Source organism: Dendronephthya gigantea, unplaced genomic scaffold, assembly GCF_004324835.1.
Source record: "Dendronephthya gigantea isolate DGI-Jeju-01 unplaced genomic scaffold, DenGig_1.0 000218F, whole genome shotgun sequence".
NCBI classification, from domain to species: Eukaryota; Metazoa; Cnidaria; class Anthozoa; order Malacalcyonacea; family Nephtheidae; genus Dendronephthya; species Dendronephthya gigantea.
The window spans coordinates 155,166-219,604 of NW_021163228.1; the positions used below are offsets into that span (position 1 = coordinate 155,166).

Below are 64,439 nucleotides of genomic sequence, written 5' to 3' on the forward strand. Positions count from 1 at the left end.
ATAACAATCATATGACTATAGCTGGAGGTTGCTGTGATGGGTCTGGCATTGTTGATGATATGATTAGAATGAATATCGACCCAAACCCTGATCTCTCAACACAATGGAGTGACTGTCTTTTAAACTACCTGATGAGTTGTGGAACCACAGCAGTGTGCTTTATAATGATGATCAGTTGATAGTCTCTGGAGGTCATAATAGACTCACGGGTTCATCTGACTTGACCAGAGTAGTCCAGCTTGTTCCTCCCTATACTGTGGAGACCTTATCAAAATGCCAGAACCAAGAAAGTATCACAGCATGGAAATATTTGATGATAATTTGGTGATCGTTGGTGGAAGTACAACTGGCTATCACAAAGACAACCTCAGTAGTGTCGTACTGTACGATATAAGAAGAATGATATACAGGATGAGCTGACACAGTTGTCACACTGCCGTACGAAGTGAGTCTCATGGCAACTGTGAGATGGGGAGCTGAAAACATTGTTGTTATTGGTGGCGAAGACAAACATGGCAAGCCATTAGATACAGTTATCATTTACAATGTCAGGACGGGGCAAAGTCACATGCTGCCATCAATGAGATGTAAGAGGTGGGGATGTACTGCAGTTGTTATCAAATACAAATTGTAGTCCTGGGAGGGATGGGTGAGCAAGGAATACTTAATTCAGTTGAAGGTTTTAACTTTGAAAGGTAATCTTGGGAAGAACTTCCAGAAATGTCTGAAGCAAGAGACCATCACACTGCTGTTGTTGTGTGAACAATGTAAGAATGTTGATCTTATTCGTTTAATAAAAAAAATTGACATTAATTATACTGTGAACTCGCAAAAAGCTTATAGAATTGCTCGTAGTTTGTAAAACATTAGCTTGGAAAATAGTTACGAGACATTTAATCAATGTTTGTCCGATTGTTTAAAATTATCAATTATTAAAATTTTGATATGTGAAATACGAACCCACAATTTCCCCAGGGCTTTCAACTGGAAAATGTTCTCTGCACCGTAATCTCTCAAAACCTAAGAGACTGATTCAAACTGGTCCTTTCCAAAAACTCCACGCCCCTTACGTATTTTTGGTTAACTTCTCTCCACCATGTTTCTGGTCCATCCCCCCGTGTTTTTTTGACAAAGAACTGCAAAGTTATTTTTTTGGTCTATTTTCACCTTACTTTCCACCTTAAGTCACCCTTCAAAATCGTTCGCACCTCGCTCATGTTTTTCGCCCCGGAACCATTAAAACTAACAACAACCCCCCCTAATTCATCTTATTTACCGAGAGCTCTGAATAAGAGAGGGCAGTGCACGAATTACATTTCACCCAGGGGGGGAAGTTACAATTTTGTTATTTTTTATGTGAGTTGTAGAAACGTTTTTGTATCCAAGCATTCCAACTACAAATTCAACGTTATAATAATGGAGCTGTCATGAGATAAGGGTCTTAATTTCGAGTGGAATTATACACACTTCAAATTCAAGCCAGGAACAGTTGCTGAAAAAATGAGTCAACTATAGGTCCTCCGGCAGGAATCGAACCTACGCTTTTGCGATGCCGGTGCAATGCTCTAGCCAGGAAGCAAAGCGTACAAAGAATATGTTCGATTCCTGCCGAAGGACAGATAGTTGACTCATTTTTCCATCAACTGTTCCTGGCTTGAATTTGAAACGTGTATAATTCCACTCGAAATTAAGACCCTTTGGACCTCTAGAATTTACCTACATCGAGTGAAGTGCCAAAAATCATAATTGATTTACCTGTCATGAAATAGTTTCATCTTTAAATTTCCCTGTTTTCTTTGAAACATTTCAACAGCTTCCATACGCGTCATTTTAATTGCTCGTTCAATTCTCTGTCGCGATAAACAGGCTAAAGTTAAACTTCAATTCTCTCAAAGATGGCGCGTGTGCCATCACATGCATAGCCTGGACAGTTTGAGTCGCTTTTTCCACGAAGATCCCGTCAGCTCTAAAATGTAAACGATACACCATCAAAATAAGTAAATATAGTTCAAACTAGACCAATTTTATAGCAGGAATCGTGTGGTTGCATTGTCACTGGATATTGTAATAAAAATTGAGTAACATGCAGCAGCACGTTTGGTGAATGACTTTACATAACCCGCATGATCTGATTATCTTTTACGCGGTTCCGATGTTTGTCGGCTGGTTTGGTTTCCACGGGACCATTAATTTACAAACAAATACCAGCCGTGTAAAAGACGCTCGAAATAACAATTACGGAGGGGTGGAAAAGGGCAAAAAAGTGATAGCAAGAAATTATCTTAAGGTGCGCAGTGAGCGTTTGCTCCAGATCACGACTCCAGAACTATGATTCCGTGTTTTTCATGGGGTCATTTATAAACAAACACCAGCCCGCGTGAAAGACGCGTGAAATATACTTCAGCCAAGAGATTATTATCTGTTGCTTTAAACATATAATTTGTGAAAAGATTCGAAGGGAATTCTAATACAGACTTCATCCGAATCAATCGTAATACACTTAGTCTAAATATTTCATTATTATGATCGACTTTTCTGGTATAAAGTATCGCTTTTTTCGAACTCATTTCCATATTGGCATATAATGAAATAAGAAATTCATACCAACATAAACACTACCAATTACAAGTCAACATTTGAACAGGAGATGATGAGCTTTTGTAACAAAACAAAGACTTGAAACTAATTATATCTTGCAATTTACATTCCAGCAAATTCCTGTCTGCAAAAGACGCTTTAAACTCTTTATAACGGAGCGATATTTGTCTGCTTTTCTAAAGACTAAAGGGATCAAAATATTACAAGCAAATACAGACTTCTCCAAGAACGAACACTGCATCTATATTCAGTCTATACAGCGAGGTTTATACTACAGAGCGACAAACAACACATAACTTGCTTTATTATTACGACACAAGAACGACGTGAAATATGGCTTCATATATACAAGGCTACGATGAAGAAAGGTTTGTGGACAAAATCAATCAAAATTTTCATTGTCAGATTTGCTTCAATGTCTTGAAAGAGCCGGTTATGTGTTCGAGAAACCAGCATTCTTTTTTGCCGTTGTTGTATACGAAACATTGGAAAATCTTCAAACAGCCCAACGTGTGCTGATCAACTGACCGTACAGACTTTGGCCGAAGCACCGCGAATGGTTAAAGATTTTTTGAATGAATCAAAAATTCGTTGCGTTTACATCGACAGAGGTTGTCAAGAAGTTGTAGAATTACAGCATCTTGACCGCCATGAAGATACATGTGGATATACACCAGCCGTTTGTACAAACCAAGGCTGTGGTTTAATTGTCAACAAGCGTGATCTTATTCACCATGAAAGTGAAGTCTGCGAATTCCGAAAGTTGAAGTGTCACTCGTGTGGAGAAATCACGAAAACTTTTGCAGAAATGGAGGAAAGAGTGGCGCATGTGGAGAGACGAATAAATCGAAAAAGAACACAGAGAGGAATAAAACAATTGAAGCTAAAATAACTAATTTAGAGAGAAATATGGAGGGAAGACTCGAAGCGGTTAACAACAATGTCGACGGATTGAAAACAGCTTTGGTTAGGGCATTTGATGAAATGAAGGACGTTCTTATCACGATAGAGGGCAAGAAAGAAGAAAACTCAAGAAAAGTAAGAAATAGACCAAGTGGTGATAAGGAAAATATAATTGTTGCTGGAGGTTATGGAACTAACTCTGTAGAGATGTTTAACTGGCGTCAAAGAACATGGTTACCATTACAATCAATGCCAGAGAATCGGTGGGCAGCGACTTCGTTTATTTATAACAATCATATGACTATAGCTGGGGGTACCTCTGGTTGGCCTGTCATTGCTGATGATATGATTAGAATGAATATTGACCCAAACCCTGATCTCTCAACACACTGGAGTGACTGTCTTGTTAAACTACCTGATAAGTTGCAATACCACAGCAGTGTGCTGTATAATGACCAGTTGATAGTCTCTGCAGGTTACAAAAGAAATGGTTCGTCTGACTCGATCAGATCAGTCCAGCTTGTTCCTCCCTATACTGTGAAGACCTTATCAAGAATGCCAGAACCAAGACAACGTCACAGCATGGAAATATTGGATGATAATTTGTTGATAGTTGGTGGAAGTACAACTGGCAATCCCCAAGACAACCTCAGCAGTGTCGTAGTGTACGATATAAAGAAGAATGAGCTGAAACAGTTGTCACCACTGCCGTATGAAGTGAGTAATATGGCAACTGTGAGATGGGGAGCTGAAAACATCGTTGTTATTGGTGGCGCTCACAAACAACGCCAGCCATTGGATGAAGTTTTAATGTACAATGTAAAGACAGGACAACCTCACAAGCTGCCGTCAATGAAATATAAAAGGTATGGATGTACTGCAGTTGTTATCAAACACAACATTGTAATCCTGGGAGGGTTTGGTGAACAACATCAGATCGTAAGGTCAGTTGAAGGTTTCAACTTTGAAAGGTACTCTTGGGAAGAACTTCCAGAAATGTCTGTAGCAAGAGGCAATCACACTGCTGTTGTTGTGTGAACGATGTAAGAATGTTGAACTATTTGTTTAGTTTAGTAATTGACATTAATTCGTATATAGCTTATAGAATTGCTCGTAGTTCGTAAAACATTAGCTTGGAAAATAGTTATGAGATATTTAATCAATGATTGTTCGATTGTTTAAAATTATATCAATTATTAAAATTTTGATATGTGAAATGCGAACCCACAATTTCCCCAGGGCTTTCAACTGGAAAATGTTCTCTGCACCGTAATCTCTCAAAACCTAAGAGACTGATTCAAACTGGTTCTTTCCAAAACTCCACGCCCCTCACGTTTTTTGGTCAACTTCTCTCCACCATGTTTTTGGTCCATCCCCGGCCCCATGTTTTTTGACAAAGAACTGCAAAGTTATTTTTTTGGTCTATTTCCATCTTACTTTCCACCTTCAGTCACCCTTCAAAATCGTTCGCACCTCGCTCATGTTTTTCGCCCCCGGAACCATTAAAACTAACAACAACCCCCCCCTAATTCATCTTATTTACGAGAGCTCTGAATAAGAAGAGGGCAGTGCACGAATTACATTTCACCCAGGGGGGGAAGTTGCATTTTTGTTAACTTTTTAAGTGGAGTTTAGAAACATTTTGTATCCAAACATTCCAACTACCAATTCAACGTTAAAATGATGGAGCTGTCATGAGATAAGGGTCTTAATTTCGAGTGGAATTATACCCACTTCAAATTCAGGCCAGGAACAGTTGATGGAAAAATGAGTCAACTATAGGTCCTCCGGCAGGAATCGAACCTACGCTTTTGCGATGCCGGTGCAATGCTCTAGCCACGAAGCGAAGCGTACGAAGAATAGGTTCGATTCCTGCTGGAGGACCGATATTTGACTCATTTTCCATGAATTGTTCCTAGCTTGAATTTAAAGTTTGTATAATTCCACTCGAAATTAAGACCCTTTGAACCTCTAGCATTTACCTACATCAAGTGAAGTGCCAAAAATCATAATTGATTTACCTGTCATGAAATAGTTTCATCTTTATAATTTCCCTGTGTGTCTTTGAAACATACTTCAACAGCTTCCATACACGTCATTTCAATTGCTCGTTCAGTTCTCTGTCGCGATAAACAGGCTGAAGCTAAACTTCAATTCTCTGAAAGCTAGCGCGGGTGCCATCACATAGCCTGGACAATTTGAGTCGTTTTTCCACGACGATTCCCGTCAGCTCTAAAATGTAAACGATACACCATCAAAATAAGAAAATATAGTTCAAAGTAGACCAATTTTATAGTATGAATCGTGTGGTTGCATTGTCACTGGATATTGTAATAAAAATTGAGTAAAATGCAACAGCACGTTTGGTGAATGACTTTACATAACCCGCATGACCCGATTATATCCAACCAAGGGGGTCAATCCATCTTAAAATTTAGAGGGGGGGGGCGCACGTTCTAAATTAATAATGTTAAATGAGCTACATTGATACGATATTTATTATATTCAGTCATGAAAGGAGAAAATATGAATAGGTTTGTGGCGAACAATGGTGATCGAGCTACTAGTATGTCCAGCAATGCAAGGCAAAAATTGATCATGTAAGCTTTAATATTTTACGATTAAACATGTAAATATGGGGGGGGGGATAATTAGATAAACGTCCTGCTACTCAAAAACTGGGGTGACGAGTCCCCCCATTCATTCCCTAGGACTGACGCCGTTGTTAATCCTGCTGAACTCAGTATATAAATCAACCAATCTGAAGCCAGATCCTCAACAAAACTGAACTCATTTCATGTCGGACTTCGGTACGGGAAAATTTTAATTCATTCTAATATTTTTATGCGAAAAAGCGTTTGTTTCTCCCCGAAGGTAAATTAGAATTCAAATTTTTATCATTCGCGCGCCTTTATACTACTAGTAGTAATTGAAATATACACATTTTGTATTGAGATTTTCTAATTGTCGCCGGTCGCGGGTTTTTTCACGGGTCGCGGGTTTTCATCGAGGATCGCGGGTTTTCATCGAGGGTCGCGGGTTTTCATCGAGGGTCGCAGGTTTTTATCGAGGGTTGCGGGTTTTCATCGAGGGTCGCGGGTTTTCATCGAGGGTTGCGGGTTTTCATCGAGGGTCGCAGGTTTTTATCGAGGGTTGCGGGTTTTCATCGAGGGTCGCGGGTTTTCATCGAGGGTCGCGGGATGGCCTGATCCAAACACGGGCTTCAACCAATCAGAACACGCGTTATATACATGTTATTTTATAATGATTTTTCTTGGTATAAAATATCGTTTTATTAGAACTCATTTCCATATTATGAAATAAGATATCCCTACCAACATAAACACAACCAATTGCAAGTCAGCATTTTTATCGAAGGTGATGACCTTTTATCACAAGACACGGAAATAATATTGCCATATAAACAAATTCCTATCAGCAAAGACGTTTAAGGCATTTCTTACGGGGAGCAATATTTGTCTGCTTTTTCTAAACAGAACAAAATATTTCAAACAAATGCGCAAAGTTCTCCAAGAACGAACACTGTATCTATATTCAGTCTATACAGCGAGGTTTATACAGAGCGACAAACAACACAGAACTTGCTTTATTATTACGACACAAGAACGACGTGAAATATGGCTTCATATGGCTACGATGAAGAAAGGTTTCTGAACAAAATCGATCGAAATTTCCTTTGTCAGATTTGCTTCAATGTCTTAAAAGAGCCGGTCCTGTGTCCGACAAACGAACATTGTTTTTGCCGTGGTTGTATTACAAAGCATCTGGAAAATTCTCAAACATGTCCAACGTGTGCTGATGAACTGACCGAAGACTCTTTGACCAAGCCTGGTAGAATGGTTAAAGCTTTTTTAAATGAATCAAAAATTCGATGTGTTTACATCGACAGAGGTTGTCAAGAAGTTGTAGAATTACAGCATCTTGACAGTCATGAAGATACATGTGGATATACACCAGCCGTTTGTACAAACCAAGGCTGTGGTTTAACTGTAAACAAGCGCGATCTTATTCACCATGAAAGTGAAGTCTGTGAATTCCGAAAGTTGAAGTGTCACTCGTGCGGAGAAATGACGAAAACTTTGGCAGATATGGAGGAAAGAATGGCGAATATGGAGAAGAAAATGGCTAAAAATATAACAATTACAAATCTAGAAAAGAAAGTTGCAAATATCGAGACAAATATCGAGAGAAAGACCGCAGATATAAAAGCAGATATGGAAGGAAAACACGAAGCGGTTAACAACGAAGTTAAAGGATTGAAAACAGCTTTGGTCAGAGCTTTTGATGAAATGAAGGACGTTCTTCTCACGGTGGAAGGCAAGATAGAAGAAAACACAAGAAAATTAATAAATAGACCAAGTGGTGATAAGGAAAATATAATTGTTGCTGGAGGTGTAGGAACTAACTCTGTAGAGATGTTTAACTGGCGTCAAAGAACATGGTCGCCATTACAATCAATGCCAAAGAATCGTTATGGAGCGACTTCATTTATTTACAACAATCATATGACTATAGCTGGGGGTCGCTGTAGTTGGCCTGGCATTGTTGATGATATCATTAGAATGAATATTGACCTAAAGCCTGATCTCTCAACACACTGGAGTGAGTGTGACGTTAAACTACCTGATAATTTGGCATTTAACAGCAGCGTGTTGTACAATGACCAGTTGATAGTTTCCGGAGGTAAAAATGAAAGTGATTCATCGGACTCGATTAAATCAGTCCAGCTTGTTCCTCCCTATACTGTGGAGACCTTATCGGAAACACCAGAACGAAGGCAAGGTCACAGCATGGAAATATTTGATGATAATTCGGTGATAGTTGGTGGAAGAACAACTGGTAATTACAAAGACAACCTCAGCAGTGTCGTACTGTACGATATAAAGAAGAATGAGCTGAAACAGTTGTCACCACTGCCGTATGAAGTGAGTGATATGGCAACTGTGAGATGGGGAGACAACATTGTTGTTATTGGTGGCGTTGACAAACATGGCAAGCCATTAGATACAGTTATTATTTACAATGTCAAGACAGAACAAAGTCACATGCTGCCATCAATGAGATGTAAGAGGAGGGGATGTACTGCAGTTGTTATTGAAAACAACATTGTAGTCCTGGGTGGATTGGGTGAGCAAGGAGACCAAAAGTCTGTTGAAGGTTTCAACTTTGAAAGGTATTCTTGGGAAGAACTTCCAGAAATGTCCGAAGGAAGATCCTATCACACTGCTGTTGTTGTTTGAACAGTCAAAAAATGCTGAACTCATTTTCTAGTTTGATCATTATTAACAACAATCAAGTCGTGAATCGATAAAGTATAAAATGTAATAGTTTATAATTACAATTTCTACGATTGGAAACATGATATTTTTCCAAAAAGCATGAATAAAGTTGACGAATTGAATTAAGACTTTCACTTTCTGTGTTGTTTTTCAATTTCGTGAAAAAATTGTCCTTTTGGCCATTTTTTTGTCGTCTCAAGGCTCGTTTGCATTTGTGATTTTATGTGTGATTTTCTTCTTTTGATGAATGTGAACGAGTAATTAGTTACAAATGCTCTGATGTACAAGAGCTCTTATTTAAACATCAGTAACTAATTCACTCGTTCACATCAGTCAAAAGAGGAAAATTGCCCATAAAATCGCAGCAAAAATTGCAAGTGTTAACGGACCTTTGAGCCGCGTTTTTTGTTGGCGATTTTCTCTTCCTAGCGCATGTGATTGTGTCAATTATATGCACTGTTGTAAAAGCTTGGCAAAGTAAGGTAACATACCTTGTTAAATTTACCAAATAGCATACACCAGGAGTAGAAATTAGTCGTGAAAACACGTTTGTTTACATACGGACTTGATTTCAACTTTAAAAAATTGGAGGCAATCACCCCCCTGTTGACAGCCCCATTTTCAATATAGGCAGGGGGGTGATTACTTCCGTTAAGGTATTTGCTGAGTAATGAATCATGGGTAGAAACCACCCCCCTGCCAACAACCCCATTTTTAATACTTGCAGGGGGGTGATGCTTCCATTTACGGTACTTGCTGAGTCACTTACGCAACAAAACAATTTATCATAAGTTACCCTTGTGGGGCAGGTTGTATCAATCCCGTTTAGCTTAAACGGTGGATAAGTCAAAATTAAATTTTCTATTTTGAACATTATCCACCGTTTAAAGCTAAACGGGCTTGATACAACCGGCCACTGGGGTCGGTTGTTCGAAAGGCGTTTAGCTTAAACGGTGGATAAGCCAAATTTCAAAAACACTCTGATAGATGTTGTGAATGATTGAGCCTGCATCTTGTGCCATAAATACATACTTCTATTGAAAATTAAACTAGTTACATGGAAATATTTCAGCTCAGTTGTTCAATAAATAGATCATTTTGTTTTCCATTTCGAACTTATCTACCGTTTAAGCTAAACGCCTTTCGAACAACCGGCCACTGATAGGTATTCTGTGGCCCAGCTCTGAGCGAAGTTCACAGCGGAAGTCTAAGCAAAGTTAGTTTTGTCGACTTCCTGGTTACGGGGAATGAAGCTTTAGCTCTGTTGCACGCCAGCCTTCATTGTTGAAATCATTGTTGACGTCATTGAATCGATGATAATTAACACTTATTTACTGCTAACGAAGGAAACATTACGTTTTGTGGACCCGAGACCTGTCGATATTTCGCGAAGCAAAGCCGAGTTAAATATCGATGGTCGAGGGTCCACAAAACATAATGTTTTCTGAGTTTTCGGTAAATAAGTTTTTTTTATTATATACCACTTGTCAAAGAAAAACCAAACTAGAAGGTAAACAACAAAATATCTATTCATAAAAGACATATGTTCAAATGGATAAAAGTTGTTAGTTCCCATGAGATAACACGTTATCTCACTCTGCACGGGGGTCGCGCTGGCGACATCAAACTTTGACAAGTGGTATACAATAATAAAGTTTAATTAATAGTCATGATCTTTTCAAATATCTGAATATATCAGTTCAAATATTTTGGTTAAGATTAAGCGAAGGTTTTCCAGCGAACAAATGTTTAAAAATCACTTTTACAATGCATCAAATTGCAACTAATGTCGCTAGAAACACTGCTCTAGTTGTGATATTCGAGCAAAATACAAATAAATTCAATTCTTCTACATGTAGACACCAGCAGTGCAGAACAACTCATCCATTTAAAATATTTCGAGACACTGTGATATTTCGAGTCATTCAGTCTTTTCATATCTGTACTAAATTTGATTTATTGAACTACTATTCAAAGTTCTTTGAAAAGTACGGCAGAGCAAAGTCAAACAATGAAGAATAAAGTCGAATAAACCAGAAGGTCAGGACTTCAGGGGCCGGTTGTATCAAGCCCGTTTAGCTTAAACAGTGTCGGTGGATAAGTCAAAATTAAATAACACTCTTACAACTCCGTTGAATGAATCAACTTGAATATTATGCACTGAATATGTAGTTGTAAACAGTATCTTTGTATTAAGGTCAAAAACATTTTGTTCGCTTTTTGAATAAAACGATAGACTCGCTTTCTATTTTGAACTTATCCACCGTTTAAGCTAAACGGGCTTGATGCAACCGGCCCCAGAAGTCAGAACCACTGCTAATGTTTAACAGAAAAAAACAGGAAGTGGAACGAATCATTGAAGGCCAATAAGACATTCACAAATAATCACGTGAGACTATAGTTAATTTTGATTGGCCAAGATAAGAGGCTAGGCAGGAAAACAAATTTGGCGCGAAAAAATCACAACAAGTGAATGGCGACCTCCACTTTGAATTTTGGACAAAAATATCGACTGAAGGGATTGATATAGTTATGTATTTATAGTCTGTCGGCTAAAATCACTTGAAATCACTCGTGGGTGAAATTTAGGATTTGTCACACGCGTTTCATTAAGGTCTTTGTTATATTGTGAAAATATATGCACAAGTGATGCTACTAGACTTGTTGAAGCAACGTTCGCCTCTGTTTAATATTTGACATGTTTTGAACCGGAGATTATCCAACGAAAACTTTTATACAATTTGTAGACCGAAGCAGGATTAATTGAAAAATATCAAAGTCAAATAAACTCATGACTCATTTCCTTGTGGTGAAATAAGAAATTCCTATAGACGTAAACACAATAAATTACTCGCAATTTGAATAGGAACTGCTGGGCTTTTGTCGCAAGACAAAGACTGACATTAAAACTGATAGTATTTAGCAATTTACATACCAGCAAAATTCTTATGTGCAAAATACACTTTAATCCGCTGTAAATACTTCATACGGAAGCCATATCTGTCTGCTTTTCAACAAACAGATCGAAATATTTCAAACAAATAAACACAGACTTGTCCAAGAACGAACACTGTGTCTATATTCAGTCTATACAGCGAGGTTTGTACTACAGAGCGACAAACAACACAGAACTTGCTTTATTATTACGACACAAGAACGACGTGAAATATGGCGGCATCTATAGAAGGCTACGACGAGGACAGGTTTGTGAACAAAATCGATAGAAATTTCCTCTGTCAGATTTGTTCCTGTGTCTTGAAAGAGCCAGTCCTGTGTTCGAGAAACCAGCATTCTTTTTGCCGTTGTTGTATTACGAAACATCTGAAAAATTCCCAAACATGCCCAACGTGTGCTGATGAACTGACCGTAGAGACCTTGGCCGAACCACAACGAATGGTAAAAGATTATTTAAATGAATCAAAAATTCATTGTGTTTACATCGACAGAGGTTGTCAAGAAGTTGTAGAATTACAGTATCTTGACAGCCATGAAGTTACATGTGAATATGCACCAGCCGTTTGTACAAACGAGGGCTGTGGTTGCGTTGTCAACAAGCGTGATCTTATTCACCATGAAAGTGAAGTCTGTGAAAACCGGAAGTTGAAGTGTCACTCCTGCGGAGAAATGACGAAAACCTTGGCAGATCTGGAAGAGAAAGTGGAAAGAAAAACTACAGATTTGGATGGAAAACTCGAAGTGATTAACAACAAAGTCGACGAATTGAAAATAGCTTTGGTCGAGGCCTTTGATGAAATGAAGGACGTTCTAACGGAGGGCAAAAAAGGCAAAAAAATAGTAAAAAGTAAACCAAGTGGTGATAAGGAAAATATAATTGTTGCTGGAGGTGTAGGAACTAACTCTGTAGAGATGTTTAACTGGCGTCAAAGAACATGGTCGCCATTACTATCAATGCCGAAGAATCGTGAAGGAGCGACTTCGTTTATTTATAACAATCATATGACTATAGCTGGGGGTACCTGTGGGTGGTCTCGTGTGAGTGATACGATTATCATGAACATTGATCCACGCCCTGATCTCTCAACAATCTGGAGTGACTGTCCTGTTAGACTACCTCATAAGTTGGCGTTCCACAACAGTGTGCTGTATCATGATGAATTGGTAGTCTCTGGAGGATTTCATGGTTCATCCGACGTGATCACAGCCGTCCAGCTTGTTCCTCCCTATACTGTGAAGACCTTATCAAGAATGCCAGAACGAAGACGGCACAGCATGGAAATATTTGATGATAATTTGCTGATAGTTGGTGGAAGAACAACTGAGAAGTTTAAAGACAGCCTCGACAGCGTCGTACTGTACGATATTGAGAAGAATGTGCTGAAACTGTTGTCACCACTGCCGTATGAAGTGAGTGAGATGGCAACTGTGAGATGGCGAGACAACGTTGTTGTTATTGGTGGCGTTGACAAACATGGCAGGCCATTAGATACAGTTATCATTTACAATGTCAAGACGGGGAAAAGTCACATGCTGCCATCAATGAGATTTAAGAGGAGGGGATGTACTGCAGTTGTTATTGAAAACAACATTGTAGTCCTGGGAGGATTGGGTGAACAAGTAGACTGGAAGTCAGTGGAAGGTTTCAACTTTGAAAGGTATTCTTGGGAAGAGCTTCCAGCAATGTCTAAAGCAAGATACCTGCCTACTGCAGTTGCTGTGTGAACGATGTAAGAATGTTGAACTCATTTGTTTGAGGACATATTTTGACAATAATCATATTATGAAATGGTATAGAATAGATATTATATACAACTAAATAAAATATAGTAACTTTAGTTCATTATATACTTGGGAATATATGAACGATGGTACCTGATATCGAATATATAAAATAACAAATTTAGTTAAGATAAATGACATTTAAAATGTTATAATAATATGTGTAGTTTTCTTAATGCTTTATCAGTAAACGTGATGATGAAAAATTGTCCATTCAGTAAATTTGTAATCTCGACTGGTGATGATTTTGACATTTTACGTGTAAGATAAAACTAAAACAGAAGTCTTCTCAATTTTTTTTTAGTCTTCTAGGGATAAGTAGGGATTGAAAAATTTTCAGACTTCAGTCCACCCAAGTGTTGAGCTAGCTCAAAAATTTTACGTGGGCCATGAGTATAAACTTGAACTAGCAGTAATTACAGATTAGTGATGTGCGTTCGGAATGTCTTCATTTCGATTAACGATGATTAACAAAAATGTTAACATTATAACGTCACAGCGTATGTGATTGAAAGGTTATCCGCAAAATGAGTAATTTAACAACAGTGATGACTCATATGCTTTAAGAAGAGATATTTTTCTATGTCGCGTATAATATATGCTCAAAACCTCAGTTATATCTTCATGCAACAGCACTAAAATTTTCAGCATTAAAAATTTTTTGCAAACCTGAAAAGCATCCACAAAATAAGTTTACTGTATAATCTCAAAATATTGTGAAAATGAAAAGATTACAATAGAATTACAGTATCTTGACAGCCACGAGGTTACATGTGGATATGCACCAGCCGTTTGTACAAACCAAGGCTGTGGTTTAATTGTCAACAAGCGTGATCTTATTCACCATGAAAGTGAAGTGATATGACAGCATCGTTCATAATATACTATAGCGCAAATACTTCATTATTATGTGATTTTTCTTTGTATAAAATATTGTTTTATTAGAACTCATTTCTATATTTTGAAATAAGATATACCTACCAACATAAACACCACGAATTGCAAGTCAGCATTATTATCGAAGGTGATGACCTTTTGTCGCAAGACAAGGAAATAATATTGCCATATGAACAACTTCCTATCAGCAAGGACGTTTAAGTTATTTCATACCGGAGCGATATTTGTCTGCCTTTTCTAAACAGAACAAAATATTTCAAACAAATACAGACTTCTCCAAGAACGAACACTGTATGACTATCTATATTCAGTCTGTACAGCGAGGTTTATACTACAAAGCGACAAACAACACGGAACTTGCTTTATTATTAAGACACAAGAACGACGTGAAATATGGCTTCATATATACAAGGCTACGATGAAGAAAGGTTTGTGAACAAAATCGATCAAAATTTCCTATGTCAGATTTGTTTCAACGTCTTGAAAGAGCCTGTCCTCTGTCCAGCAAACCAACATTCTTTTTGCCGTGGTTGTATTACGAAACATCTGAAAAATTCTCAAACATGTCCAACGTGTGCTGATGAACTTACCGTGGAGACTTTGATCGAACCACCGCGAATGGTAAAAGATTTCTTGAATGAATCAAAAATCCGTTGCGTTTACATCAACAGAGGTTGTCAAGAAGTTGTAGAATTACAGTGTCTTGACAGCCATGAAGATACATGTGAATATGCCCCAGCCGTTTGTACAAACGAGGGCTGTGGTTGCGTTGTCAACAAGCGTGATCTTATTCACCATGAAAGTGAAGTCTGTGAAAACCGGAAGTTGAAGTGTCACTCGTGCGGAGAAATGAGAAAAACTTTGGCAGATCTGGAGGAGAAAGTGGAAAGAAAAACTACAGATTTGGAAGGAAAACTCGAAGTGATTAACAACAAAGTCGACGAATTGAAAATAGCTTTGGTCGAAGCTTTTAATGAAATGAAGGACGTTCTAACGGAGGGCAAGAAAGAAGAAAGCAACAAAATGGTAAAAAGTAAACCAAGTGGTGATAAAGAAAGTATAATTGTTGCTGGAGGTGTAGGAACTAACTCTGTAGAGATGTTTAACTGGCGTCAAAGAGCATGGTCGCCATTACGCTCAATGCCAAAGAATCGTGAAGGAGCGACTTCGTTTATTTATAACAATCATATGACTATAGCTGGGGGTACCTGTGGGTGGTCTCGTGTCCGTGATACGATTATCATGAACATTGATCCACGCCCTGATCTCTCAACAATCTGGAGTGACTGTCCTGTTAGGCTACCACATAAGTTGGCGTTCCACAACAGTGTGCTCTATCATGATGAATTGCTAGTTTCTGGAGGATTTCATGGTTCATCCGACGTGATTACAGCCGTCCAGCTTGTTCCTCCCTATACCGTGAAGACCTTATCAGGGATGCCAGAACGGAGACGCCATGGCATGGAAATATTTAGTGATAATTTGCTAATAGTTGGTGGAAAAACAAGTGACAGAATTGAAGACAGCCTGGATAGTGTCGTGCTGTACGATATAAAGAAGAATGTGCTGAAACTGTTGTCACCACTGCCGTATGAAGTGAGTGAGATGGCAACTGTAAGATGGCGAGACAACATTGTTGTTATTGGTGGCGTTGACAAACATGGCAAGCCATTAGATACAGTTATCATTTACAATGTCAAGACGGGGAAAAGTCACATGCTGCCATCAATGAGATGTAAGAGGAGGGGATGTACTGCAGTTGTTATTGAAAACAATATTGTAGTCCTGGGAGGATTGGGTGAACAAGTAGACTGGAAGTCAGTGGAAGGTTTCAACTTTGAAAGGTATTCTTGGGAAGAGCTTCCAGCAATGTCTAAAGCAAGATACCTGCCCACTGCAGTTGCTGTGTGAACGATGTAAGAATGTTGAACTCATTTGTTTGAGGACATATTTGACAATAATCATATTATGAACTGCTATAGAATAGATATTATATACAACTAAATGAAATATAGTAACTTTAGTTCATTATATACTTGGAAATATATGAAAGATGGTACCTGATATCGAATATATAAAATAACAAATTTAGTTAAGAAAGCTAGATGACATTTAAAATGTTATAATAACATGTGTAATTTTCTTAATGCTTTATCAGTAAACGTGATGATGAAAAATTGTCCATTCAGTAACTCTGTAATCTGAACAGATGATGATTTTGAGAGTTTGTTGACATTTTACGTGTAAAATAAAACTAAAACAGAAGTCTTCTTAATTTTTTTTGCATCTTCTAGGGATAAGTAGGGATTAAAAAGGTTTCAGACTTCAGTCCATCAAAGTGGTGAGCTGGCTAAAAAATTTTAGGTCGGCCTTGAGTGTTGAATTTGTCTCCCTAAGAATCAGGATTTTTGAAATCTTTCTGAAAATCAGTATAAATTTACACATGCTTTGTAGGAGTCAAGCCAGGCCATTTCGTTTTGAAATAATCAGCAAATTTGTTTACATTTTTCAGGCTAAGCAAATCAAAATGTCTAAATCATTAATACTTCATGTGAAATGATAAATAATCTCTTTACCTACCGGAAGTAGGTAAAATATTGAAAATATAAACAAACCTGCTGATTGGCTAAAACGAAATCCGTCCTTGAGGCAAGGTCTTTCAGAATGTTTTTAAAACTATTTTGATTTGTAATATAAAAGAAGAATTTTTATCATTTTGTAACATATTAATTGGCAAGTAATTTAGCTTGTAGGTACACCACGTAAGCATTTAATACTGCGAAGCTCTCGGTCCGTTACCCCGGGCCTTCAATTTACTTATTGATGTCACCATGCAAACTTAGAAGAATATTACAGGGTGTATCAAAAAAACTGCAAATACCATAATTTGTATAATTTTATGCACGAGATTATACATTAGAATTTCAATGACTGTGCAACTAATTACGCTTCTTGGATTCAATTCTCTGTTGTTAGCTAAGCCATTCGTAATCGACCTAATTTTAATTCACTTTGTGTGCTTGTTTTGATAAATCCCAGAAGGGTAATTAGTTGCACAGTCATTGAAATTCTAAAGTGCATACAACTTATGGTATTTGCAGTTTTTTTGATAAACCCTGTATATTAATTGTCAATCCGGTTCCCTCTTCCAACAATCGGTGGGGGCTATGGTCCACAGCCACCCGCTACTGGTCATCCCCATAAGGAAACTCGTATACAGAAGAAGTTTGCATCATCTTAGGTAGCCCAGAAGTATGTGTGTCCAGTTTCACATTGAAGTCAGTAGGATACAATGTATTTTTAAAATTTTAATAAACATATTACCCCACTTTCGGCCGTAATGGAAAGCACACAAATTTGCCAGCTTAGCATGATTATAATTTCAGCAACTGGTTAGTTTTGTGAACTATTAACCGGTAGTACTCTTCCACTGATGAGTAAAATCATCTGGCATTAGACAGAGTAAAATACTAAAGTAGGTCACATCTGGGTGCATTCACAAGCTAATGGGTTAACAAGAGACACTGACAGATAGTTTTGTTAACTTATTAACTGACAGTACTCGTCCACTGATGAGTAAAATCATCTGACATTAGACAGAGTAAAATACTAAAGTAGGTCACATCTGGGTGCATTGCAAGCTAATGGGTTAACAAGAGACACTGACAGATAGTTTTGTTAACTTATTAACTGACAGTACTCTTCCACTGATGAGTAAAATCATCTCACATTAGACAGAGAAAAATACATTTTGAGGCAATGAAAGCGAATGCGATAAAAAAGGGTATTTTATTTAAGCGCATTTCAATAAGGTATTTGTTATTGTGTTGTTATGGACTAAGGAATATATATGAGTGATGTTGCTAAGACTATAAGCAACCAGCCGAGCAGAAAATCACTGACTGTGAAGGGAATGGAACCTGGACCAGGGTTAGAAATAGAAGATATTCCAAAGATGAATCAATCCGAAGATATCTTATTTACAATTTGAAGACCAAACTAAGACCAGTGGAGAATATTCAAACAATCCATAGGGTAAAAACCTGCAGAGAGCATTTGCTGCAGATCATGATTCACGGCTCCAGAACCACGATTCCGTGTTTTCCATGGAACCATTTATAAACAAATACCAGCCCGTGTGAAAGACGCTTGAAATATATTTCACCCAAAAGATTATTGTCTGCTGATTTAAACACATAATTTGTGGAAAGATTCGAAGGGAATTCTAATACAGATTTTATCCCCAACAATCATAATATACTTAGTCTAAATATTGCATTATTATGATTGATTTTTCTTGGTATAAAGTATCGATTTCTTCGAACTCATTTCCATATAATGAAATAAGAAATTCTTGCCAAGTGACCATGTCAGTGTTTGAATGGGGGAGGGTGCTGAGCCTTTGTCACAAGACATGAAAATCATACATATTTTCATACAATTAAATTCCTATCCACTAAACTAAAGACGCTTAAGCACTGTACAGCTTTTGTAAACACATCAAAAGATTTCAAGTAAATACACAAGCCTCTCAGGCCAAGAAAGAACATTGTATCTATATATTCAGTCTATACAGCGAGGTTTATACTACAGAGCGACAAACAACACAGAACTTGCTTTTTTATTACGACACAAAAACGACGTGAAATATGGCTTCATACATACAAGGCTACGATGAAGAAAGGTTTGTGGACAAAATCAATCAAAATTTCCTATGTAAGATTTGTTTCAACGTCTTGAAAGAGCCGGTTATGTGTTCGAGAAACCAGCATTCTTTTTGCCGTTGTTGTATTACGAAGCATCTAGAAAATTCCCAAACATGCCCGACGTGTGCTGATGAACTGACCGTAGAGACTTTGGCCGAACCAAATAGAATGGTAAAAGATTTTTTAAATGAATCAAAAATTCGTTGCGTTTACATCGACAGAGGTTGTCAAGAAGTTGTAGAATTACAGCATCTTGACCGCCATGAAAATACATGTGAATATACACCAGCCGTTTGTACAAACCAAGGCTGTGGTTTAATTGTCAACAAGCGTGATCTTATTCACCATGAAAGTGAAGTCTGTGAATTCCGAAAGTCGATGGGTCACTCGTGCGGAGAAATAACGAAAACTTTGGCAGAAATGGAGGAAAGGATTGCAACTATAGAAAAGAATGGGGAAAAGAATGTTGCAGATTTGAAAGGAAAACTTGAAGCGGTTAACAACGAAGTCAAAGGATTGAAAACAGCTTTGGTCACAGGTTTTGATGAAATAAAGGACGTTCTTATCACGATGGAAGGCAAGAAAAAAGGAAACACAAGAAAAGTAATAAATAGACCAAGTGGTGATAAGGAAAATATAATTGTTGCTGGAGGTTTAGGAACTAACTCTGTAGAGATGTTTAACTGGCGTCAAAGATTATGGTCGCCATTACAATCAATGCCAAATGATCGTGAAGCAGCGACTTCGTTTATTTATAACAATCATATGACTATAGCTGGGGGCTACTGTGTTGGGTCTGGCTGGTCTGACTCTCGCATTGTTGATGATATGATTAGAATGAATATTGACCCAAACCCTGATCTCTCAACACACTGGAGAGACTGTCCTGTTAAACTACCTGATAAGTTGGGATGCCACAGCAGTGTGCTGTATAATGATCAGTTGATAGTCTCTGGAGGTAATAATGGAAATTATTCATCTGACTTGATCAGAGCAGTCCAGCTTGTTTCTCCCTATACTGTGAAGACTTTATCAAGAATGCCAGAACGAAGAGATGGTCACAGCATGGAAATATTTGATGATAATTTGTTGATAGCTGGTGGAAGAACAACTGGCCGTTACAAAGACAGCCTCAGCAGTGTCGTACTGTACGATATAAAGAAGAATGAGCTGAAACAGTTGTCACCACTGCCGTATAAAGTGAGTGATATGGCAACTGTGAGATGGGGAGACAACATTGTTGTTATTGGTGGCGTTGACAAACAGTCCAAGCCTTTAAATACAGTTATCATTTACAATGTCAAGACAGAACAAAGTCACATGCTGCCATCAATGAGATGTAAGAGGAGTGGATGTACTGCAGTTGTTATTGAAAACAACATTGCAGTCCTGGCAGGGGTGTTTGGGCGAGAAGAGCTGAAGTCAGTTGAATGTTTCAACTTTGAAAGGTATTCTTGGGAAGAACTTCCAGAAATGTCTCAAGCAAGACACTGGCACACTGCTGTTGTTGTGTGAACAATGTAATGTTGAAATCATATGTTAAATCGTGTGATAAAAAATGTCCATTCAGCAACTTTTGTAATCTCAACAGGAAATGATTTTAAACAGTTGTAATTTTAAATGCACTATTAATTCCTATCAACCAGACACCCCATTATAAATAGTTTGGCATGCCTTAGAGATTATCATGCATTGGAAAATTTTCAGTCCTTCCAATTGGTATATATGTCTCTTATATGTATATATGTATATATAACATACCCTGTTTATTCTCTATATTGAAATACTTGTTAAACTGTTGTTATATGTACTTCCTATATAAGCGCCTGCAAGCTAATGGTTAACAAGAAATCTTCTCAAATACTTCACTCGATACTCTTTTTTATAACTACGAGCTTAATTCTTCCATAGGTGCACAAAATACGCCGAAAGACGTGATAGAAATCTCAGATGTTATCAGCCAAAACGACGGCCGAACCCATTGTTACTAAAGTGCTTCCCTTTAAATGTAAATTTTCCAAAATAGCGCGAAACATTTTTCGGTTTCAAATTGCAACAAAAAACGTCTGAAATGTAACGAATTGAGACAATTTTACTTCGATTTTAATGAATTTCTGACTCTAAACCTGACCCTAACCCTATTTATACAGCAACTTAGAGGATTGGATTAACAATTAAATTCGTCGAATTAGTACTGAAATTTGATACGCCAAAGGATCTGCGTTAAGATTAACGTTAGGATTAGGGTTGGATTAGGTTGAGAATTAAGATTAACTTTGTTATGAATAGTTGCCATAGAGATTTTAAATAATAAATAACAAACAGGTGTTTTTATAATCTCTATGAGTTGCGATCGACGACGAAACGATATTTGTCTGCTGTTTTTAAAACTAAATATTTCTTTGAATATCGCAAGCAAATACACAGACATCTTCAAGAACGAACACTGTATCTATATTCAGTCTATACAGCGAGGCTTATACTACAGAGCGGCAAAAAAACACAGAACTAACTTTATTATTACGACACAAGAACGACGTGAAATATGGCTTCTCAAATGCCGAGTTCGAGAAACCAAGTCGAAGATATTGACAAAGAAGTCGAAGGAATGAAAGAAGGTTTTGACGAAATGGTTACCATTGGGGAAAACACAACAAGAAAAGTAAAAAATAGACCAAGTGGTGATAAGGAAAATATGATTGTTGCTGGAGGGATGTCTCCAGAGATGTTTAACTGGCGTCAAAGAACATGGTCGCCATTACAATCAATGCCAAAGAGTCGTTATGGAGCGACTTCATTTATTTATAACAACCATATGACTATAGCTGGGGGTCGCTGTGATGGGTCTGTCATTGTTGATGATATGATTAGAATGAATATTGACCCAAACCCTGATCTCTCAACACACTGGAGTGAATGTCCTGTTAAACTACCTGATAAGTTGTGGCACCACAGCAGTGTGCTGTATAATGATCAGTTAATAGTCTCTGGAGGTGATCGTGGAAATAATACATCTGACTTGATTCAATCTGTCCAGCTTGTTCCTCCCTATACTGTGAACACCTTATCAAGAATGCCAGAACCAAGACAATGTCACGGCATGGAAATATTATGATAATTTGTTGATAGTTGGTGGAAGAACAACTGGTCATTGTGAAGACAACCTCAGCAGTGTCGTACTGTACGATATAAAGAAGAATGAGCTGAAACAGTTGTCACCACTGCCGTATGAAGTGAGTCTCATGGCAACTGTGAGATGGGGAGACAACATTGTTGTTATTGGTGGTATTGACAAACATGGCCAATCATTAGATACAGTTATCAGTTACAATGTCAAGAAAGAACAAAGTGAAATGCTGCCATCAATGAGATCTAACAGGTGGGGATGTACTGCAGTTGTTATTGAAAACAACATTGTAGTCCTGGGAGGATGGGGTAAGTGGTGTCGTGAAATTTTCGTGCTAAAGTCAGTTGAAGGTTTCAACTTTGAAAGATATTCTTGGGAAGAACTTCCAGAAATGTCTCAAACAAGATGCTTACACACTGCCGTTGTTGTGTGAACGATGTAAGAATGTTGAACAAGGACATATTTGACAATAATCATATTATGAGTTGGTATAGAATATATATTATATACAACTAAATAAAATATAGTAACTTTAGTTCATTATATGCCTGGGAATATATGAAAGATGGTACCTTATATCGAATATTTAAAATAACAAATTTAGTTAAGAAAAAAGACATTTAGAATGTTATAATAATATGTGTAGTCTTCTTAATACTTTATCAGTAAACGTAGTTTTAAAAAATTGTCCATTCAGTAAATTTGTAATCTCAACTGAGGGATTAAAGAAGGTTTCACACTTCAGTCCATCTAAGTGTTGAGCTGGCTCAAAAATTTTAGGTGGGCCTTGAGTGTTGAATTTGTCACCCTAAGAATCAGGATTTTTGAACCCTTTCTGAAAATTAGTATAAATTTACACATGCTGTGTAGAAGCCGGGCCATTTCGTTTTGAAGTAATCGGCAAACTTTTTTACATCTTTCCGGCTAAGCCAATGACAATGTCTAAATCTTTAATACGACCGTAATATTGCGACTGTAATTTTAAGTAATATATTAATATTAAGTTCTACCAAAACCATGTGTTGAGCACTTTTCATCATCCTACATGGTACATTTATACTTCATTTTTATATTTATATTTTACAATATAACCAAGAAGCAGCGTGGCAGCGTCTTCAAACAACTTAGCATCAAATGTGGTATAACAATTGCCTAAAATAGACAAAACACTTCTCGACGTTTCGACCTGAGGGCCTTCGTTGTAGAGTTAGTACGCTGGACCTGTGAAGGTTGGAACGATGGGCAGTGTTAAATTTGGAAGATGTTTCAAAGATAAAATAATCCGACCAACGAAATTTTATTTACAATTTCAAGACCAAACCAAGACCAGTTGACGAATATTCCAACGACAGTCAAAATCCGCAGTGAGCGGTTGATCCAGATCATGATTCACAACTCCAGAACTTTGATTCCGTGTTTTTTATGGAACCATTTAAAAACAAATACCAGCCCGTGTGAAAGACGCTTGAAATATATTTCATCCAAGAGATTGTCTGTTGCTTTAGACACATAATTTGTAAAAAGATTCGAAGTAAATTCTGATACACACTTTATCCGTTTTAATTATAATATACTTAGTCGAAATATTCATTATTATGATTCATTTTTCTGGGTATAAAGTACAGGTTTCCTAGAACTCATTTCCATATAATGAAATAAGCAAATTCCTGCCAACATAAACACAACCAATTGCAAGTCAGCGTTTGAATCAATCTCGTTCCCCGAGCCCACGATTCCTCTTGCGAGAAAACAAATCAATTTTGAAATACAAAAAACGGTTACAAACCGGAAGCTAGGATTTCTGGCTTCCGCTTTCGATTATCCCAGAGCCTTTGTTCTCTGGTCAGAGGAATCGCGGGCTCGGGGAACGAGATTGCATTTGAATGGAAGGTTGTCACAAGGTGTGCAAATATAAATGAGTTGCGTCTGCTCATTTGTACCATTCCTCCGGGTCCGGCCCGTATTTTGGCTCTAGTAGGTGGGTGGGTGGTTGTGGGGTAAGCCCAGGCCACTGGGCCAGGCCAAAGATTTCGGAACGAAAGGTAATAAGTCCGGACGGCGGACATTTTCCCGACAAATTTTTCGAACTTTTTTCTCGACTTTTCCGAATATTGGTACAAACGTAGGGGTGCGATCTGTCCACTGAGCTATATAATAATTTAGGACTTGTTATATAGCTCAGTGGATCTGACTCGTCCCAGTCGCAATTCGATAATGGCGCGTCGACGCGCGGAGAGTAATAGGGCGCGGAGGGTAATGGGACGGCGAAGGAAGAATAAGCTTATTTTTATTTTATTCGCCTTCCCAAGATGCCTAGTCACTGATCTATAAATATCACTATATCACTATCCACTGATCTATAAATGTCCAGGGACTAATCGGTTGGTTACTTTGCCACTTTGGTTAAAATATTTCAAGCAACTATATAAATACAGACATCTTCAAGAACGAACACTGTATTTATATTCAGTCTATATTACAGCGAGGTTTATACCACAGAGCGACAAACAACACAGAACTTGCTTTATAAAAGGACACCGTGAAATACAGTAATAACAGTATGGATTCTACGATGCCAAGCGAAGTAAGTGAATGCCAATCATGCGAAGAAATTGGGAAAACACTGGCAGATATGGAGACGAAAATGGAACAAGATACCGCAGAAGTGGAAGGAAAAATCAAGAAAGTTAACAACGAAGTCAGAGAATTGAGACACGCTTTAAATGAAGCGATGGAAGTGAAAATTAGACCAAGTTGTCATAAGGAAAATATAATTGTTGCTGGAGGTGTACGAACTGACTCTGTAGAGATGTTTAACTGGCATCAAAGAACATGGTCACCATTACAATCAATGCCAAAGTATCGTTGGGGAGCGACTTCATTTATTTATAACAATCATATGACTATAGCTGGGGGAACCTGTGATTGGTCTGACATTGTTGATGATATGATTAGAATCAATATTGACCCAAACCCTGATCTCTCAACACACTGGAGTGACTGTCCTGTTAAACTACCTGATAACTTGAGAAACCACAGCAGTGTGCTGTATAATGATCAGTTGATAATCTCCGGAGGTGATAATGAAAATGGTTCATCTGACTTGATTCAATCAGTCATGGTTGTTCCTCCCTATACTGTGAAGACCTTATCAAGAATGCCAGAACCAAGACAATGTCACAGCATGGAAATATTTGATGATAATTTGTTGATAGTTGGTGGAAGAACAGCTGATAATTGTAAAGACAACCTCAGCAGTGTCGTACTGTACGATATAAAGAAGAATGAGCTGAAACAGTTATTACCACTGCCGTATGAAGTGAGTGATATGGCAACTGTGAGATGGGGAGACAAAATTGTTGTTATTGGTGGTGCTGACAAACATGGCAATGAATTAGATACAGTTATCATTTACAATGTCAAGACAGAACAAAGTCACATGCTGCCATCGATGACATGTAAGAGAAGGGGATGTACTGCAGTTGTTATTGAAAACAACATTGTAGTCCTGGGAGGGTTGGGTGAGGGTTATCGCACCTTGAAATCAGTTGAAGGTTTCAACTTTGAAAGGTATTCTTGGGAAGAACTTCCAGAAATGTCTAAAGTAAGACGGGTGCACACTGCTGTTGTTGTATGAACAATGTAAGAATGTTAATCAAGTTTGTATGTAATTGTTAGATCATGTTACAAAAAATGTCCATTCAGCATCTTTTGTATCTTCAACTATTGATGACATTGAGAGTTCAATATTTTAGATGCACTATTAAGTCCTGTGAATCTGTTGCCCTCCTTTAAATAGTTTTGCATGCCTTAAAGCCTGTTGTCTTTACCATCAATCATCTGTTAAGTTAATAAAAGGAATTTCCATAATTTTTGTTTGGTTTTACATTGCCCTTTTTAAAACCCTTGTTGGGGAGGGAGCATGATCCCCCACCATGCAACTGCTCCTCCCCCACCATGCAACTGCTCCTCCCCCACCATGCAACAAGTCCCCCCACCAAGCAACAAGTCCCCCGACTATGCAACAGGCCCCCTACTATGCAACAGGCCCCCACCATGCAACAGGTCCCCCACCATGCAACTGTTCCCCCTCCAGCACTATGAAATAGTTATGAAATAGATGAAGAAGAAAGTGTGATAAAGATGGGATAAAGGGAAAATGAGTTGGAAAATCTGAGGAGAGTTCATGACTACAACAAGCCTATAATGCTATTAATACTGAAAGACAACATGGAGCTTCATGTGAACACTAATGCATAGATGGTGAAAGAGAGATTAAGCCAGTAGGATGAATGAATTTGAACTATTGAACATTGAGTTACTACTTAGAAAGATGCTAAACTTGTATAGTATTTCATAAGATATAGCAGATAACCTCTAACTTAAAGTATGCTTCTCCTAACAAAACTGCATTGTGTCAACTTAAAATGCTTAGCATCAAATGTGGTATAACAACTGCCTAAAATAGAGAAAACACATCTCGACGTTTCGACCTGAGGGCCTTCGTCAGGAGAGTTAGTACTTTCTCATACTAACTCTCCTGACGAAGGCCCTCAGGTCGAAACGTCGAGAAGTGTTTTGACTATTTTAGGGCGATGTTATACCACATTTGATGCTAAGTTGTTTGAAGACGCTGCAACGCTGCTCCCTCAAGTTATCTTAAAATGCTCAGTTCTACTAATTTTCATTGCAGGTGGAAAGCAAACTAAGGCAGTTATATTCTTAGGGACCATGCTTGTAACATGGTTAATTAGTTTCGAAACAATATAATTCATAACTTTTCATTTAAACATTCTGGTTAAGATGTCAAAAAAAAACACTTAAAAATAAAATATAAACAGAGTACACTACTGACCTTCTTGATATAAAATGTCCAATCTCCTGCTGAAGTATTTTTGGCCTTGGGCAAGACACTGGTGGCTCACAGGAGCAGTCTGCACATTTCCATTAGAAAGACATCCTAGAAAAAAAATTAGTAGGTCACATGACTCACATCTGAGTGCATTGCAAGCTAATGGGTTAACAAATAACAAGAGACACTGACAGATAGTTTTGTTAACTTATTAATTGACAGTATTCTTCCACTGATGAGTAAAATCATCTGGCATTAGACAGAGTAAAATATTAAAGTAGGTCACATCTGGGTGCATTGCAAGCTAATGGGTTAACAAGAGACACTGACAGATAGTTTTGTTAACTTATTAACTGACAGTACTCTTCCACTGATGAGTAAAATCATTTTACATTAGACAGAGTAAAATACTAAAGTAGGTCACATCTGGGTGCATTGCAAGCTAATGGGTTAACAAAAGACACTGAAAGATAGTTTTGTTAACTTATTAACTGACTGTACTCTTCCACTGATGAGTAAAAACAAACTACATCATCTTACTTTTTAATATTGTACGTTCAACTTCAACACATCCACTCTTTTACCATCTTTGAAAATTGTTGTGAGCCAAAAACCATTATCGCCATTGTTCATCGTTCACACTTTGTTTGCTAAATAAGCACTTTGCTTTCTTTGTGGCTGGCGACATGCGACTTCTTCTTGTATTTTGACGGTTTAGTTCGTTTATAAAGCTTTCACTAGCCAGTCTAAACTTTAATACACCTTTCGGTGGAACAAGAACATGTTTGATTGCTTCATAAGGCTTTTAACTTCGATTCCGCTCAGCGATTGTCCTTCCCCTAGGCAACACGTGTAATATATTTCAAGCGTAGGAGACATCGATTTGAAAGGCGTTTATTTCCGAATCTACCGGCTTAAATCGCCGAAAAACCTCTCAAATACTTTGCTCGATACTCGATTTTAAAAGCACGAGCTTAATTCTTTCATAGATGCACAAAATACGCCGAAAGACGTGATAGAAATCTCAGATGTTATCAGCCAAAACGACGACGGCCAAACCCATTGTTACAAACGTGCTTCCCTTTAAATTCAAATTTTCAAAAATGGCGCGAAAGATTTTTCGGTTTCAAATTGCAACAAAAAATGTCTGAAATGTAATGAATTGAGACAATTTTAGTTCGATTTTAATGAATTTCTGCGTTTTTTTAATAAAATAACTCAAAATACAATCAATTTGAAGCGGTATTAATAAAATAATACGACAACTTTTGAACATTTGTACTTTGGCAAATGCCAAGCGCTGCAAAAATTTTGATAAAAATTTGATAGCTTAAAACGTGTCAAACGAAAATACAATTGTTTACCTGGAAATTTCGTTTGTTTTAAGCAGTGATAAGAAACAAAATATAGTTTTAAAGAAGCCTGGCAACCGTGACACCTTTGAGAAATATTTAAAGTTGAATTAGCCACGTTAAAAAGTCGAATTCATTAAACTCGAAATGACATGTAAATTTGTTTATGTGAAAGAAGCCATATGCTTTGAAGTCTCGTTGGTAATACTATAATACGTAGCGAAGACTTTGAACAGACACGAAAACAACAGGACTTTGCAAATAACATAACTTTCTACATAAGACAGTGTCATTTTAAAAATGGTTTTGTTTGCCACGGCGCTTTTTTTGGTCTCAACAATTACAGCAGTGAATTCTCAAATGGAAAATGTGGAAATACAAGACCATTCCCAACAAACGCAAGACGGCGAGTGAGTTTATATTCGCTTCTAACTTCTACCTACATCGCTGTAGATTTATAATTTCCAACTATTGTGTGTGTTTTTAAGGCATCTTGTTGATCATTTGACAGAGTTTGTTGATTTGGGAGGACAAGGTCTTCGGTAAAATGTCACTTTTGAAAGTTTTTAAGTTTTGACAGGACAAAGGTTCGCGGTGACAATGTAATGTAAAGGCCGATTTTCGCTATAGCTGATTTCTGTTTTATTCAGACATATTCAAGAGCATCTAAGCGACAAAAAGGAATTTCCGAAAGACGGACAGTTTGCCGAAGATATTCAAGCTATAGAAAATGGCGATGATACAAAAGGTTTGTGTGATGAAAAGTTTAGAACTGATAGAGCTATCCAGTATAAATAAAGTTAGTTTTTTAGTTTAGGTTTCCTCCTGTAATGACACTGGATCAATAAGAGATGATCCTTATTGGACCTCTAGGAAGAACAGTTTAAAACTGATAGATCTATCCAGTATAAATAAAGTTAGTTTAGTTTAGGTTTCCTCCTGACAGCTGTAGTAACACTGGATCAATAAGAGATGATCCTTACTGGACCTCTAGGAAGAACAGTTTTAAACTAACTGGATTCTTACAAATCCTTAGGGATCTTCTATTTCTTTGAACTTCACGATTTTGACAAAAATAACAAGTTAGATGGCTTAGAACTGCTCGTAGCTCTAACAGACCACCACGAGAAGACGAAGGAAGAAAATGGGAAGGAGTTACTAGAGGTGGAAGTGGAGTCGCTTATTGACAATTTACTGGAGGAACACGACTTGAACAACGATGGATATTTGGATTTTGTTGAGCTTATGAACACTGGCCCCGATTCGCTTTGGAATAAGCTGGGCAAACCTTAAAAAGAGTGACTCAAATTTGTTCACACACTCAGATTTCGTCGGATCCAATTCACTTCTGACGTATGGAATGTAGTCGGTTGTTCGTAAAGCAGAACGGATTGACTTTAGTTGATTTGCCGTCCATATGCATTGCAAGACAACAGACTATAAAACATCCGCCAGAAGTAAATTGGGTTCATCGATTGATCTGACAAAACTGGATTGTATCACCGTCAGACATCGTAAAAATATCGATACGAAACAGTGATACGAAATTGTACCACTGATCTGATAATACACTGGATGACTGTATAACTGAACGAAAATATACTGGATTAATGTAGGACTGATCTGATAATATACTGGATAACTGTACCATTGATCCGATAATATACTGGATGAATGTACCACTGATCTGATAATATACTGGATATATTTTCTATAAAACGAAGCCAGAATTGCTGACAAATTTCAAGAGCCGGAATTAAAAAGAATGAAATTTTCATGTGAAACGATCTTCGAGTTTTTATATATAATACGCGTAAGGCCCGTATTTTGAAATATATTTTAATATTTATTCAACTTCACTCTCTGACCATTGCCATAATTCTTATAAATACGAATTAAACAATACAATATTCACTTTAAAAATATCTATACGATTTATAGAATTGATATACGTACAAAATTTTACAGTATGTAAAGCCACTTCCACGTAAACACACAACACGTGAAAATGGGGCGATATATGGAAAGAAGAGAGCCATTCCATTATGTAAAACCCCTCTCCCCATGGAACACATCCCCAAACCCTTCTCCCTAAGGGAACACGTCCCAAAACCCCTCTTCCCAAGGGAAAACGTCCCAAAACCCCTCTCCCCAAGGGAACACATCCCAAAAACCCCTCTCCCCAAGTGACAAGATGCACCCTGGTATCTGGGAAAAAATCATAGGAATTTTTAGATAAATTTTTTGGCTAAACATTTCCAAGTTACTTTTGAGACATTTTTTTTTATAAATTGGATTATTTCAGGCGCGATTCAGAATGGAATGGTCTCTTTTTTGGAAACAGTGAATAGAATGATAAAGTACGATGGATATATTATGATTCAAATAACATCAGAAATGGGTCTTTTCCCCTCAACAACTTTCCATAACTGACCTTCTTCACCATCTTCATCATCGTCTACGAGGTCTTCTCCAAAAAATCCATTTTTTTCCAAGTTATTTTTCGCTTCGTTTTCTGCCAAGAACATAAATTTCTCCACGTTCGCCCATAATTCCGCATCCTGTTTTGACCCACTGATACCCTTATGGGATCCACTATTATCCCTTGAAACCCCGTCAATGTCACAATATTCACCCTTTAACGTACTATTATTTGTGCTTAAGGTACACTCAGCATCCATCGATGAACCACCAAAATTACTCGAAGAACCTTTTACGCTCCCTGGAGTACTACAATTATCCCTTAATGTACCGCCTGTGTCCACAGATGTGTCATAAGTACCTCGCAATTTACTATCGGCATCCCTTGGGGTATCATGAATGTTCCTTAAAGTACTACCAGTATCCTTTGTGCAACGATCAGTACCCCTTACCATATCACTAGTGTCCGTAGAAGTACGATCAATACCCCTCAAAGAACCTCTGTCATCCCTTGGAGAACACTTATTGTCCCTTGAAGAACTATAAATATCCATCGGTGCACTGCTAGTGTCCTTCGAGGTATCATTAATCTTCGTCAAATTACTAATGCTAAGGCTAGATGTGTTTTGAACACACATTTGAAGCTCTAAATTTCGTTTGTCGCCGTTAATTCCGTGGTCTCTTAAAACAAAATAAGAGAAACATCTTAATTGAAAGTACTGGGGGAAATGGACAAAAAAAATTGGACTCAGATCTACCTGTAGCAGTTGTTGAAACAGCCTTAAACAAGTCTGTGGAGTATTAAGTCAATAACATTGTAGCCAAGTGGCTAGTAGGGAGCTTTAGCAGTGACTACGAGTACGACTACGAGTACGAGATTCGTCATTCTCGCGCGTTGTTTGCTTACGCCATCAGTCAAAACTCGTAGTCACTGAGCTTTTGAGTACGAGTTTTTTGGTAAATTTCGTACTCGAAAGTCCAACGACTACGAGTTTTGGCTGATGGCGTAAGCAAACAACGCACGAGAATGACGAATCTCGTACTCATAGTCGTACTCGTAGTCACTGCTAAAGCTCTCTAGTGAGTACAACTACGAATACTTCAAGATTCGTCATTTTCGCGCCAAACACAGTGCTTTTGCTTACGTCATCTGACGAAACTCGTAGTCGTTGGGCTTTCAAGTACGAAATTTACCAACAAACTCGTACTCAAAAACCTGGCGACTTCGAGTTTCGGCTGATGGCGTAAGCAAAAAACGCGCGAAAATGACGAAACTTGGTCACTGTTAAAGCCCGTTCTCCACTAGGCGAATTTGTTCGCGCGAACAGATAAAAAGTAGAAAGCGATTCTACTTTTTCGCGGCGAATTTTTCCGCTAACCAATCACACCACTGGATTTCAGATATCGCTTCGCGTCGCGCGAATAAATTCGCCTGGTGGAAAACGGGCTTAAAGCTTTCTATTCAACAAGCGATTGACAACTGGGGAAAAATAGTGATGATATTGTGAGTTTTTAAAACTTTAGCCCCGTTTAAAGTCTGTTCACAGAATCCAATCTCGTTGGATCCAATTCACTTCTGATTGACGTTTTATAGTCTGTTGACTTGCAATGTATATGGGCAGCAAATAAACTGAAACCAAACACAGTAAAACGTTCAATTACGTCAGAAGTGAATTGCAGAAATTGTCACAAAATTTGATCTTATGAACAAACCTTAAGGGTCATCTACACTTGAGACCTTTGCTGCAAATTTATGTGCGATTTTCTTCTTTTGATAGATGTGAACGAGTAATTAGTTACGAATGCTCTGATGTAAAAGAACTCCTATTTGAACATCAGTAACTAATTCATTCGTTCACATCTATCAAAAGACGAAAATCGCAGCAAAAATTGCAAGTGTAAGCGAGCCTCTGCACCCAATCTATTGGCATGAAATGGATAAGTTATGGGTGTACCCTACTCAATGGTGTACCCGCATACCAAATCGCTCGGCCGTTGGATTAGTAGGCTGGGGTTGAATAAAATTGGATAAAATTCTAACCGTTCCGTGCCTGTGAACTGAGTGAAGTGTAAACAAGGCTTTTGTTTTAACTCGGGAACTGTGATAAGGCCCGTTTTCACCTGCGATTTTTGCTACGATTCTAGGTGCGATTTTTCTCTTTTGATAGATGTGAATTAATAATAAGTTACGAATGCTCCGATATATAAGAGCTCTCATTTGAACATCAGTAACTTATTCACTCGTTCACATCTATCAAAAGAAGAAAATCGTAAACTAAGGGCGCTTTCCTTTATACGGAAAAAACGGTCAGACCGGTCCAGTTGTATTGCAGTACAGACAGATTACTGCATGGTATTTTGGAGTGTTTTAAGATCTCTGCATTCAAGTTTATCGTTATTTACATCTGCCTAGCACGGGAAGTGCAGTTTTATCGCTATATGCTTAACGAAATACTCTATTTCAATATAAAATATGACCGGTCTGACCATTTTGGCCGAATTAACTCTCCTGACGAAGGCTTTCGGGTCGAAACGTCGAGAAGTGTTTTGTCTATTTTAGGCAGTTGTTATACCACATTTGATACTATAGGGTCAAAACTTTAATATTTTAACTCACGAGAATTATCAATCGCTCTGAAAACATGAGCCGAGCTTTCGTTTTTGCCGTCGACAGAATCCTTTTGTGAATTGCCACAAATTTCCTGATTTTCTTTTTGTTGTTCGAGATCTTTCTCGGGGCTTGGACTGACTCTCGTCTTTTCCTTCATCTTCTGAAGAATTTCGGAAACAGTGCTCGAATGACACTCGTCTGATAATTTCACCGAGAGATCCTATAAAACGTAGAAGATCTTGTTCACATATTTGTTGAATAAAGAAGATTATCGGATGTCGGTATAAATTTGACATGAATGGGTCGGGTAAGCGAGTTGAAAATGGGGCTCTCGTATGAAAAATATCAAAAATAGATGAGGTTATTCCTATTTACTGAGTCTTACCAGTCCAATCTACATGTAGTAAGGCTGGTTTTCATGAAGAAGTAGTCATACAAGAAAGGACTGGTTTTTCAACCCTTGTACACACGAGTCGTTCATGAAGAACAAGTCCTACCAGTATCAGGGGTGGATCCAGCACTAGTGCACTAATTTGCATTACAAAACAAAATGGCTATTTTGAGCAGTTTTCTTGTGTCATGCAAATGAGTGCACTAGTGCTGGATCCACCCATGACCAGTATGACTGTTTTTTAATCCTTGTTCGCACGAGTCTGTTCATAAAGGGCTAGTCCTACCAGTATGACTGGTTTTCAACCCGTGTTAACACGAGTCTCTTCATAAAGGGCTAGTCCTACCAGTATGACTGTTTTTTTTTCAACATTTGTTTACACACGAGCCTTCATGAAGAACTAGTCCTACCAGTATGATTGGTTTTTCACCCTGGTTCACACCAGTCCTTCATGAAGAACTAGTCTTACCAGTATGACTGGTTTTCCAACACTTCTTCACAGAAGTACTTCATGAAGAACTAGTCCTACCAGCATGACTGGTTTTCAACTCTGATTACACGAGTCTTTCATAAAAAACTCGAAACCATTCAACACTCAAAGCCATTTTGTTAAATGGTCCTATTTTATCCTACCGTACAAAAGTCTTTTCAACGCAATAGTTTTTAAACGTACCTCTAAAGACGAATAGCTTTCAGCTTTTGTCATATTATTGTTCACAGTCGACGTCATCCTTGTTCTGTTCATAATCATCTCCACTCTCTTAAAATTCAGCGAGCGTTTTAGCAAAAAAAAACCACATCATTTGAAAAGACAAAAAAATTAAAAAATGGAATCCTGCTCTGGAGAAAAAAGCTAGTCGAAATGAAAGCGATGGCGCTCTGAATGATGGAATATTATCAGCTTACATGCATTAGCAAAAAAAAGAGGTGAAAATCGCATCCTGAATAGCTATGTATAATCAATCCTGTTGTTTGGAGGAATTGAACGCGGCCTTAAATTGCCAATTTTATTCGACATTGAACAATTATTGATTGAACTTGAGCGCCTCGTGTATATGGGGAGAAAGTCAGCTCTCTGATTGACAGTTCTTGGAACGCATCTATTTTTTCAAGGACTTTTGTTGATGGACTAAGAGAGAATACGGCTTCCAAATAATCAATTTTTCTATTCAGACCGGTTTTTGACTGGTGACTATTACCAAATCATATACTTTGAGGCAGGCGAATTTTCGTGAGTGCTTTTACAGCAGTTCAAGCGATACTGAGTAATGATAATGCCCCATTAGTGCATTACCACAGCGCCTATATCTAAAAGTCATCGTATGATCGAATGCAAATACATTTTAGGTGCTGCTAGCTGGTGAATTATCAATAAACATGTGGTCGATTACGATGACCGACAAGCTTAAAAATTACAGCATCTAGAAGCATTTTTAGCTGGCCATTTTCCGCTAACCGCCCGTGATTTTGTGCTTTGAACAACATTGAGCTAGCTGTACATATCAGTACATGGTATAGTCAGAGTGCAAGTGATTTGCAATTGCCGCTCGCCGCTTTGAAGGGTTCTCAAAATAGAAAACCATTCGGCAGTATTTAATCGATTATATCTTTCGTTATTCTTTATGAAACTATCCGAGATTTTGTGATTATGTTTAGTTATAAGAACTCTAGCTCTGGTATAAATTTAAAACCGAAATAAAGAATATTTCAAGAGATATTAAGCTGTTTATGATTTGTTTCAAACGAGAAATAGATTATTCAAAAACTAGTCCTAGTCCTTTCCCGCCAATTCGGATTACCCGGCTCAGATTAACTATCTCCCCCCCCCGATTCGTTCTTACCTTCCGTCTTTCTTGTCGTTCGATTTCCTCTCTCCTCAGTCTCTCCTCTTCTTCTTTCTCCCGTCTTTCTGCTTCGGCCGCTCTCCGTTCGAGTTCTCGCCGTCGTAAAACCTCCAATTCCTCCTTTCGTTTAACTTCGGCTGCCAATTTCTCGGCCTCGAGGGCTGCATCTCTCTCACGATCTTCTCGAAGCAAACGAGACCGTTCTTCCTCCTGTTTCTGAAGTTCTGCCAAAAGTTCCGCTTGCCTGGCCATTTCTTTCGCTGAAATATGTACAAATTTATTTTAGTATTGAAAAATGCTTTTGAGCATTCTAGTTTTTTACCTGGAAATAATTTTAGGCTTAATCTTTTAACTTCTCTTTTGCTTTTACGTGCAGTATTTTCGTTAAAATAACTGACATCTGTCATTTTGACAAAAGCAACTCCCGCCATTTTGAAATTCGGCAGAAGTGATTTTCGCGCGTTAATCCCAGGTCGTTTGACCAATCAGAGGCCAGAATTTCCAAGAATCACCTTTGGGAGTCAATCACGTAAAAGAAGCATTTGGCCTTCAATTTGCAAAAACTCTCGAGATATTTGTTTACGTTTTCGAAACTGACGAAACATGAATATTTTTCTACAACAGACTTGTTTCTGTAAAAAATCACCTTCGTAATTATATCTTAGGTTCCGTGAATATCTCTGAATAAAAACCTCGACTTCGCATCGGGGTTTTTAGCGAGAATCATCTCGCCTTCGGCCAGCCCTGGGAATGATGGACAAGTCTGTTCAACATGTTGATTGGCTAGAAAGTTGGTAAACATGCACTTGACTGGCCCAAGTAATGATGGACAAGTCTGTTTAGGGTCTTGATTGGCTAGAAAGTTGATTAACATGCACTTGACTGGCTCTGGGAATGATGGACAAGTCTGTTCAGTCTGTTGATTGGCTAGAAAGTTGGTAAACATGCACTTGACTGGCCCTGGGAATGATGGACAAGTCTGTTCAACATGTTGATTGGCTGGAAAGTTGGTAAACATGCAGTTGACTGGCCCAAGTAATGATGGACAACTGGACAAGTCTGTTCAGTGTGCTGATTGGCTAGAAAGTTGGTAAACATGCACTTGACTGGTCCAAGTAATGATGGACAAGTCTGTTCAACATGTTGATTGGCTGGAAAGTTGGTTAACATGCACTTGACTGGCCAAGGGAATGATGGAAAAGTCTGTTTAGTGTGTTGATTGGCTGGGAAGTTTACTTTAACATGAAATCAACTGGCCAGAGTAATGTCAGACAAGTCTGTTCTATGAGCTGATTGGCTAGAAAGTTGATTAACTTTCAATCAACTGGGTGGAATTATGGCAAATAATAGCCTGATAATTTAGTCCTGTCGCACTACAGAACTGTGAAAACAATCAACTTCTAAAGAAATGAATGATTATTATCCTTAAAATTTCCATAGCAGGACTAAATAGTCAGGCCAGCTACACCATTCAATGCAGGCTGGATATCTTTCTAAAAAACTCACCCTTTTCTTCAGCTAGTCTCATTTCCTCTTCTTCGCGCTGTTTCCTCAACTCTTCTTGTTTCTCTTTATCCAACAAAGCCTTTCTCTCCGCCTCCTCTCGCATCTTCTTTCGATGCTCTGCTAAAGCCCTCCCCGCTTCTGCCTCGTTGCTGGTCCCAGCATGGTGCGTGGGCTTCGGTTTAGCCTTCGTCTTTTTCCCGGTTGGCGGCCTGGAGGGTTTGGTGTGCCCCCCAACCTGATGTATGGCACCCATGGATTGAGCCTTTGGAATATTTGCCCCCACGCTCCTCCGAGCAGTCACCCCTGCACCTGTGTCTTTGGCCCGCTGCCCAGTTTTACCACCGTCATTCAAGTTATTAGTACTAGAGCTTGTTCTTTTTGATGCACCGAGGTTTGTTTGGGGCCTGCCCAAATGTTGCGGGCCACCAAAGCTATTCAAACTGGAGGTGGACGCGGAGGAGGGCCCCGTTAAATTCCGACGTGTACTCCGTCCACCCTTCCCAGAACCTGGTGGGGTGTGACCTTCGCTTGAACTGGAACTTGAAGAAAGCCTTCGTGTTGCGGAAGTCTCCCGCCTCCCAGCGGCTGCTCCATTGTGGGGCACTGTAGGCAATTTTCGACTACTTGTTTTGGAGGTGGGAGCCTTGTGTTCTAGAAGTTGTCTCAAGGCTGCATTCTTTGTCATATCCTCTTTCTCTTTTTGCCTTCGCCGGTCTTCAACGGCGGCCTTTCTTTCAGCGTTCTTTCGTTTGCGTTCTTCCATTTGTTTTTCCAGCAAGAGTTTTCCAGTAGGCATTGATTTGCCATCTATAGTTGGAGAAAAAATGAGAGAGAATGTTATGGATGGTGGATTTATACAGTCCGATGCCAGGAAATTTTAGCCACAAAATGTGGCCTACTTTACTGTCTAAGGACAGATGATTTCACTCATCAGTGGAAGAGTACTGTCAGTTAATAAATTAACAAAACTATCTGTCAGTGTTTCTTGTTAACCCATTATTAGCTTGCAATGCACCCAGATGTGCCCTACTTTAGTACTTTACTGTGATACCAGATGATTTTACTCATCAGTGGAAGAGTATTGTCACTTAATGAGTTAACAAAACTATCTGTCAGTGTTTCTTGTTAACCCATTAGCTTGGCAATACACCCAGATGTGCCCTACTTTAGTACTTTACTGTGATACCAGATGATTTTACTCATCAGTGGAAAAGTATTGTCACTTAATGAGTTAAAAAAACTATCCGTCAGTGTCGCTTGTTAACCCATTATCTTGCAATGCACCCAGATGTGACCTACTTTAGTATTGTACTCTGTCTAATGCCAGGTAATTTTAACTGGAGATTTCAAATACTCAAACTATATTACGGCATTAATTGGCATTCAATATTAAAAGAATACCATTAATTATCAATATCAAAATCTAAAACTGCCTTGGCACGAATTTCTTTCAACGCTAGTATTGGCTTTCTATATTAAAATACGGTTCAAAACAGTCTAAAAGTTTAGAGGAAGCAAGTCATAACTCATAATAGCTGAGATAAAGACGTCTTTGAAATCAAACAATCCCGACATTGTTCAAACTCGTGATTTCGCTTTAATACCTTCACTTTTAGTATTCGTATTTGTCCTTATTCCACTCGAAGGCCTGGTTTTATTTACTTTTGTGTTGAAGTTCTGTGGTTGTGTTGTATTAGTTTGAATTTTACCACCAGTTTTAGACGCCGAATCTAAAAAGGCAAACGCAAACGACATGAAGCCTGATTCTCGCCGATGCGGTTTAACACAACTGATACAAGCCCTTTCCTGCCTTTAAGCCGTTAACTAAAAGCCGGGAAATTAAAATTTAACGAGAACTCAAACCTGAAGGGAATTCCTGAAGATTCATTTGTCAAACTTCGTCGCACGATTCCAGACGTCTTCGTCCCGAAATCGACGCGAAAATCAAGCCAGGACATCGAAGGACATTACATGTTTCGTTCCAGTGTGTTTTCAAGCTTCTCGTCCCAAGAATTTCGCCAAAAATCGGGCAATTTTCAGCCAGAATCGACTTGTTGTTTATATTGTTGACTAATCTACTTATATTTGCGGCGACTGCTCGATTTCGGCATTATTGGGAGAATGGGACCTAATTAACAAAGAGATCACGTGTGGCTAAGGGGAAAACGTGTATTATGCTAATTTTGAATACAATAAAAGACACCAGAAAAACAAATTTTAAGTGGAATATTGCAGGTAGAAACGGGGATTTCAACATTTAGCATCATGCTGGGACAATAAAAGCTAACATCACGTAAAGAATGGCGTCTTTCGTGTTAGGTGCAACTAATCCCCCCCCATCATTGATGTCATAATCGACAATTTGCACCAGTTGATCAGGGTCAAATGTTTCCGAGATATAAGCCCCGTTTACACTACACTCGATTTATTGGCACGGTACGGCTAAAATGGGTACCCGTGCCCATTTCATCCGCTCCCGGCCATTGTTTTGGTAGCCTAAACAATAGTAAAATTGAGCACGGGTACCCATTTTAGCCGTGCCGTGCCGATAAATTGAGTGTAGTGCTATAAGTAACTCAGTTTGGTCGTTACCACTCCAACAAATAGGATGTTGTGTAGGTAATGCCTTTGAATAACAAGCCAATCAAATTTCCTGTAATATTACGTTTGACTTCATACTGACAGGTCTACTCATGCCGATACATTGGAAGATGATAGTTATTCATAATAAAAATCGCCAGATCACGTTAGTGTCGCTACACAAATCTAAAATCAACCTATTTTTGAATTTTGACTTCTCAATGATTTCGTATATATCCTGCGCACGCGCTCAGTAGTTCCTTACTGCTCTCCGTCCCAATGCTGCTCTGGCGTCTCGCCCTCCAGGTAAAATATTTTCATTTTCAGATACCTAAACTTCTTGCCAACATTTGCCAGAGCAACCATATCTTCATCCTCCAATCTCACGTTGTATGTTTCCAGGTTTTGTTTAATACGACCTTCGTTGACCGACTTGGGTAGAACAGGGCAGCCATATTTGATACCCCAGGCAAGTAAAACCTTGAGAAATTACAAATATTGGTTCAAATTGGATTTAACACTGGGTCAATAAGTCAATAAGAGATTATCTATCCTTACTAGACCTCTAGGAATAACAGTTTAGAACTGATAGAGCTATCCAGTATAAATAAAGTTAGTTTAGTTTAGGTTTCCTCCTGTAGTAACACTGGATCAATAAGAGATGATCCTTACTAGACCTCTAGGAAGAACAGTTTAGAACTGATAGAGCTATCCAGTATAAATAAAGTTATTTTAGTTTATGTTTCCGCCTGTAGTAAGACTGGATCAATAAAAGATGATCCTTACTGGACCAAAAATTAAAAGATCTATCCAGTTTACAAACCTGTGCTGGGCTACAGTTACGTTTCACAGCAATCTCTTTGACCAGCGGTTCATCCATGAGGATAGGGTCGGTCTCGTCAACTTTGGGTCGATCACGTGAACCGAGAGAAGAATACGCCGTGAGGATAATTCCTGGAATTGGAACGAAATTCTAATCACTTGAGAATATCCATTTTAAACTCAAAAGAATATATGCAAAAATTTTTCCAGCGAATCATTTCTCTGCCAGTAGAAGTCCAGTCAAAAACATTCCTTGAATATTTCCAACTTTGTGGTAAAGCAATGACGTCAATGGAAACGCTGCATTTGATTGGCTACCTTCTAATTTGGTGACCAATCAGACGCTTTTTTTACAAATCAGCTGGAGAAATTCATTTCAGAAACTTTCCAGTTTTTACTTTTTAGCGAAGTCTGTTTTGAATCGTTTTAGCAAAACGAGGATATTTTTCAGACCTTTTTTTTCGCAATATTTCTTCAAAGCGGGCTGAGGAAGGAATGGATGGAGTTCAACTAAAAAAAAGTAAAAATGGTAACTATTTTAAAAAAAGAAAAACCAACAGGCTCGTAGCCACACAGCTTAGTTGAGACGTGTAGGATTAATATAATCACGTTTACATACCGTAAAAATAAATTGCTATCGAAAGAAATCAGCCGGGAATAAGACGAATTTATGAATACAAAACGAATGTTTATTACATGTGGATCTACAATAGTCATTACCTTGGTTTGTGGCTGGAATAATCTCGGCCGTTTCCAAAAGCGCCTTAACTTTTACCGTTGTGAAATTTGAGATACCAATTGCTTTGCAAAGACCTTTCTTTACCAATTCCTCCATTGCCTGAAAAAGCAGATAGTTTGTGTTTTAGTGACTGCGAAAGAAAAGGAAAACTAATGTCCCGGACGCAAATTCGTACAAGAAAATCATCATGATCGTTGCCGTTGGACTAGATGCGACCTTGTTTTCAACAGAAAGCTAAGATTGGCTGTTTCGATTACAGTTTTCATTTATAATAACCTTCCAAGTTCTGCTCATTCGTTCCTTGTCATATCCAAGAATATTCTTTTTATCTTCTGGTTTGTGGGGATAGAACATGCCGTTTGCATATGTGCATGGGTGATGCACCTAAGAAATTAAAGTAAAAATTTAGGTTTCCTCCTGTAGTAACACTGGATCAATAAGAGATGATCCTTACTAGACCTCTAGGAAGAAGAGTTTAGAACTGATAGAGTTATCCAGTATAAAATAAAGTTAGTTTAGTTTAAGTTTCCTCTTGTAGTAACACTGGATCAACAAGAGATGATCCTTACTGGACCTCTAGGAAGAACAGTTTAGAACTGATAGAGTTATCCAATATAAAATAAAGTTAGTTTAGTTTAAGTTTCCTCTTGTAGTACGTAACACTGGATCAATAAGAGATTACCCTTACTGGACCTCCAGGAAGAACAGTTTAGAATTGATAGAGCTATCCAGTATGAATAAAGTAAGTTCAGTTTAGGTTTCCTCTTGTAGTAACACTGGATCAATAAGAGATGATCCTTACTGGACCTCTAGGAGGAACAGTTTAGAACTGATAGAACTATCCAGTATAAAATAAAGTTAGTTTAGTTTAGGTTTCCTCCTGTAGTACCACTGGATCAATAAGAGATGATCCTTACTGGACCTCTAAGAAGAACAGCTTAGAACTGATAGAGCTATCCAGTATAAATAAAGTTAGTTTAGTTTAGGTTTCTTCCTGTAGTAACACTGGATCAATAAGAGATGATCCTTACTGGACCTCGAGGAAGAACAGCTTAGAACTGATAGAGCTATCCAGTATAAATAAAGTTAGTTTAGTTTAGGTTCCTGTAGTAACACTAGATAAATAAGAGATGATCTTTACTGGACCTCTAAGAGGAACAGTTTAGAACTGATAGAGCTATCTAGTATAAATAAAGTTAGTTTAGTTTAGGTTTTCTCCTGTAGTAACACTGGATCAATAAGAGATGATCCTTACTGGACCTCTAAGAAGAACAGTTTAGAACTGATAGAGCTATTCGGTATAAATAAAGTTAGTTTAGTTTAGGTTTCTTCCTGTAGTAACACTGGATCAATAAGAGATGATCCTTACTGGACCTCGAGGAAGAACAGCTTGGAACTGATAGAGCTATCCAGTATAAATAAAGTTAGTTTAGTTTAGGTTCCTGTAGTAACACTGGATCAATAAGAGATGATCTTTACTGGACCTCTAAGAGGAACAGTTTAGAACTGATAGAAGAACTGATTGAACTATCCAGCAGTGATGTAGCCAACCTGACAATTTAGTCATGCTGTGATAATATATTGGTGGTCATTGACTGTGAAAACAATGAATTTCTAAAGAATTTAATAATTCTAATGACTTGAAATTTGCATATCAGGACAAATTAGCAGGCTGGCTATATTAACTGTTAAAAATTCCAGTATACAGGAATGTAGTTGTGGTCAGTATTACTGGACAAACTGGCTCCAATATTATACAAGGTTCAAATAAAATAATATATTATAATACATTAATCCAATATTTACCAAGTATAAATCCAGGTATTCAAGTTGCAAGTTTTTCATGGTTGTTTGACAACTGGCTAGGACATCCTCATGGCCATTACTCCTGTTCAAAAATATTGAACATGATTAGTTTATAAAGATGGGTGTGACAGTCTCTTATGTATAGGTAGCTCACCATCAGTCAGCAGTCAATGGAATAGTTAGCCAATTACTTCATGTGGCCACCCCCCCCCCCCCGAAGGGGTATGAATATGAACTCGTATATCTGAGAAAATATTTGTTACCAAAGTTTGGATGTGATAAAGATATCCTCTCGCTTCAAGCCAAGTTCCTTCAGAACCTCTGTCAAAGCCTGACCAACTTCTGCTTCATTCCCATATAAGTGAGCACAGTCAATATGCTTGTATCCCGCTCTGATAGCGGCTTTCACAGCTGCCCCGACCTCGCCTGGCTTCGATTTCCATGTTCTATACAAGATAAATAAAATTTAAGGCCCACTTTGTAATAGAAGTGCAACCTAGTTGATGTGGTTCTGCTATGCTTAAAAAAATAAGGCGCTTGAAAAAAAAGGCCAAAGCTAGTTTTTTCACAATTAATACAGACCACAAGGCAAACATTGTAAAACGATTACTTAACAATAGATTTCATTTCCTACAATGTGCTGAAGGATCTATATCTAAAGTTTGGTGGCAGTTGGATTGAAGGAAAAATCTAGTATTTATGGTCCAAATTAAGCGAGTCTCATTGCAAAACCATGAACTATAATATACTACAGTGTAAACTGTCATATCAGAACCTTTGCAGATTGTATCTCCAGGCATATATACCATTACATCTCACTGTCTGTCATTACTTTGGCTTGTTAACTACAATCCTGGACAAAACGGTTAATAAAAGTATTGAAAATCTTAAAAAAATGTTTGGGTGCAACTTGAAGCAAGTGTTTTTCCCCTTTACTTCCCATGAAGGTTGGATATCTTGCCAAGTTGCCTTTGCTTGCTAAACCCAACATTGCCAAGGGGATGGGGGGAGAATATCGCATGAAACAAGTAAGTTAATCGAAATGAAATGAAAATTGTACTTTACCAACAGACAACAGTGTTATTAACAGGTTTAGTCCATGATTGTAGCATGTTAATGCTCTTTAATCGTCATTACTTCAGCAAACATTGGAGAAATGTTTCGAGGCTGACTAGTCTACTATATACTAGTGCGCTTGGACCCTGTAGTGCCCAAATTCCAAGAAATTATACATCAAAACCATATCTAGTAGCATGCAAGTTACATTTCAAATTTGATAGTAATAACTGGTATTAGCTGTGCCTAAACCTGCGTGATTGCGTAAAAATATTGCGTAATAATATAATCCACGCCAAATGCAGCCAATTTTACCTAATAAAAACGTGTTGAGTAACTCACCCTAGGCCAATGGCGGGCATCACTGCTCCTGTGTTAAGTTTGAACGACTTTGGCTAAGAAAAAAATAGAAAAAATCCAAATGTGCAAATATAGGCAAGTATGGTTGCAGAGTTACTGTAGCTTTATTATAACTATGGTACAATCGGCACTTGTGCAAGGTAGAGCTAAAATCCATCACAGCAATGCTTACTCAAAGATTTACCTCTAAAATGACTTACCAGCTCCATTTCTATTGATATTTGTGAAAAAATGAAGAAAATTTTTCCCAGAATTGATCGTCTTCTCACGATTCAAAATCAGATTATCAGCACTAATTAGCATAACACCCGATTTCTATACTCGATAATCTCTTTTTCCTTCTGATGTAACTGGAGCATGAACTGCCTGCTTAAAAGGACTTTAGTGTTACTTATTTGGCGCCAATCGTCAGATGCGTTGTAAAGATTTACGGTACCTTCAATCTTCATATAATCTCTGAATGGCCTGTCAAATTACAGTAGTATTCATTATTTATCTGCAATCACTGATCTTAAAGTTAACTGGATTGCATATAAGCATATCAGTTATGCAATTCAAATATTCAAACGTGGTCTGCTTTTGGACATATAAGCTTTTGAAACTTTTATCAACCTTTCATCATATCAAATTTATTTAACTTTACATTGTACAATTTACAAAAATATACAATTTATATTATTGTATTACATGTCAGTTATTAAACCAATAAAATGAGTTCTTACATTCTTCACACAACAACAGCAGTGGGCCAGTATCTTTCTTCAGACATTTCTGGAAGTTCTTCCCAAGAATACCTTTCAAAGTTGAAGCCTTCCCCTGACTTCAGGCAACAATATTGCTCACCCAACCCTCCCAGGACTACAATGTTGTTTTCAATAACAACTGCAGTACATCCCCTCCTCTTACATCTCATTGACGGCAGCATGTGACTTTCTTCTGACTTGACATTGTAAATGATAACTGTATCTAATGACTTGTATTCTGCAGTGCCACCAATAACAACAATGTTGTCTCCCCATCTCACAGTTGCCATTTCACTCACTTCATACGGCAGTGGTGACAACTGTTTCAGCTCATTCTTCTTTATATCGTACAGTACGACACTGCTGAGGTTGTCTTCATCATCACCAGTTGATTTTCCACCAACTATCAACAAATTATCATCAAATATTTCCATGCTGTGACGTTGCCTTGGTTCTGGCATTCTATATAAGGTCTTCACAGTATAGGGAGGAACAAGCTGGACTGATTCAATCAAGTCAGATATACTATTTCCACGATCACCTCCAGAGACTATCAACTGATCATTATACAGCACACTGCTATGGTCTTTTATCTTATCAGGTAGTTTAACGTCACAGTCACTCCAGTGTGTTGAGAGATCAGGGTTTGGGTCAATATTCATTCTAATCATATCATCAACAATCCCAGACCCATCACAGCTTCCCCCAGCTATAGTCATATGATTGTTATAAATAAATGAAGTCCCTCCATAACGTTTCTTTGGCATTGATTTTAATGTTGACCATGTTTTTTGACGCCAGTTAAACATCTCTACAGAGTTAGTTCCTACACCTCCAGCAACAATTATATTTTCCTTATCACCACTTGGTCTATTTTTTACTTTTCTGTTTTCTACTATCTTGCCTTCCATCCCGATAGTGATAAGAACGTCCTTCATTTCATCAAAAGCTCTGACCAAAGCTGTTTTCAATCCATCGACTTTGTTGCTAACCACTTCCATTTTATCGTTCATATCTGCAACATTCTTTTCCCCATTCTTTTCTATATTTGCAATCCTTTCCTCCATTTCTGTCAAAGTTTTCGTCATTTCTCCGCACGAGTGACACTTCAACTTACGGAAATCACAGACTTCACTTTCATGGTGAATAAGATCACGCTTGTTGACAATTAAACCACAGCCTTGGTTTGTACAAACGGCTGGTGTATATCCACATGTATCTTCATGGCGGTCAAGATGCTGTAATTCTACAACTTCTTGACAACCTCTGTCGATGTAAACGCAACGAATTTTTGATTCATTCAAATAATCTTTTATCATTCGTTGTGGTTCGGCCAAAGTCTCTACGGTCAGTTCATCAGAACACGTTGGACATGTTTGGGAATTTTCCAGATGTTTCGTAATACAACAACGGCAAAAAGAATGCTGGTTTCTCGAACACATAACCGGCTCTTTCAAGACATTGAAGCAAATATGACAATGAAAATTTCGATCGATTTGGTTCACAAACCTTTCTTCATCGTAGCCTTGTATATATGAAGCCATATTTCACGTCGTTCTTGTGTCGTAATAATAAAGCAAGTTCTGTGTTGTTTGTCGTTCTGTAGTATAAACCTCGCTGTATAGACTGAATATAGATACAGTCTTCGTTTACTTCGATCTTGAAGATGTCTGTGCTTGTGTTTTCTAGAAATCTTTGATAAAATAAAGTTTTAAATACGCCAGACACATATATTGCTTCCGTGTAAAGGGTTTAAAGCGTCTTTTCTAGACTGAAATTTGTATGAAAATATGATATTGTTTTCATGTCTTGTGACAAAAGGTCATTGACCTCCCATTCAAATACTGACTTGCAATTGGTTATGTTTATGTTAGTTGGAATTTTTTTATTTCATTGTTAATGAGTTCCTAGAAAATCGGTACTTTTTACCAAGAAATATCGAATAAAGAATGCAGATTGTTTTGGACATTTTGTACTTACCTCGGACCTCGGTTGGGGAATTCGAATGTCAAATTTGCAGAGCACCACAGCCTTATCGCAGTAAATTAAATACTATGACGGTAAATGATGACGCAAAAAAAACATTACCAGCGGACAATTTGATAAAAAACACGAAAAAAACACACTAGAAATCTTTTGAACTCCAGATATGAACTATAGACAACAAGACAATACTTTCAAGGTGATATTTCGACTTTATTTTGGACTTTCCTCGCAAGAATGATTTTCATTGGCTAAACTTTACAATACATTTCTTTTTCAACCAATAGCATAGCTTCGTTAGAAAAGCATTATCCAATTGGACGAAAGCTTCCAAGCACTACTGCGACATGACCCAAATAAAGTCGAAATAGCTATCAAAATTCTTGTCTTGTTGTCTATAGCTCATATCTTGAGTTTAACAGATTGCATTTTTCGGAGTATGTTTTTTTTTGTATAATAGTATAATAAGGGCTGTTTACATGAGCCCGGTTACCCGAGATTCAACGAAGCGTGAGAGGACTTTGAGTTATTGAAATAAGTCTTTATGACACCAAACAAGAACATGTTATTGTTGTGGTGATTATACGACTGCCAGAATCAATGTTATCTGCTTATTTCAATACCTCAAAATCATCTCCCGCTTCGTTGAACCTCGGGTAACCGGGCTCATGTAAACAGCACTTAAGTGACGTAACCGCATTGACAGGGCTATCTATGGTAAATTTGTTTATTGCTAATTTCAATCACGTTAGTGTCCTTACACAATTTTTAAAATCACCCTATTTTTGAATTTTCTACCAATTTCACTCAAACACATTTTTGTCCTCATTTTTTGTCAACATTTTTGTCCTCACATTTCTCCGTCCCAGTACTCCTCTGCCGTCTGGCCCTCAAGGTAAAATATTTTCATCATCAGATACCTAAACTTCTTGCCAATATTTGAAAGGGCAACCATATCTTCCTCTTCCAATTTCACGTTGTACGTTTCCAGGTTTTGTTTAATACGACCTTCGTTGACCGACTTGGGTAGAACAGGGCAGCCATATTTGATACCCCAGGCAAGTAAAACCTTGAGAAATGCGCAAAAAAAGTTTCGAAACTGGATTTTTATTGGGAATAACAACTTAGAACTGATAGAGCTATCCAATATAAATAAAGTTAGTTTAGTTTAGGTTTCCTCCCGTAGTAACACTGGATGAATAAGAGATGATTCTTACTGGACCTCTAGGAAGAACAGTTTAGAACTGATAGAGCTATCCAGCATAAATAAAGTTAGTTTAAGCTTCCTCCTGTAGTAACACTGGAAGAATAAGAGATGATCCTTACTGGACTTCTAGGAAGAACAGTTTAGAACTGATAGAGCTATCCCGTATAAATAAAGTTAGTTTAGTTTAGGTTTCCTCCTGTAGTAACACTGGATCAATAAGAGATGATCCTTACTGGTCCTCTAGGAAGACCAGTTTAGAACTGATAGAGCTATCCAGCCAGTATAAATAAAGTTAGTTTAGTTTAGGTTTCCTCCTGTAGTAACACTGGATCAATAAGAGATGATCCTTACTGGACCTCTAGGAAGAACACTTTAGAACTCATAGAGCTATCCAGTGTAAATAAAGTTAGTTTAGTTTAGGTTTCCTTCTTTAGTAACATTGGATCAATACGAGACGATTCTTACTGGACCTCTAGGAAGAACAGTTTAAAATTGATGGAACTATCCAGTACCTGTAGTACCACTGAATAAAAAACAGAATAAGCCATTCAGTTTACAAACCTGTGCTGGAGTACAGTTACGTTTCGCAGCAATTTCTTTGACCAGCGGCTCATCCAAGAGGACAGGGTCAGAGTCGGTACAACTGGGTCGATCACGTGAACCGAGGGAAGAATAAGCAGTGAGCATTATTCCTGGAATGATAATGACAAATTCTAAGAACTTCGAGATATCTTTTTCAGGTTCTCTAAACACTTCATGAAATTTTAAAATCAATTCAGGAAATTAATCCCTGTGATTAGGTAACTCTAATCCTAAATCTAACTCTAATCCTAACTTAATCTCAATTCGTGTATTCAGAAGTACTGAACATTGAATTATTACCAATGTTCAACGAATATTACTAACCTCGTTGTGGTGTTATAAAACCGTATGTAAACTCGGCATTTGATTGGCTACCTTTCATTTTTGTAGCCAATCAATTTGAGAGTTTATAAACATGTTTATTTTAAAAACTTCAGACAAACATAAAAAATTGGGAGCTTTTCAAATAAACAATTTCATTTTGAGATTAGATCGTTTTCGCAAAACGTGGACATTTTTCTGACCTTTCTCTTCGCAATATTTCTTCAAACCGGGCTGAGGAAGGAATGGATGCAGTTCAACTACACAAAAGGCAAAAAATATGAAATATTTAAAGTGGTAAAGTCACAGAGAATACAGTAATTCAGTAAAGGCATGTCTACATTTTTGATTTTCTTCTTTTAATAGATGTGAACGAGTACTAAGTTACGAATGCTCTGATGTATACGGTCGGCACTAGATCATAGACAACATACGCACATATCTGAAACTGCTATATATAACGGTCAGCGATGTTGCATTTGCCCAAAACTTAATATAAATGAGGTCTTATTATACTTATAATACTTTGTAATTGTAAACACTTTCAATTTATAAAACTCAGGACGATACAAATTGACTGTATTGACTGACTCACAATTTAATGAGTATTACAAAATGAATTGCTCAAGTCATTCACAGAGATAGATTTTTCAAACAACCTTTCCTCGTATAATATCATAGTTTCTTTTAATATTATGGATGAAGAGCCTTATACCATATGCCTTATGCTTATGCCATAATATTGTATATAAAATCTTTATTATTATTATTAATAAAGTTTTCATTATTATTATTATTATAACGTTAAAATTCATTATTATGGAAGTAAAGTTTCTGCAATATTTACAATCTTATTTCTTTTCATGTAATTGTAGTATATTATTTTTACTTTATAACTGACTGGTGTCACAGGAATTTTGCCCTCCCAGAATATTCCTCCCCCCCTAATAAATTTTGAATTTTTGATCTAATAACAAAATGACTGCAAGTTGAAGAGTATTGCAAAATGTGAGCCTTGAATGGGTATAACATGTATTGTTGTACATACACACTAAGACATACTATTGATTTCATAATTTAAATTTGACCAATTCCATTATGTTTGTCAATACAATGATAATGTGTTAACAGAGAACAAAAATTGCAAAGGAAAGGTGAAGTTTCTGAAAGGGGGCCAATTTCCTAAGAATTTTATGTTGCCTCCTCCCTGGAAGGGTGATATTACTAGGGGGGGCAAAATTACTGGAACACCAGTACAATAAATTCCACACTTTAAACACCCACCAACTGAACCTGATATATTTCTAGCATCACATCTTTGTAGCTTAGCTTAACCTTATCAGATTGGAGGAATAAGGTTGATATATATACATATACATATATACCCTCCATATATCAACCTATGAAAGAATGCTTAGAAACTAATTTAACCAATTAATTAACTAGCACTCAGTCTAGCAGTACTCTACCACTGACAAGTAGAATCGTCTGGCGTTTATAGATAGAGTAAATTCTAAAGTAGGCTGCATTTCCCACCAACAGGTTTAACTCTGGCCTTGTAATTAGAGAAATATGCAACTTTATGGTATTAACAATGCACTCAAATGTACTGTTTATATAAAGGTTATACTGTTTATATTTAACTATTTCAATTGAGGTTCCAGTGGGACATTAGATGAATTGTTGAAACTTGAAGGAAATTATCACCAACTAAGTCACAGAATGATCCACTAACTATGTCACAGAACGATTCATCAATATCCTTTGCAGGGATATAATATTTCTTTCCTTCGAGCCAATTTTCCAATTTTCGCGCGCTATTTTATTATGAAATCAAATTAGGGCACCCGCTGACCAATATATATAGCAGTTTCAGATATGTGCGTATCTTGTCTATGATCTAGTGCCGACCGATGTATACAAACTCCTATTTGAAGATCAGTAACTAATTCACTCGTTCTCATCTATCAAAAGACGAAAATCGCACATGAAAATCGCAGCAAAAATTGCAATTTTAAACGGGCTTTAATACACACGAATCTTTACCTTGGTTTGTGGCGGGAATAATCTCGGCTGTTTCCAAAAGCGCCCCAACTTTGACCGTTGTGAAATTTGAAATACCGATTGCTTTGCAAAGACCTTTCTTTACCAAGTCCTCCATTCCCTTAACAAACGAAAAAGCAACAAAGTTAAACATAAGTTTGGACGAGGGAAACGAAAAACGTGATTTAAACGGAACGTTTTAAATACCACAAATTCGTTCGTAAATAAAGTCTAATTTCATAATGTATGTTGCATATTTTGGCGGGAAAATGTTCAAGACATAAAATACTTTCGGCGTATCACTCAAACTCTGTATATTTTACCTTTATTCTTTACATTATGCAGTGAACTAAGTGTTTAACAGTATTTAGTGGTTTTAAAACAGAAAGCGACAAACGTTTTTTTGAAATATAATCCGGCTATCAAAAATGTCAATGTTGTAAATGTCAATGTCATTATCACTGAAATGAATACAAAAGTCGCTTCAATTCAAGTGTTATTTTCTTTTCGTTGGTACCTCGAGAAATCTCTCACATTTAACAGTGCCTTTAGATGGCGTAGTAAACATACTTTTTTTACGCTGTTGAGGTTTGCAAAATGCTTTCAAATGTTGAAAGGTCAATACTTTTGCATAATAAAATAAGCGGTTTTGAACACATCTTTTAAGCGAAATAGAAAATATCACTTTTAGGAGATGTTCACATGAGCCCAGTTACCAGAGATTTAACGAAGTTTGAGATGATTTCGAGGTGTTAAAATAAGTCTTTTTGAAAAACAAAACCATCACAAACTATTGTTAGGATGTTACACTAATATCAGGATCATGTTTATTTACTTATTTCAATACCTCAAAGTCGTTTTAAATTTCGTTAAATCACGGTAACCGGGTTCATGTGAACAGACTCTTAATCGCTACCTCTTGCTACAATATCAGATGCAGAAAATCAACATCGTTGGAAAAGATTCAACTCTATGTGCTTTTCTTTAAACGGTCAAAATGGTCAAACCGGTCACATTTTGAATGGAAATAGAGTATTTCGTTAAGAATATAGCGGCGAAACTGCATTTTCCGTGCTAGACAGATGTAAATAACGATATACTTGAATGCAGAGTTTTTGAAACACTCTAAAATACCAGTAATAGGGACCTTAAGCATGTAGGACGGCAACACGACGACGACGTGGTTGGAATACTCCTTTAAATAAATGTTATGATAAAGCGCTGTTCGATATTATCAACTGTACCAATTTAAAGAGATATAAGACGTTGAAAACATTGTGTTTACGTTTAGGGACAATTCTATAGAGCCTAATTCGAGGTAGGGCTCGCTGGGTCCTGAAATGCAGACGTTCTACAAAGGACGTAATAAACAACGTTTTGCCGTTGTAAACAGAACGTAGATCTCGTCTAAAACTCCCATAGGTATTTAGTAATTCATTTCTTTTCAATGAAGCATTGTATTGACAGCTGCCGTCGTCGTGTCCCCGTCCTACATGCTTAAGGTCCCCAGGGCCGAAACTAGAACGATAATTGGGGGGTGTTTATTCATATATTCAGTTCTGCCCGACGGATTTCTATTGTGAGCTTTTGCACTTACAAAAGAAATCCGCAGGGCAGAACTGAATATATGAATAAACACCCCCCCAATTATCGTTCTAGTTTCGGCCCTGAAGGTCCCTAATATATCTAAAGGAAGGCGCCCATTGTTCGTTTAACGATCAATTGCCTGTCTATGTTAACGTTTTTACAACCTTCCAAGTTCTGCTCATCCGTTCTTTGTCATATCCAAGAACATTTTTCTGGTCTTCAGGTTTTGTGGCGAAGAACATACCGTTTCCATATGTGCATGGGTGATGCACCTAAAAAAAAAAAGTAACTATTTAGGTTTCCTCCGGTAGTAACACCAGTTGCATCAATAAGAAAATATCCTTACTGGACCTCTAGGAGGAACAGCTTAGAGCTATCCAGTATAAATAAAGTTAGTTTAGTTTAGGTTTCCCCCTGTAGGCTGTAGTTACACTGGGTCAATAAGAGATGATCCTTACTGGACCTCTAGGAAGAACAGTTTAGAACTGATGGAGCTATCCAGTATAAAGTTAGTTTAGTTTAGGTTTCCTCCTTTAGTAACACTGGATCAGTAAGAGATGATCCTTACTGGACCTCTAGGAGGAACAGCTTAAAGCTATCAAGCATAAATAAAGTTAGTTTAGTTTAGGTTTCCTCCTGCAGTAACACTGGATCAATAAGAGATGATCCTTACTGGACCTCCAGGAAGAACAGTTTAGAACTGATAGTGCTATCCAGTATAAATAAAGTTAGTTTAGTTTAGGTTTCCTTCTGCAGTAACACTGGATCAATAAGAGATGATCCTTACTGGACCTCCAGGAAGAACAGTTTAGAACTGATAGAGCTATCCAGTATAAATAAAGTTAGTTTAGTTTAGGTTTCCTCCTGTAGTAACACTGGATCAATAAAAGATGATCCTCACTGGACCTCTAGGAAGAACAGTTTAGAACTGATAGCGCTATCCAATATAAATAACGTTAGTTTAGTTTAGGTTTCCTTCTGTAGTAACACTGGATCAATATAAGATGATCCTTACTGGACCTCTAGGAAGAACAGTTTAGAACTGATAGAGCTATCCAGTATAAATAAAGTTAGTTTAGTTTAGGTTTCCTTCTGTAGTAACACTGGATCAATATAAGATGATCCTTACTGGATCTCTAGGAAGAATATTTACCAAATATAAATCCAGGTAATCCAGCTGCAGGTTTTTTAAAGTTGTTTGACAAGCAGCCAGAACATCTTCATGACTATTACACCTGAAAAATAACAAATAATTGAACTGTTAATTGGCATCCAAATCATAGATGAATCCCATTGGGCTTCTTAGCAGGGGAGGGGAGGGGAGGGGTCCAGCCCTCGGGCATGTGCAGCATATTGCAATCTTCTAACTTGTAATTGAGGCATGATTCTGTCAGGATGTCAAGGTAGTTGTTGTGATTTCCATGACAAATGCAAATTAAACTTGAAATCTGCAAATTAAGCTTACAGCCGCTTCCGCACATCAGTTCAGCTCATAACATTAGGGGACTTCCATGATTTAGAAATTGAACAAATCTCATATGTTTTTAATTTCTCAGGGACGGATCTAGAAGCTTAATGGGGGGTGCATATTCACATATTCGTCTTATGCCCGATTGATTTCTTTTGATAGCGATTGTTTTTACCCTCTTTTAAACTTGAATATATGAATATGCACGGTCCCCCAATTAAGCTTCTAGGTCAGTGCCTGGAATTTCTAATTTGAGCATAAATTCAATCTCTTATTCATCTAGAAATGTAGTGAACTAAAATGGTAATAAATATTCTGACAGGACAGGATATTTGAAATGGGTATGTAAAAACAGTCTTTGTTTACATCACTGACTGTAATCTACTTAAAAAAACAGTGTTTTCAAAATCTCTGACTGTAATCTACTTCAATCTCTTATTCATCTAGAAATATAGTGAACTAAAATGGGAATAAATATTCTGACGGGGCAGGATATTTTAAGTATGTAAAAACAGTGTTTGTTTACATTACTGACTGTTTCATCACATATAGCTTTATTTCACAAAATATTTCATACCATAGTTTGGATGTGACAAAGATGTCCTCTCGTTTCATGCCAAGTTCTTTCAGGACCTCTGTGAACGCCTGGCCAACTTCGGCTTCATTGGAGTAGGCATGAGCACAGTCAATATGCTTGTATCCAGCTCTGATGGCAGCTTTCACTGCTGCCCCGACCTCACCTGGCTTGGATTTCCATGTTCTATACAAGATAAATACAATATTTTCTTTAACTCAAAGGCCCACCTTGCAATATAAGGCATAACTTGAAATGGCTTAGGCCGCTGTGCTTAAAAAAGGCCACAGTTCTTTTCATGAGTAAAGTTAGTCCTTCAAGCATTCATTTTGTAAGAAGAGATTATTTGTTTTTAACAGGTGTACTGGCAAAATTTCAATGAATCTGAACTCCTTTATGCACATTACTAGAAGGCAAAAGTTTTCGAACATAATGAAAATCAAATTTTGCAAGATTTGAGTGTTTTTTTAACAGATACAAATAGGAGCAAACGAAAAAGGACTACGGTATAATACATGATTTCAAACAGTTTCATGTGCATTTTTACAAAAATGATGCAGAGCCTCCGTAACTGGGCATCAAATTTAGTTCATAGGTGCCTTGAATATCTCTCAAAAAAGCCTGTGTTTATCCTAAGTCATCACAAGTTTATCTATTGCAGTAAACAAGATGTTAGTTAATGCTTGCCATTGGCATATCCAACTTAATGATTTAGTCTTGCTATGTTCATTGACTAAAAATTATAATTATAATCACTTAGTTTGCGGAACACAACTAAATTGTCAGGCTCTCTACGTCACAGATTCAAGCACAGTTGATATAGTATAAAAGTATTGTTACATTTGAAATGTCACTGGCATGATAATATACATGGCTTTGATGCCAAATTTCTTGAAATTTATGTGTTTGCAGGCCAAAGCACTGAGTATACAGTAGATAAATCAGACTCACAACATTTCTCTAATGTTTATACAATTGATCTAAATTGCTGGAGTAATGATGAATATTATGCTAAAAGCTGTTTAACACGCTGGTTAACAAGCCAAAGTAATGACAGACAGTGAGATGTAATGGTATACATCTGGCAATACAATCTCCAAAGGTTCTGACTTGACAGTTGACATTTTAGTACAGTTCAAAGTCGTGCAATGAAACTGGCTTAATTTGGACAATAAATTCTAGATTTTCCCCCTAATCTGCCACCAAAATATATTGTTCAGATATTGAACCCCTAGCACACTGTAGAAAATCAATTACTACCAATATTTTTCCAATTACTACGTTTGCTTTGTGTGATCTATTCAAACTGCACTGCCATGTCCATTGTAAATATTGTGTAATACCAGAATGTCTGTACATAAATCCACGCCAAATGCGGTCAATTTTATCTAGAAAGTAGAAACGTGTTGAATAACTAGAAACGTGTCTAATAACTTACCCCAAGCCAATGGCGGGCATCACTGCTCCTGTGTTAAGTTTGAACGTCTTTGGCTAAGAAAAAAATAGAAAAAAATCCGAATAAAACCTTACAAATGCGCGCAATTATGATCAAAATATGCCGAATATGGTACATTAATATATATAAACCATGTGTGATTTTTTGGCACTTCAATCGATGTAGGTAAATTCTAAAGGTTGAAAGGGTCTTAATTTCGAGTGGAAATTATACACAATTCAAATTCAAGCCAGGGAGAGTTGATGCAAAAATGAGTCAACTGTAGGTTCTTCGGCAGGAATCGAACCATCGCTTGACTTATGCGATGCCAGTGCAATGCTTTTGCCACGTCCAAGATGCCAATATCAAGAGCATTACGTCGGCATCGCAAAGCGTAGGTTTGATTCCTGCCGAAGGACCTATAATTGACTCATTTTTCCATCAACTGTTCCTGGTTTAAATTTGAAGTGTGTATAATTCCACTCGAAATTAAAGACCCTTTAAACCTCTATATAAACCATGGTACAATTGGTTGCAATAATTTTGGCGCTTGAGCAAGGTAGAGCTAGAATAAACACATCACAGCAATGCTTACTCAAAGTTTTACCTCTAAAATGACTTACCAGTTCCATTTTTATTGATTTTTGTGGAAAAATGAAGCAATTTTTTGCCCAGAATTGATCGTCTTCTCTCGATTCGGAAATCGGAATAAAAAGAACTAATTAGCATAACACCCGATTTATATACCCGATGAACTCTTTTTCCTAACTGGAGCATGAACTGACTGCTCAAAAGGACTTTTGTACATAAGGAATAGAGAAATTTTTTTCGTTTTTTTTATACACTTATAGAAGTTTCGGGAGAACGAGAAATTATCAGTGGGAAAACGAGTCAGTAGAGCGAGTTTCTACACGTTATTTCGAGTTCTTCCAAAATCCCACGCGTGTTTCTATAACGGCATAGAAACACAGGAAATATAATTATAATTATAATTATAATTCGATTCAATTACAAATTCTCATTACACTTTTCAATTTCGGCGGAAAAAGTCCCGTACTTCTAGACAGTAATAGAAACATGCTTCTCGACCAATCAGCAAGCGCGTACAAGAAGGGGGAATTCAGTTTTACACATTCAGAAAGTTGGTTTCATTTTCAGTAATTCAATCAGAATGCATGAATTTTGAATACTTCCGCTAAAAAGGTACATTATTTAACATTTTACATGAAGTATCAACGACGCGTTTGACGTCATCAGTGAAAAAGGTCTATTAATAAACCAATCAAATGAGTTCATTATTCATACATTGTTCACACAACAACAGCAGCGTGCCAGCATCTTTTCTTAGACATTTCTGGAAGTTCTTCCCAAGAATAACTTTCAAAGTTGAAACCTTCAACTGACTTCTGATCTTTTCCCTTGTCATCTCCCCCCAGGACTACAATGTTGTTTTCAATAACAACTGCAGTACATCCCTTCCTCTTACATCTCATTGATGGCAGCATGTGACTTTGTTCTGTCTTGACATTATAAATGATAACTGTATTCAATGGCTTGCCATGTTTGTCAGCACCACCAATAACAACAATGTTGTCTCCCCATCTCACAGTTGCCATACGACTCACTTCATACGGCAGTGGTGACAACTGTTTCAGCTCATTCTTCTTTATATCGTACAGTAAGACACTGCTGAGGTTGTCTTCGTAACTGCCAGTTGTTCTTCCACCAACTATCAACAAATTATCATCAAATATTTCCATGCTGTGGCATTGTCTTGGTTCTGGCATTCTTGATAAGGTCTTCACAGCATAGGGAGGAACAAGCTGGACTGATCTGATCAAGTCAGATGAACCAATTCCATTATCACCTCCAGAGACTTTCAACTGATCATTATACAGCACACTGCTGTGGTTATTCAACTTATCAGGTAGTTTAACAGGACAGTCACTCCAGTGTGTTGAGAGAACAGAGTTTGGGTCAATATTCATTCTAATCATATCATCAACAACGTCAGATCCAGCACAGCAACCCCCAGCTATAGTCATATGATTGTTATAAACAAACGAGGTTGCATTACAACGTTGCTTTGGAATTGATTGTAATGGCGACCATGTTCTTTGACGCCAGTTAAACATCTCAACAGTGTTAGTTCCTAAACCTCCAGCAACAATTATATTTTCCTTATCACCACTTGGTCTATTTCTTACTTTTCTTGTGTTTTCTTCTATCTTGCCCTCCATCGTGGTAAGAACGTCCTTCATTTCATCAAAAGCTCTGACCAAAGTTGCTTTCATTCCTTTGACTTCGTTGTTAACCGCTTCGAGTTTTCCTTCCATATCTGCTTTTATATCTGCCGTGTTTTTCTCGATATTCGCAACAATGGCAACGTTTTTCTGCAAATTTGTTATTTTAGTCTCAATTTTTATATCATTCTTCTCGATATTCGCCATTCTTTCCTCCATATCCGCCAAAGTTTTCGTGATTTCTCCGCACGAGTGACACTTCAACTTTCGGAATTCACAGACTTCACTTTCATGGTGAATAAGATCACGCTTGTTGACAATTAAACCACAGCCTTGGTTTGTACAAACGGCTGGTGTATATCCACATGTATCTTCATGTCGGTCAAGATGCTGTAATTCTACAACTTCTTGACAACCTCTGTCGATGTAAACGCAACGAATTTTTGATTCGTTTAAAAAACCTTTCACCATTCGTTGTGGTTCGGCCAAAGTCTCTAGGGTCAGTTCATCAGCACACGTTGGGCATGTTTGAGAATTTTCCAGATGTTTCGTAATGCAAGAACGGCAAAAACAATGTTGGTTTGTTGGACAGAGGACAGGCTCTTTCAACACGTTGAAGCAAATCTGGCAAAGGAAATTCTGATCGATTTTGTTCACAAACCTTTCTTCATCGTAGCCTTGTATATATAAAGCCATATTTCACGTCGTTCTTGTGTCGTAATAATAAAGCAAGTTCTGTGTTGTTTGTCGCTCTCTAGTATAAACCTCGCTGTATAGACTGAATATAGATACAGTGTTCGTTCTTGGAGAAGTCTGTGTTTGTATTTTCTCTGAATCTTTGATAAAATAACGTCTTTAAAACGGCAGACAAATATCGCTTCCGTATATTAAAAGGGTTTACAGCGTCTTTTGTCGACAGGAACTTGCTTGATATTATATTTTCATGTCTTGTGACAAAAGGTCATTGACCTATTCAAATTTGACTTGCAATTGGTTGTGTTTATGTTGGTATTTGCATGAATAATAAAGACATTGTGTTGATAATATGCATAATATGTATATCCTTCAAATGTCAAAATGGCAAAGCCTCACGTCGTTATCGCAGTTTATGGCAGTAAAATAAATATACAAACGCCTTACATGACGTTTATGCATGACTTATGCGATCGAATTGCCAGAATAATATACAGTGTTGCCAGATAAAATTTCGAAACATTCATATTCGCTTACGTCAAAAGTTCACAAAAATGACAAAAAGTTCATCTATCTAAATTTTAAGATCGGAAAGTATCGGAAAACGTCGGCATATGTCGGGATATCGTCGGAAATTGTTGGAGATTATCGAGATTGACCCACTGGTCTGGATTGACAGGATTCATCGCAATTCTCCCAAAGGAGATAAATACCAAATAAAAATGAGAAACAACTCTATTTAAAAACATGAGAAGCAACTCTTTTTAACAATTTTAAAAAGTTCATAAAAATTTCGCAAATCTTAGAAGTTCATAAAAAGTTCATAAAGAGAGCAAAAAGTTCACAATGACACGAATCTGTGAACCTTGTTCACGATCTGGCAACGCTGGTAGTTTATTAGCTCAGTGAACTCTAATTAGACTGGAACGCTCACTCTAGATCTGTCGAAAGTTTGAAGCCAAAATGGCGGACAAAAATTTACCTCGAAAATGACTTACCAGTTCCATTTTTATTGATTTTTGTGGAAAAATGAAGCAATTTTTTGCCCAGAATTGATCCTCTTCTCTCGATTCAGAAATCGTATACAAAAGAACTAATTAGCATAACACCCGATTTCATATACCCGATGAACTCTTTTTCTAAACTAGAGCATGAACTGACTGCTCAAACGGACTTTTCTACATGAGAAATAGAAATATTTTCCGTGTTTTTATACACTTATAGAAGTTTTGGGTGAACGAGAAATTATCAGTGGGAAAACGAGTCCGTAGAGCGAGTTTCTACACGTTATTTCGAGTTCTCCCAAAATCCCACGCGTGTTTCTATAACGGCATAGAAACAAAGGGAAAATTTATTTCAAAATGTATTTTATTCTATTTCTTTTAAAAGATAACTCAATAAAAAGATTTTGTACAAATATTATAATTCGATTTAATTACAAATTCTCATTACATTACTTCGCTTTCAATTTCGGCGGGAAAAGTCCCGTGTTTCTATACAGTTATAGAAACACGCTTCTCGACCAATCAGCAAGCGCGTACAAAAAGAGGGGATTTGGTTTTACACATTCAGAAAGTTGGTTTCATTTTCAGTAACTCAATCAGACTGCATGAATTTTGAATGCTTCCACTGACAAGGTACATTATTTAACATTTTACATGAAGTATCAACGACACGTTTGACGTCATTATGAAAAAGTCTATTAATAAATCAATCAAATGAGTTCATTATTCATACATTGTTCACACAACAACAGCAGCGTGCCAGCATCTTTCTTTAGACATTTCTGGAAGTTCTTCCCAAGAATAACTTTCAAAGTTGAAACCTTCAACTGACGTTAGTATTGCTTGCCCACTCTCCCCTCCCAGGACTACAATGTTGTTTTCAATAACAACTGCAGTACATCCCCTCCTGTTACATATCATTGATGGCAGCATGTGACTTTGTTCTGTCTTGACATTGTAAATGATAACTGTATCTAATGGCTGCCATTGTTTGTCTTCGCCACCAATAACAACAATGTTGTCTCCCCATCTCACAGTTGCCATATCACTCACTTCATACGGCAGTGGTGACAACTGTTTCAGCTCATTCTTCTTTATATCGTACAGTACGACACTGCTGAGGTTGTCTTTGAGAATGTCAGTTGTTTTCCCACCAACTATCAACAAATTATCATCAAATATTTCCATGCTGTGGCATTGTCTTGGTTCTGGCATCCTTGATAAGGTCTTCACAGTATAGGGAGGAACAAGCTGGACTGCACTGATCAAGTCAGATAAACCATTTTCATTATGACCTCCAGAGACTATCAACTGATCATTATACAGCACACTGCTGTGGTTTTCCAACTTATCAGGTAGTTTAACAGGACAGTCACTCCAGTGTGTTGAGAAATCAGGGTTTGGGTCAATATTCATTCTAATCATATCATGAACAATGTCAGACCTACCACACCAACCCCCCGCTATAGTCATATGATTGTTATAAACAAACGAGGTTGCATTAAAACTATTCTTTGGCATTGATTGTAATGGCGACCATGTTCTTTGACGCCAGTTAAACATCTCTACAGAGTTAGTTTGTAGACCTCCAGCAACAATTATATTTTCCTTATCACCACTTGGTCTATTTCTTACTTCTCTTGTGTTTTCTTCTTTCTCGCTCTCCATCGTGGTAAGAACGTCCTTTATTTCATCAAAACCTCTGACCAAAGTTGTTTTCAATCCTTTGACTTCGTTGTTAACCGCTTCAAGTTTTCCTTTCATATCTGCAACGTTGTTTTCTCCATTCTTTTCTATAGTTGCAATCCTTTCCTCCATTTCTGCCAAAGTTTTCGTCATTTCTCCGCACGAGTGACACTTCAACTTTCGGAATTCACAGACTTCACTTTCATGATGAATAAGATCACGCTTGTTGACAATTAAACCACAGCCTTGGTTTGTACAAACGGCTGGTGTATATCCACATGTATCTTCATGGCGGTCAAGATGCTGTAATTCTACAACTTCTTGACAACCTCTGTCGATGTAAACGCAACGAATTTTTGATTCGTTTAAAAAACTTTTCACCATTCGCGGTGGTTCGGCGAAAGTCTCTATGGTCAGTTCATCAGAGCACGTTGGGCATGTTTGGGAATTTTCCAGATGTTTCGTAATACAACAACGGCAAAAACAATGTTGGTTTGTTGGACAGAGGACAGGCTCTTTCAAGACGTTGAAGCAAATCTGACAAAGGAAATTTTGATCGATTTTGTTAACAAACCTTTCTTCATCGTAGCCTTGTATATATGAAGCCATATTTCACGTCGTTCTTGTGTCGCAATAATAATAAAAGTTCTGTGTTGTTTGTCGCTCTGTAGTATAAACCTCGCTGTATAGACTGAATGTAGTAGATACAGTGTTCATTCTTTTCAATATTTGCGAATATTTACTTGAAATCTTTGAGAAATAATTTGTTAATAACAGCAGACAAATTTTTCTTCCACATAAAGTTTTTAAAGCGTCGTTTGCAACGAGGAGCGAGCGTTGTTATGGTTGCCACGACTGGTGGCCATTTTGCAGGTGTTCCAAATTAAAGCGCGTTAGTATACAAAACATCCGAATTAAAGTCCGATATTTTTCGTGGGAATCGACATTTTACTTTTGTTTCAGAACTCTTAACTGCAACCACCTGGAACAAATTGCTCAAATACAAAGGAATAAAGTCGCTTCGCGCGAAAAATATCGCTAGTGGAAAACCAGCTTAATAAAAACCTCGCTGTATAGACTGAAGGTTATAGATAGATACATATATATAGATACAATGTTCGTTCTTGGAGAAGTCTGTGTTAGTGTTTCTTTGAAATCTTTAACAAATATTTCGATTACAAAGCTTTCTTTCGTAAACCGAAATTCTGCTGATAAGAAATATTGGAATTTTTCATTTCTTTCTGACAAAAGGTAGCAAAGCCCCTCGCAACAACGTATTCTCTTGGGATTAAAGGAATGGTAGTGTCTTGCTATACAGGGTGTCTCAAAAAACCCGAAAACTATTGAAATCACTCTTTGTTAAAATTTGAATGCCGTGTTAACAAATTTTAGCCGAAAAATGATTTGAAATTGTGAATATGATTAAGTTTAAATTAACCTTGTTATTGCTTCAAAAGAAAATGGTACAGCTGACCACGGAACAACGAGTGTTTATTGCGAAACGCTTTTCGACAAAGGTCGACAAAGGACAAATTGTAAATATTGTTAATAAATATTTTTGCGTGCAAAAAATTTTACTGCATCATGCATAAAAATGCGTATGGCAAACATTTATACACCTGTGGGTCCCAACAGAGTGCTTAGGCATTCAAACTCTATCAAATACATTATTATGGGTGATTTCAATAGTTTTCGTTTTTTGGAGACACCTTTAGTTATGCGGGGCTTGATATTGTTTGCATAAGAAATAAAATATCCACACTGTGTGAAAATATTCCTAAAATATTATTTTCTCGTACAAATGTTATATGTGCTTATCAACGCATTCAAGACGGTATAACGAACAAAAAATAATAATTTAATGTTCATTAAATCCGAATTAAACGAATTACAGCTATTTGCAAGCCAGCGTTAACCGTGAAGTTTTTGTCACGTTTATTTACGTTTAAAACTTTTGGGTTGAGCCTGAAACGTTGAATGTTAAACTATAAAGCAATCAGGTTACCTTGTGATATTTTGACAGTTGGGCGGAGCCTGTCAAAATTGTCGAAATATCGCAGTGTGACCTGATTGGTTTGTAGTTTAACGTTCAACGTTTCCCGTTAAATCCAAAAGTTTGAAAGGTAAACAAACGCGATAAAAACTTCACGAATTGAAGTTAATGAGTTCACGGCAACCAGGTATACAGGGTGATTAAAAAAAAACGGACACTTTGAAATTCAAATTAGTCGCATAGGTGCTGTAATGTGATAGAAGTTGCTT

General features: G+C 37.5%; 4 protein-coding genes across 5 annotated transcripts; 1 reads left to right on the plus strand and 3 right to left on the minus strand.

Annotated features, from left to right (window-relative positions):
* The first annotated feature begins 28,654 nt into the window (after nucleotides 1-28,654).
* On the plus strand, nucleotides 28,655-30,367 carry LOC114539789 (multiple coagulation factor deficiency protein 2 homolog). Its single transcript, XM_028560364.1, has 4 exons — nucleotides 28,655-28,882; nucleotides 28,961-29,014; nucleotides 29,123-29,220; nucleotides 29,509-30,367. The coding sequence occupies exons 1-4, from the start codon at nucleotides 28,773-28,775 to the stop codon at nucleotides 29,763-29,765; spliced, it is 519 nt and encodes a 172-aa protein (XP_028416165.1). The 5' UTR covers nucleotides 28,655-28,772; the 3' UTR covers nucleotides 29,766-30,367.
* Nucleotides 30,368-31,447: 1,080 nt separating this feature from the next.
* LOC114539788 (arginine and glutamate-rich protein 1-like) lies at nucleotides 31,448-39,354 on the minus strand. The gene is made up of 7 exons (XM_028560363.1): nucleotides 39,109-39,354; nucleotides 38,850-38,975; nucleotides 37,246-38,052; nucleotides 35,737-35,999; nucleotides 34,569-34,655; nucleotides 33,511-33,724; nucleotides 31,448-31,574 (listed from the first exon to the last, which is right to left on the minus strand). The coding sequence occupies exons 1-7, from the start codon at nucleotides 39,131-39,133 to the stop codon at nucleotides 31,540-31,542; spliced, it is 1,557 nt and encodes a 518-aa protein (XP_028416164.1). The 5' UTR covers nucleotides 39,134-39,354; the 3' UTR covers nucleotides 31,448-31,539.
* Nucleotides 39,355-39,795: 441 nt separating this feature from the next.
* Nucleotides 39,796-43,819, minus strand: LOC114539805 (aldose reductase-related protein 1-like). The gene is made up of 8 exons (XM_028560380.1): nucleotides 43,803-43,819; nucleotides 43,456-43,638; nucleotides 43,193-43,274; nucleotides 41,663-41,770; nucleotides 41,368-41,485; nucleotides 41,101-41,157; nucleotides 40,649-40,779; nucleotides 39,796-40,305 (listed from the first exon to the last, which is right to left on the minus strand). Exons 1-8 carry the CDS (start codon nucleotides 43,817-43,819, stop codon nucleotides 40,087-40,089), a joined length of 915 nt encoding a protein of 304 aa, XP_028416181.1. The 3' UTR covers nucleotides 39,796-40,086.
* Nucleotides 43,820-48,028: 4,209 nt separating this feature from the next.
* Nucleotides 48,029-60,512, minus strand: LOC114539787 (aldose reductase-related protein 1-like). Of its 2 annotated transcripts, none has more exons than XM_028560362.1 (9): nucleotides 60,486-60,512; nucleotides 56,555-56,607; nucleotides 55,120-55,302; nucleotides 54,228-54,309; nucleotides 53,239-53,346; nucleotides 51,491-51,608; nucleotides 49,648-49,704; nucleotides 49,103-49,233; nucleotides 48,029-48,403 (listed from the first exon to the last, which is right to left on the minus strand). In XM_028560362.1, the coding sequence occupies exons 1-9, from the start codon at nucleotides 60,492-60,494 to the stop codon at nucleotides 48,185-48,187; spliced, it is 960 nt and encodes a 319-aa protein (XP_028416163.1). In that variant the 5' UTR covers nucleotides 60,495-60,512; the 3' UTR covers nucleotides 48,029-48,184. The 2 variants fall into 2 exon arrangements, with proteins under 2 accessions (XP_028416163.1, XP_028416162.1); XM_028560361.1 differs by lacking the exon at nucleotides 60,486-60,512 and adding an exon at nucleotides 57,175-57,253 and having other exon boundaries at nucleotides 48,031-48,403.
* Between the last annotated feature and the right edge of the window lie 3,927 nt (nucleotides 60,513-64,439).

Coding starts and splice junctions, on each gene's coding strand:
- LOC114539789 (XM_028560364.1), top strand. CDS start 28,773: ATGGTTTTGTTTGCCACGGCGCTTTTTTTGGTCTCAACAATTACAGCA. Junction 28,883..28,960: donor CAACAAACGCAAGACGGCGA/GTGAGTTTATAT, acceptor TGTGTTTTTAAG/GCATCTTGTTGATCATTTGA. Junction 29,221..29,508: donor AAATGGCGATGATACAAAAG/GTTTGTGTGATG, acceptor ACAAATCCTTAG/GGATCTTCTATTTCTTTGAA.
- LOC114539788 (XM_028560363.1), bottom strand. CDS start 39,133: ATGAATCTTCAGGAATTCCCTTCAG. Junction 38,976..39,108: donor TCTTCAGGAATTCCCTTCAG/GTTTGAGTTCTC, acceptor TTGCCTTTTTAG/ATTCGGCGTCTAAAACTGGT. Junction 38,053..38,849: donor TACGAATACTAAAAGTGAAG/GTATTAAAGCGA, acceptor CTCCAACTATAG/ATGGCAAATCAATGCCTACT.
- LOC114539805 (XM_028560380.1), bottom strand. Junction 41,158..41,367: donor TATTCCAGCCACAAACCAAG/GTAATGACTATT, acceptor ACTTTTTTTTAG/TTGAACTCCATCCATTCCTT. Junction 40,306..40,648: donor GTAACTGTAGCCCAGCACAG/GTTTGTAAACTG, acceptor TAATTTCTCAAG/GTTTTACTTGCCTGGGGTAT.
- LOC114539787 (XM_028560362.1), bottom strand. Junction 49,705..51,490: donor TATTCCCGCCACAAACCAAG/GTAAAGATTCGT, acceptor CCTTTTGTGTAG/TTGAACTGCATCCATTCCTT. Junction 49,234..49,647: donor GAAATATTGCGAAGAGAAAG/GTCAGAAAAATG, acceptor TTATCATTCCAG/GAATAATGCTCACTGCTTAT.